The sequence below is a fragment of the Haemaphysalis longicornis genome, unplaced genomic scaffold (genome assembly GCF_048455015.1).
Source record: "Haemaphysalis longicornis isolate Haplotype H1 unplaced genomic scaffold, Haemaphysalis longicornis Haplotype H1 scaffold_8, whole genome shotgun sequence".
Classification (NCBI taxonomy): Eukaryota; Metazoa; Arthropoda; class Arachnida; order Ixodida; family Ixodidae; genus Haemaphysalis; species Haemaphysalis longicornis.
In genome coordinates, this window is record NW_027526445.1 from 67,239,917 (window position 1) to 67,312,005 (window position 72,089).

Sequence of the window (72,089 nt, forward strand, 5' to 3'; positions counted from 1 at the left end):
TAACTTTAAAGAATAATTCAATAGTTGTTTGAGAAATAGGTGTTGTACATTAAAATTAGCCCTATCAGAAGAACCAAATTCATTAGAAGTGCGGAGAGGTGCCTTTTCTGATCCAGCCAAGAAATTTTAAAAAGGGCTGGGGAATAGAACTAAGTAATCGGGCTGATCAGATAAACACAACTATTCCATTTTTCTTCTCTCCAGACAAAATAATCCCGAAATTAGTCTTAGGTACCGTGTTCATAACTGACAGCAGAGCCAAACACGGGACAGACAGAAGAATAACCACACGACCGGCGCTGGTCCAACTGGCGCGCATTTGGAGGCCGCGCCAAGTTTGTAATTTTTAAAAACCCTAAAAAAAACAGATGTTGGGCAAACAAGCGATGTAAAGAAGCTTCCACAGTAACGCTTATACACAGAAAGCGATCGTTTTACAGTGGGGAGAAAGTGCAGTACTGGATAGAACACTCACATTTGGAGAAAAAAGTGGTGTCGGGCGGGCCATATGTTGCAGTGAAGTGACAATGGTTTGACGATCGAATAATGGAGCACCTTTCGATATGCGTGACAACACTAACAACTGAACGGAGCAGAGTTAACTGAGCTTGTGACCAGGATTGCTCTCGGAAGGTGCCGGATGATAGTCATAAGATTTTGTTACTCTGTCACATTAAACTCGACCTAAAATAATCGGATTATTTTAATGGCTAATGATTTCATGAAACTGCGGATGATGACGATGACGGTGGTGTGTATGATGATAGTGCACATTCTGGTAATGGTACCGGAACGAAAGATACACCACGAAAGGTTGAAAACCTAGGCTATAAATGTTTTGGAAACTTGTCGCTGCATGCAATCACTCATTTACAGTGAAGATTGCACTGCATGTTTATTAGTCAAGGGGTTTAATGTGCCAACTCTACTTCGGCGATGACGCGCGCCGTATTGGAGGGCCCCGAAATAATTTTGACTAACAGTGGGCTGTTAACATTCTCCTAAATGTCGATCACACTCGCGTTTTTCTTTTCGCATCTATTAGAAAAGTGTGCGCCGTGGCCTGGAAACGAATCCGCGTCATTGGTATCAGCAGCACATACATTAGCCACTGAGGCGCCTTGGTGGGTGCTGTAGTGCATGTTAGGCCTTCCACTATGTGAGGGGAATGACTTGTGTAACGACATAATGTTAGATTGGCGTAATTGCTTGTGTACTTAGCTGCCTCCACCCAAAATGAAGGTGAATGTTTAGGCAAAACTTTGTTACTCTTAGTCGCCCGTTTGGCGTGAAACCAAGTAATATACGGTTACGCAGGTTTTCAAGATTTGCAGATGAGCAACTGAACATATGTATGCGGAAAAACATGGAAATGGAGGAGAGAGCCGCGTGGAGATATGGTTTTACTTATTTGGGCATTTCGCGCGCAGATGTTATAAGATATGTTGCATTGTGTGCCTGAGTATGTGGCAATGAGGGCTGATACACTACCTTTAGTTTCTCACCTGACCCATTTACGGGTCGAAGTTGCTCCCTGGGGCACTGAGAAAAATTACCAAACGAAAGTGGAAGAATAAGTTTAACCGACAAATTGTGACTTCAGCGCTAACGTTGAAATCTTCGGAGCACCACCCCCAATGAGCAGTAACTGCTAAAGGAGGTCGCTTTCATTCAGACCTAAATACGTGCACTACATCTTATCTTTTGACAGCTTGCATACAGGTCCTTATGTAAACGTGTTTGGCGATAGTAAAACTCACACCACTGTGGATGCACAAGCTAGCTTTGCAGAGAGAAGCTTCTGTTAAAGTAATAGTTACACTTCCTGAATTTGGCGTTCCATAACCAGCAAATTGAGGGACAAATACACCTGGTGGTGTAAATGTTAACGCAAAATTGACTCGTAGTGCTGTAAAAAGCACCATAATGTCATCACACTACGAGGAGCTAAACATTAAAAATATTTCACTCTAGCATATTTGATAGCAACCCATCTTTACATCATGCATGTTACTCTGTATTAACACTTATCTACATCTGGTTTCAGACACCTCCATCTGCCTGCAGTCTACACAACTGAACCGATGGAGAACTTTCAGCTCATTCTTCTACGACCCTGTGGAAGACAAATGCAAGCACACCACAACATTTTTTCAGAAAGCAAAATGGCCATATAGTAACAGGTTTTCGACTGTCGAACGCTGCCAGCAAGAATGCATGCCTTCCTTTACGGCGCAGTAAAAATAATTATGAAAAGGTGCTGTGTAACAAAGCCAATTTTTTGTTTTATTGGGCACAGAAGCAAAAAATAAAGAAAGTATGAATGCATTATGTAGAGTATCCTCTTACTTCACCCCACTAAATGTTTGTGTGGTATGCGAGAACGGATCATCTGAAGGCCGGTCATAACAGAACACAGCTCTTCAATCCAGATAAAACACAACCTGTTTTGTTATGATGCAGCTACTGTCACATTTACAGTGTCCAAATGATAGCCGCATAACTTCGGGCACGAAATTCTGTACACCATGTATTTCTGAAGAAAATGAAGGCTTGGACGAAATCAGGGACCGCAGGAAATTGGAAATTTTCTGTTGTCCAGTCGAAATGTATCAATCATTACATCTCATATACCTATAGCGGAAGCATAATTTACAGGGTTGTTCAAAACAGATTTTAGGCAATTTTAAAAATTGCCTTTGGTGGTAAAATTGTACTAAATGCGCGAAGTGATAATGGGCTGAAAATGGACAAACCTACATAACTGCTTGTGTTGTGTATCCATGTACATGGTCTTTTCAACACTGCCAGGCGCCACAGGAGTTTCAACACGGGTGCGCTCCAGGGGCGGTCGTATGCCATAGTCGCTCTCCAGTTCGGGCCGGGGCTTGCACACCAACAATAAATGTAGGAGAGCCACAGCATCACCGAGTCCACGGCTCCCTTTTCTACAGTAGCATGCAGTGTTAGTGAACTGTATGGAACTCGACTCATTTTGTAAGTAATGTGCGAGGACACTGGCCTGTTTAAAGTGGGCTCTTGATGTGCTAAGCAGAAGCATGCTACATGTCGTTGCCCCTTGTGTCTCGGTATTAGCGTATGTACAGTCGTGTGTGAACTGCTTGAGGGAAAACGCTGGGCCGACTGTTTTTAGCTTTACGATGAAGACGCCGACTCAGATCCTTTCGCTATTCGGGCAATAATTTTTCCAGTGAGCTGTTCCTACCCACGATACACCGAGCCTTGTTCCGGGATGTCCTCACCAGCCGAATCATCTTTTAACCATCGCCTCCATAAATTTTCCTTTCCACCGGATGCCTGTGGGATGAACGTTTGAAGCGCGTGCAGTACGCGCGCGCTCACTGGTTGGCTAGCCTCTTCACTAAGTGGCTTAGAGCCACTTGGCTTAGACGCCTTCATGTCACCGGTCTAATGGACTAGAATGATGTTCGCGTTCGTCCGAAATTCACGCACACTCGCGGTTATTAGGCGTTGGGTGTACGGGTTGGCCAGTTTTTTTTTGGTGCAATTTGCCCGCCATCCTTCAACAGGTCTGCTGTTATCTGATCTTCCCCAGGTACTTTGCCCCCTTGCATTTCCTTCAAAGCCTTCTTCACTTCTTCTGTCGTTACTGCTGAGATGTCTACCTCCTCTGAACTATTTCCTCGTTCGGTATTGTCCTGCATGTCGTCCCTAGTGTGCAGGCCTCTATAGAAATCCCCGGCTACTATAACTGTTTTAGCTCTATTAAAGTGACATTGTCTTGCTTGTCTTTAAGCGCATACATCTTAGCCAACAGTAAAATGGAAAGTAGAAGAATTCAGGATTACGCTGCAGAACCGATATGCAGCTCTAACCTTGGAAGCAATGTTTACGACACAGGAAGCTAGCGACAATCTTACGGGCGATATTACGGAGTGCGTGGTAGACGTCGGAGGTACGACGGCTAGAGACGATACTGGTCAACGTTCCCATGACACGAAAGATTTAATTGGGAAACAGCAAAGCAAGAAAATCATTACCCCAGCTGAAAGAATAGAACCAGCGGAGCTTTCGAAGTTAATCAGTGAGCCTAGTACAGCTCACATAAGGAAGTACAGTATGGACAGGGTTGAGCATGCTGTAAAAAATGGAGGCCAACTTAAAGGAGTGAAGACGCGTCTGGGCTTTGGGAACCCATACATATTGGCTAACAACAATTCTGGTTGTTCTGCTAACCTGTTCATTCGAGTAAGAAGGATTCGTTCAAATATTGTTCCTATAGGTGAGCTTACAGATATCGGTCCAAGATTTTTTATCGAAAGCTGCTTGCCCGGTTTGGGGATCGGGGTCATATTAGCATCACGAAATTCTAGTGGAAGATGCTACATTCATTGCTTCTTTAAAAAATGGCAAGTTAGGCTATCTAACTGCCGTCCAGTTTGTGAACATTTCATTTTTGTTACATGGTCTAGCTTTTGGGTGGAAGACGTTATCACGTCCTGCTTCTTCCTCTGTCTTCCGCCTAGGGGATTTCCTCGTCCAAGGAGGGGTTAAGCGTCCCGGAGTACTTCGGGTGCCTTTCCTGCTCTCCGTCTGGTATCTATCTCCCAAGGAGGTGTCGAATGGCCCAGCCAGTTTGAATAAGTGGCTAAGTGCCTGGTGAGCTGGGTAATGTTGTTGGCCTGCTCCATTTTCGGGTGTCTTGAATCTAGAGGTGTCTCGGAAGGGACTAAGTCCTACGTAGGCTCATAGCGCCCTGTCACCGATCGCATAGGTGTTCCCATCCGGATCCTAATAGCTTGCAAGCAAGACATTCGATTTTATGGTTGATGTGGCTATCCAATTCCTTTTCTGGTCGTTGTGCTTGAGTGCGCAATCGCCATGTGATGCCGAAAAGAACTTACGGAATTTGCTGCGAATTAGAGTCGACGGCTGGCATCGGTTTTTATGATTCGATTCTTGTTGATTTCTTACATCACCCAGGCGCTGTTCTATCTCTTGAGCTAGGTCAAGTGTCGCGCAGCCGGGCAGATCCTCCGCTCTTCGTGCCTCCCAAAAAGCGTGCCAGTCTGTAATGGCCGTGTACATGCGCTCTCGTGGAGTAGGGTGTTTTAGTGTCGTGTGTAGCTGCGTTCTGAAATGATCACTGCTTTGGGGGCCATCTACATTGCTCCAATCTGTATGGCCGACTCTGTAGGTTTGTGTGAGGTCCGGTGTCACGTTGTACACTCTTTCTCTACTTTCTTGGTAGTTCCGGTCGAGCTTTGAGCGTCAGCTGCTTCGATTGAATAAGATCATCCCCTTTTTGCCATCCGTAAGATAACTCCTTTCTTTGTGTGGTGAAATGTTATCTCTAGTGATTATGATGGGTGAGGCAGAGGTAGCTTGTTTCGCGGTGAGGACCAGTTATCAAAAATTTGTTTGTTTCCTGGGGCTACTTTAAATGACTTACCTGTTAAATACAACTATTCGCGTAGGTCTTTACAACGTCCTGAAGGATCAGACCGCACTTAAAGTGCGTGTGTTCGGCTTATATGTTTCACTGTGCTAATACTCCATGGTCGTGGGGTGTTTGCAAGAAAAGATATCCCCAATATCTGGCCCACTTTCCGGGTTCCTGTTGCGCAATAATGTCTGAGTGATGCTCTGCTTGTTATAGTAGTAGCTGTAGTTCCACCCGTTTTCGAGCAAAGCCTAAACAATTCCGACCTCGTCTTTGCTGCGCTTCTATACGTCGCTATGTACCAACTCGCCCAAACCAATATTCTCCTAAACAATTCAACTGCCAAAGCATGACACCCATTCTAGGAGCCTTCATCGGGGATGACACATATGTGGGCATTTATTGGATCTCTTTGTGCAGCCGGGTATCTGACACTTGACAGCATCTTGTAGTGCATATTTTCAAATTAAAGCTTGTATTATGGCCAGGGCGATGAGGATTCATTATGCTGCTTAGGTGTATTCAACCTTATGCTCCGCTACCGCCCTTTCTAGACGTTACAGCTTCTCCTCCGAGGAGAACTTAGGCCAGTGAGAAACTACCGGATGGTGTGGGTTGGGGGCTTTCTGTTTAATTAAGCGGGGGCTCCTCTCGCTTCGTAGGTAGTAACATATTGATATCTTTTCTGAAGGCGGCGTTCTCAGCTCGTAGCGCGGCCATTCCGAGGCACATGCCTTGAAATTCGCGTGCTAGGTCAAGTCAGCGAAAAGGCTGCGATGGAAGGGTGTGGGCAATGAGAGGGAGAATGTTTAGGTGGGATTTCGGAGCAAGTAAGTAGAAGCGCTGTAACCGCTCACAATTTACAGTGGTGGTCTTCAACCTTGTTTGAGGACAGCTTTCTAGGTGCTTTTGGGCCCCGTCCTGTGGTGGCTTCAGTCTGGAGGCTGCCCCACCTTATGATGATGGTTGGTGCTTAATGGCGCAAGGCCGACGAGGACAAAGAGCGCCAGAGAAGTTATTTAATAAAAAGAAGTCATTACCACAAAAGGTAGGCATAAAACGTGTAAACCTAACATAGTAAAATCAATAAAGATAATGGTGATGGCTGGTGTATAGGGCCAGATTTTATTATGCATGATAGGAAATGAGGTTTAAAAACTTAACATCTGACAAATACATAAACACACGTTTCACAAAAACCATGGCATCGTCAGCCAGAAACAACGATGGGTGTAGGGGAATATGTTGTCTGTAGAGTTCTCAGAAGTGTTTGTGTCGTGTTGTGTCAAGTGCCTTGCATTGTATGAGTATGTGGACTACGGATAGGCCCTCCCCACACCTGCTACACAGGGGTCTTGGAGATCCCGTGAGCAGGTGCTAGTGCGTTACATGCGTATGGCCTATCCGTAACTAGCTAAGGTAACATCAATGTGCCTGTTGTGTGAGTCAGTAGTGTATTGTCCCAAGTGTGGTTTTATTACGTGTAGTTTGTTGTCTATCTGTTCGCTCCAGTCTGCTTGGCAAGTTTTACGGAGTTGTTGTTTAATGTGTGGCTTGAGGTCTGTGTAAGGTAGTGTTGCCATGTTTACTGTGTTTCGGAGTGCAGCATTGGCGGCTATTTCATCCGCCACTTCATTACCGCCAATGCCAGAATGGCCTGGCACCCAACACACAGTCACCCCAAGGTTAGAAGAATAAGCTACCATAATTATTTTGAAGACAAGAGAAATGACATGGTTTTTTGATGACTTTCCGGATGATAATGCACGGACGACGCTGAGCGAATCTGTATAAATGACGGGTGTAGGAATATGATGTTCAACTATGTGACTTACAACCAGAAATATGCCATAGGCTTCTGCCGTAAAAATACGTGTATTACATTCATTGTTCTACATGCTTCGAAATTGGGACCATGCGCAGCACAAGACACTGCAGTAAACGTTTTAGATGCATCGCTGAAAAACTTTGCAGCCCTGCATTTATCCTGTAGATATATGAAATGGTGCAAAATCCCACTTCTTGGTGTCTTGTTCTTATTGTATTGTATGAAAGACAGATCACATGACACAGGACGGAGATGTCATGGTGCTACAAGATCAGTGTGAGATGATTTGAATGTGTCTAAGAAGGAGACCTCCTGCATAGTCACCTCGTCCCTCACTCTCTGCGAGAAGGGAACAGAAATTGATGGGCGGTGTAAAAAGAGTTTAGTTGTGGACGTACCATTAAAAACCGGTTTAAAGGGATGGTTATTCATTGATGACATTTTGGAGGCATATAGAAGATCAACATAAATTCGCTGCTACGCTAAGCACCATTTGTCGCACTCAGCATAAAGACTGTGGACCGGACTGGTACGGAATGCCCCACAAGACAGGCGAAGCCCCAAGTGAAGCACTGGGTCGAGCATTTTAGGTGCTGTTTTTGTGGCTAACCCATACACAACGCTTCCGTAGTCCAACTGTGGCCCCACCAACGCGGCATAAAGTCTAAGCAATAGTGGTTTGTCTGCAGCGTATGATTGGTGAGATAAGACTTTTAGAATATTCATTGTTTTGAGGCAGTTTTGTTTGAGTCGTTTTATGTGAGGGATGAATGTGAGTTTCTCGTCAAACACCACACCCAAAAAACTGTGTTCTCTTTTTACTGGAATCGAGTCACCAAAGAGTTTTACGTCGGGATCGGGCTAAGTTTAAATCCATTTTCATCTGCCCAGCGGTTAAGTTTGTGTACGCCAAGCTGGACGTGACGTTCAGAAATGGATATGATACATGATTTGAAAGATATTTGAACGTCATCTACATACATCAAGCAGTATATGGTTGGCGGCAGTGCCTTTCGGAGAGAGTTCATCTTAACTATAAACAAGGTGCAGCTCAATACGCCACCTTGAGGCACGCCATTCTCCTGAACGTGAACGTTTGAAAGTGCCGAACCGACTCTGAAACGAAATGTTCGTTCAGACATGTAACTGGAAAGAGTGTTCAGCATGTTACCTGTTACACCATAGGATTTTAGGTCTGCAAGAATGCCATAACGCCATGCCGTATCGTAAGCTTTCTCGATATCAAAAAAACGGTCATGAAGTACTGTTTGTGTATAAAGGCATCCTTAATGTAAGATACCAGTGCAACTAACTGGTCGTTTGTGGATAACCCTGCCCGGAAGCCTGCCTGGCAGCTCTCGAGAAGACCATTGTACTCAAGAAAGTACACGAGCCTACGGTTTATCATCTTCTTGAAGAGCTTGCACAGGCAGCTCGCCAAGGCTATAGGATGGTAGCTTGAGGGTGCCACGGGTACTTTCCCTCCTTCAAGAAAGCCGCTACTATGGCCTCCCTCCAAGAGCGAGGGATGTGCCCCTAAAGTCATATGTTATTGTATAGATGTAGAAGTGTTTCAAGGGTGTCTGAGTGTAGGTGTTGTATCATTGTATATGTAATGTTGTCTGGGCCTGGAGCTGAGGGTTTTCACGTGCTCAGAGCAGCCCTCAGCTCATGTAGTGGAAACAGGGAGTTGTAACAAGTCTGTGATTGGTTGTTGTCGTGTAGGGACTTCTTTTCACTAGAGTCTTTATACTTCAGGAAAGTGTTTGTGTAGTGTGCTGAACTGGACACGTGTTGGAAGTGTTTTGTGATCGCTGCCTCACGGTCGCTGCCTCACGGCCCTTGCCTCACGCTGCCTCGCGCTCTTGATCGCTGCCTCACGGTCCTTGGTGCTCTGTTCCTGGCGCTCAGGGAGGGCAGTCCGTATTCCGTAATGGAGTCACAGAAAATCCAAGCCCTCATCCGGAACCGTGCGCAAGAGTGCTTGTTTCGATACCTTTTCGAAATACGACGGAGGTGTCTTGCTGTATTCAAACCCTCTTAGGCAGCCCAAGAAGCGGGAGAGCCTGGGTTTGATATTACGTTCGTACATACATCGTGCCTGTGTCCGGCTTTCCAGACTGCTGCACAACCCTCCAAATTGGGGTGAGAGGGCGTGCACCGGTAATTTGTTGCCCTCTATCGCACCCAGAAGGGGACTCGGTGGTTTTTGAACAATATTAGCACAATGTAAAAACTTTTGGAACGTTTGACGACCACAATGGGTCCTGGTTGTTACTATATATGCGGTCCATCACTTGTTCCGCGATGTCTTCTGAAACACTGAAGATGTTTTACACGGGGTATAAGGTGGTACGCCAGGTGAGCGGCTCTTTCTAATCGGTGACCACTGAGCTCGATGAATTTAATTTCGACGTATTTAGTGACATATTCTTCTGAAGATGTGCTAATTAGGAGATAATTACCCACGTCGTGTACCCCAATTTCATCCTCACTTTTTGATGTTCCTCCCGTTTGGGACACAATTGCATCTGCTCGAGTGGGTTGCGAGAAGAGCGCGAGCCCTACTCGGAGGCGGCGGACACTATTCACACGAGAAAGTGGGAGAGGTGATACCGACGGCTGGCCATTCGGGAAACGCTTTATCTTTCTCCAGTGCTCGTGCGGAACCAGAGATTTTCGTATCTGCAGTCGGACCCCGTGATTTCTCGCGCGAGGTGATGGCCAATACTAGCACACCCCGGCTGCTGTAGCTACTCCGAATCGGTATCGTATCTGTCCACGATGCTTTCCATTTTGGGTAGTGAGCTGAGCGGCAGGGCCCTAAAGAGGAAGAGAGCTTCAGACTCGTCTATAAATTTTTAATCCGGGGGATCACATACGCTGTTCCATACCTTTTTCTCTTCCTTAACGAGACGAGGAAATGGATGGCTTCTTCCGCAAAGCATTCGCCGCCACCCTGCAATTGCCGCACAGCGTTTACTCTGGCATACTTGGGGAAACCTGGAAATACAATACGACAGTGCAACAGATGGAAGGCCACCGCAGTGGGCAAGTCAACCACCTGGTGCACTCCTCTGCTGGCAGACGTCTCCTAGGAAAAGGAGATCAGCCCTGCTCCAGAGCTTACGTTACTGTGCAGCATTAAATGATCAATCAGAAAGCATACCCTCGTTGAACCCAACTCAAACAATATGCACCCATCCTTCCATACCGAAAGATGCCTGAATCGAACCAAATCAGCAGATAAATTTTTTCCCCGTCCAAAGAAGCCCTTTATGACAACGCTGAAGAGTATTGATAAACCGAGGCATTCACTACCACTTTTATGCGCTATAGATATTCTCCTCGGCTTGCTGACCTCACCCATCGTAAGCGATAGCAACATCCAGCTCAAGAGTCGGCAATCGCGCTAACATTACACAAATGCAAATACCGGACATTGCATTCTCCCATTGGGAAACGGCATGCGAAAACTTCACCAACTGTCTGACTTCGGGCCAGACACACGAAATTATCGGTCTAAATTGGCCATCGCACACGGTGTAGTTCCACCGGTTCTATTCCCGGCCACTGGCGGGATACAGACGTCTTTAAAATGTGGCCTCAGCAATTGTCACCCAGGCGTACGACGTATCCTCCACAGAACGAGTTCAGTCAAGGATAGTCGCATAGCCTTCAGGGAGCTTATCCAGAATTACCGCCTCTCTCACCGCAATCTCCCCCACCCCCAATTATCGCTCAACTTACAGAGAAAACGCCTCTGTCATCAACTGGCGTTACCTCGAAATCCGTACCCTGCAGAGCCATCCTGCATCATATCCACCACTCCTTCTGCCCATCCACCCTCGGCCACCGGTGCTCTGAAAGGGCCGTGGTGCATCACTAAATGTGGGTTTGTGCGGAGGACCCATTCCCAAGAATTTATTCCTCTGACAACTGGATCCAGGCGTTTTACCGGTCAGACCTCCAGCTCCACAACGAGCTCGTTATTCGAGCGGCTGAATTCGTCGTAACCCTGAAATCGGCGCCCACCACGGCCTAATGCATTATATAAATATAAAGTTATTTCTCGACCCCTTTCTCTCTCTCTCTCTCTCTCTCACCGCAACTTAACAGAACTCATCTCTTGTCAGCTGTCAGGCTTTTTGTGGGGATTGAATCTGCTATACAACATGACAAAATGCTGGCAATGGGTAGTGCAGGGGCTTCTTTTCACCTTGAAATACATCACCATGGTTATTCACCCGTTATATTTTGGGGGCTCGGGTTCCTCAGTGTCCCCCGTCACTGTGATAGTGGAAGGTGCCATATGCGCCGAGAATACTCATTCACCGGAACCGCACAAACTAAATACACATTCTGCCATGCAGCACTATCCATCACAGAAAATGTTCAGCTTTAGCAGATTTCGTCCTGTATATAAATATGTTACTGAAATAAGTTTCATGTTTTCCATGGCTCACGTTCGAGGTCTTATGTCATTCGGCATAGCTGGAATTTTCTGTTCTACTTTACGACGGGTACAATGTTAAAACCTGTTATGGGTAATTTATCGCGATTTCGTATTTCAGAGCTACCCTGAGCTGTATTTCTCAGCCTATGGTTCGAAATTGCTGTGTTTATACGACCTCAATCAATGATCACTTCACAATATTCAGTGCGGTGTTTATCATCGTTGAACCAGGCTGTTATTCGGCCTTCAAAATGTGTGTAGTCTGGAGGGGGGCTTCGGCTTCTGGGCCGGATTTTGTTAGGAAGAGACTTCTTTGCTTCTTTGAGAGAACAATGGACGCATTTTTCGCCTACACAGCATAAATGCGTGAGTTGCGTTTTGATCATAGGTTATTGCCATTTGTTGAGTATGAATGGTGCACAGGAGGACAGGATACATTGAGAAAAATTGTTAACTATTATGTGTGTGACCCCGCCTTATGCTGCTTTGGTAATAAAAACGAACACACCTCGTATAATTAAGGAACCAACACGCAGCATAAAACGATTTGTGGAGACGTTTTACTTGTTTTATTGGAATAAAACTAAATTTATAAATTTCTGCACTCGTAGATGTGCGACCTACAAGCTGTAGCATTATTCGGTGGTCCAATGAGGCACTGCGTGTGTCTTGTGCAGTCGTAGAACTCGTAGACACATTGTCTATACTCTCCGCCCTTTTTTACACGTAGAAGACACATAGGTCTTACGTCTGAAAAAAAAGAGAAACGTTGGATCAAAAACTGAAACCTGTGTCCATAAACTGTGTGAAATAAATACACAAACTTGGAATGTAGCCTCGAATGTCCCCATGATTCAGTATCCAGCGTGGTAGCAAGTTGAATCGAAGAAAACTTGAAATCTCGATAGTATTGAGAAATAGCCTTGCAAGGGAGCAACCAACGGCAACAATGTATCGGTAGGTGTAAACTCACAATTCTATAAAAAAATTACCCGAACTCTATACTTCCACGCCCGGCTTGCCTGATGCCCACCCAAATAATAAGAACGGGAATACCTTGCTCTATTACCTCGAATCAAGCTGGACGAATTTTCAGGCAGTAAACTCAGTTGTGCGACGTGGCTGTGAGATAAGCGGCAGGGTCCATAAAAATTTTTACCCTTTATGATTAGGTAGGTAACTGCAAAAGCGAAGAAGAGCTCGGCTGTTTTTATTATACTTTACGTTGTCGAAAACCATCATTTTTTAAAGAGGAGCTCGGAGGAGCTTCCCGCATTTAAATCAACAAAAAGGGCGGTTCAAGCGACACACACAAGCGTGTATATGCGAAAACTTGTTTAAGACATACCGCCTACACATTAATCTTGAGATAATTGCAACTTGACAATAAAAACGATGGGCGCAAGTAAGCAATAAAAACAATAATTTAAGAGCAAACAAAACCTTTGGATCTATCTACTCAGGAAAACGCGAAGGTAGACGAGCGGACAATAAAACGAACTGTCCACAATATGTCAAATTCATTAAGTTCGTTTCTTACAGGTTAGACGGACAGCCCAAGCGGCAACCACATTTCGTCCTACATGTTCTTCAGTAGGCAGCAACCTTAGGCATCGACCTTAGGCATTATCGACCTTATCATCGACCTTAGGGATTGCTGAACCTTTGTGCCTATTTTTATCGACTTAAGCATCGCCCTTAGGCTTAGACCTTAGCCATGATTGACCTTAAGATTGACCATACACATTGCTGAACCTTTGCGCGTACTTTGCTTATAAAAACATTTTCAACCTTCACAGCCGTACCACAAAATTTTTTATTCGCTCATGCAGTGTTTGAGCTGTAAATATTACCAAGGGTAAGCAATAAATATTTGTGAATTACACCATGAACCAGGTGATATTCAGATTACCTTATCTTCAGATATTTTACAGATGTATAATGATGTGGCATGAAATTTTAATCTGTCTAAATTTCAAGGTGGTGTAGTACTGTACAGAATACCCTCCAATAAATTGGAAGTGGTCGTACTAAAATGTTAAAGCGTGTCTCAACTGTGCCCTGTGAAGAATGTAAACAGGAGCACCGAATCGTATTTTGGGAAAAGGCAACCGCTCGTAGGAAGATGTGGATGTGCAATGTATGCGTTCTCGTGTGAACTAGCATTCTGCATCTCTATGGATGACGACGCACAAATCAATGTCACAGGAAAGAAACGGCGAGAAAGTGAGCCACAGCGACGAGTCTCATGTAGCTAAAAATGTCGCTCGTTGTCACCGGCGCCTGCAGGGCGTGGTAATGCAGCAAGCTGCGGCGTTGGCCCGATGAAAGCAACATAAAGTTTAACATTACGCTCTACATCAAACCGAGAGAGGCTACCACTAGGAGCACACTTTCACGTTTTTAGTAATGTCTGACCTTCCTGCGTAATTTTTTCGTATAATTTTACTTTTCTTCGCACAGCATATGACTCGGTTTTAGAAGCTTCAGCTTCTTTTCGCATAGGGCGCCCAAGTTGATTAAGGAACTTAACAATGCCTGTGGGCAAAACCTGGATTGAGGTAAAGCCACGACCACTGATTGCCTTTTACAACGTGGTTCCGCACAAGAGATACAATAAATGTGAATGTTCAACCAAGTAAACAAATTTGATCCGGTCATAATATTGCAGTCAAGTTTCGACGGCTTTGCAAACCTCTTGACGGTGGCAGTTGCTCCCTATTATCTAATGTATTGTTTTTAGTTCAGGCCGACGTAGCAAAACCATTGTTGAACCCGCAGTGTAAAGACATGCTGCGTGACACATTTTTCACTGGAAAACTGACGTGGCCATTAGCACGTTGACTAAGATGATGCGGTTCGCAGTGATTCGAGTGGCTAAGAATAGATAGAGGGAGGCGGAGGTGGAGAAGAGATTCGATTTACAATATATGTTATGAGCTGAAAACGTTGGGGAGAAATTGTAAGCACTCGCCCCTCAACCACACTCCACCTAGCGTCAAATCTATGCAGTTTAGTGGGCACAGGTTGGTTATGAAGGGCATTTGGGTAATCGCAGTGCCAGGTGTGTACGCGTGCTAACTTTTTATTGCTTTCCAGCCCACGCGTACAAGACAGGAAGCTTCGTAGTAAGATGCCCACAAGCGTGTGGCTCTTGTCGCATCGCAGCCTTAACAAGCAAATGAGCATCAGTGACTGAATTAGAGGAAACATAGTGCATTAAACAGAAGCTCTGCGCTTGCTTGTACCAATTTCTAAGGAGGGTGGACACCGAAGCCAGCCGGGCTAGGCTGTTTTTCGGATGTTTGCGTGCAGAGCCGACTAGTGTTCACAGAAATCGGTCACGGCTTCAGAGTTTTCAGGTCGTGAATGTTGTCCACCAGTGCAGGTGGAAGTGTTTCTCAGGAACAGGAAGAATTTTGAAACTGGAACTCGCCTTTAGTCCATTAATTCGGCAGGCGCATATTCCTTCTAGTACATTACGAAGGGCATTTAACAACGCCAGGGTCGCTGCGTTTGTGAAAACATTTCCTGTTAGCGCGCTACGAGCGCTGGTGCGTGAAAATATATGTATTTCAGACTGCCTAATAATTTGGAAGGATTCCACGTGTATTTTGTGGTCATTTTCAAAGAACCCACAATGATTCAGGACTCTTCACCAGGTGAATAGCATGTGTTATAAAAGACTTCCAAATATTGCGCAAGGTGAGGATTCATTGTGTTTGTACCTTTGAAGGAATTATTACTGCGAATTGGAGAATAAGGATTTGAAATTGCACAGAAGAAGGAACTCTTATAGAACTCTTCTGCATTCTTTTACTCCAGTGGGCGGATTTGATTTTTGTATAATACTAACAGCGTTCCACAACCCAAGGGCCGTGAGATTTGTGAAAACCTTTGCGGTTCGTCCTCGTAGTGTTGACTTTTGAAATTGTGAGTATTTCTCCTTGCAATAGTAATTCGCAAGAACGCCGCCTATTTTTAAATTTTGGGCGAATTTTCAATGAACACACATTGATTAAGGAATCTGCGCCAGGTGAATAGGGTGTTTATTAAAAGTTTTCCAAATATTTTGTCACGTCAAATCAGTGTGCGTTTGAAATTTTCACACGATTATTACCTGATAAAACAGGAGTAATAATCTGAAACTGTACAGAAGGGGACGCAGACTTGAGACAAGCTGTCGCAGCACCGTGAATGCCGGGTGTAAGCAATATCTCCTAGGAATATATTGATAATTTTATGTGGGACTACGCTTCTAACGTGCCACCGCTTTGACCGGGCCTCTGCGTGGCATGTGCATCGCATTCGCATACGTGGCATGTGCATCGCCTTCCTGCGCATACGATTGGCATGTATTCTGCCGAAGTGAACAGGTGTGCTATGTTTCCAAAGTGCACGCTCTTAGAAGGGTACAGAAAAAAAATTCTCTGCTCCAACGAACGCAATAATCAGCTTCGTCAGCATTCAACGGTTGCACTGTCGAGTGTTTGATAAAAACCCAAATACCCTAGAAACAAAAGCACTGCAACACCATTTGTTTTCATGGTTGCCAGGAAACATCACTATAAAACAAAAATATCACCGGAAGAATTGTTTTCAATTTATGACGATAAAGTTCAACAAATAACAAAACAATAAAAATTGAAACTTTTACCTGAATTGTTACCGTGTCTTGAGGTAAAAAAGACCGCGCATTGCCCTTTGTGGCCAACATACAATAAATACTCTTTCAAAATCACTTCCGTTTTGTCTGCAATAATAAATATGGTTAGTGCTTCGCGATGTGCATTTCAGTATTACATATTTCCTGCGCTGATGAAGGAACAGTCTGATTCTGCAGATATTCATTTCAGTGCAAAGATTACAGGGGCTCGGCTTGTCATCGTACCTAAAGCGTCAGGTGAGAGTCACCTGCACGAACGCGGCATACGATTGGCATGTGAGTGATAGTCACGACTGATCGTTAGGACCGGTTTTGGCGTCGCACGCTGGTCGGAGGATGACTACGATGTGTAACTGGTGAACCAGATGCAGCCATGCCATCACTCCGACCATCGTGAGATCACAGGCAATGAAAGCCCCAAGGTTTCGTCATAATGACGTCACCGTGAAAGTTCCTTTCAAAGTCCCGATGGAGGCGCCAGTTGCAGTTCCGACTACTTTGTGCGGAGCAGCTCTTCGCCACAACCGCGAACTGCGGGCTCTCCGTCGACAATACAAACATCTGGTAGATGCATGTTGCCAGCGCTACACACAGCCACGGACCAGCGTTATCGCCTGTGCTAAATGCCCCTACACAGCTCTAGTGAACAAATAAAATACAATGTATAACGTATTAGCACTATTCGTTTTTACTTCAAGTTAATAAGTGTGTTTTTCTCGCATTTCTCTTGCACATATAGAAATAGGCCCGCGTGCACCTAAAGAGGGAGGCAACTATGCACCGAAATCAGTGGCCGGAGCGACACCGACGACGCATCGAAGGCACGCATTAGACCATGTGTCTCAAATTAACGGGTATGACTGGTCATGGCGACCTTCGTAATGGTCAGTCGCACGCCAATCGCATGCTGTAGTCATGCGTGTGCTTCCCGCTTAACGCAGAACGCGGCGTTAGGCACCAAAACACATCCTTCGAAAAGCTCACCACTTCGCCTGCTTCGGATCGAGCATGGGTTTCTGGGTAACGAAGCCAATTGAAATCCCATCGCACCACATAGGCACAGGTTCTTCAGACGCAAAGGGTTGGGGGTAATCTTTGTGCTGTGGCGTTGCCATGGAGGGTGCCGTTGGTTGGCCGCAAATAGCAACTCGACAATACAAAATAAGAAAAACCACGAAGTAACGCTACATTTAATTCGAATGAATAAAAATTTCATCAAATGTCTTTTTATATATTCGGTGATGGTGATGTTGCTTGGCGCCTTAGCTTTAACGCCACTTCGCCATCACCTCGCCATAAAAAAACGGTTACGGTATTTTTGTGCTAGTCCGACTTCACAAATCTTCGCATCGGCTCTTTTCCCACCAACATTATAGCCTTATTTTTCTAAAGTGTACTCCCTGTCATTTCAACTCTCCGTTAACCTTAAAGCCACTGGCTTCTGGAAGCTGGAAATCTCCCTCGCTGAGTACTGCACACTTACCTCTGCACTACGCTAAAGTAGTCCCCATGGCTTCTGGCTTCATACAAACCTGTGCACAGTTCTTCTTATGTCTGCTCGCAAATAAGTTTGTTTCTGCGCAAGGAACCCGTTCGCGCTTCCAGAAGCCATGCACTCACTTTGATATTATCAAACAACTTTGCCATTATGATCTGCCTCTTCCCAATTCTGTAGATATCTGAGTATTTCTTTGCTTCCGTTTTTGTCTTCACGTTCCTTCTCTTTGATTTTTTCACTTCATTTTTTGTGGCCATGGTCATTTCCCCTGTGTTTCCGGGTTTCATATACTTATTTCTGATCCTTCGGGTTCTCTTGCTCCACTGTACGCGCACGCTTTCATGTATAGGTACCGTGACACTCTGGCCACCTATCTCTGGTCATCAATATTTTTAAGTCCTCCTTCAAAACATCTTTTGCCCGGACATTCACTCACTTCGGAGGAAGCCTACCCCTGTGATCCTGCACTGCCTCATGTTCCGACCAACCGGCATAGCTGAGAAGGGAACGCCGAAAATGCCATGCTGGGCTGTTAAGAGCTCCGTTCTTTCCGTGCCGCCGCTCGGTCTCGCACTTGGCATCTTGACTATTCATTCACAAGCATTCATGGTGATCATGAGGGTACAAACCTCTAACGGTGGCCTTTGACGCCCTGGTCTCTCTCCGGCCCATGGGCTCCCTGTCTCTCTACCAGGAAGGAAGCAGACCATCTCGTCACACGACGCCGACGGCGACACGTATACATCGGCTGATCGAACGCCCGCGTGATGTGCCTGACTCGATGACCGAACACGTCGACAATCTGCTGACGGGAATCAAGCGAGAAGTTAAAACTGCATCCCGAAAACATTCCTTTTGTAATATAGAGTGTATTAAACATAGTAAGGTTCGTGAAGTGCCCACAACCCTACACTAATGGTAATGCGATCAGTATTTCTTCTTTCGATGCTTCGGCCATTCGCTTTGGCCGTATGACCGAATATGCAGTTGTGAACTTCATATTGGCGTGCTATAACCAACGCTTGTAAGCTCAATTAGGAGCAGGAGAGGAGCTGCGAAAGGTTTACATCAACATCTACCAAAGTTTATAGCAAAATGCGCAAAAAAAGCACGATGAGCCCTTAAGCCGAAGGGGGAAATCACAGTCGCAGCCGAAACAGTGCTGTAGCTGGAGACCAGCTATGGTTGGGCTTCATAGAACCTTACTGCGCATATGTTATTCAATAAATGCTCACGCAACCAGCCTGAAATACTTTGAATCAGACCGAAATCATTGGTGAGACACAAAGCGGTGGTGTCAATCTAGTACACAAGTTGTTTGCACGCAATCTGCTGCATTTCCTGTGGCGCAGTTCATTAAAGTCGTACACAAACTGTTGCCATCAAACCACATCCAAGCACCGGGCTCCGGCACCTCGGTCAGGCGTGTGGTAGCCTGGACGTGAGCAGCTAGCAAATATTTCTGCATTGGAGAACACAAGAACACCGTGTCAAACCTAACTGGTTACATTATTGGCGAGAGATGAGCCGAACCAAGACAGGAACAATGCCATGACGCTTGAGGTTACAGTCCATGACTCGAGCAGAGTGACAGCATTGATTCGCTGTTCCAGAACGCTTCTGTGGCTCTGCGCTCGCTTTACCCCACTTATAGCCATAGAGATGACGGTCAAACAAGTTCTCTCCCTGCTTTTTGCACACGGTGGGATCATAGTACAGGCATATACAACACTGTTTTCAGAGTTTCTTAGGGGTAGAAAGAAGGGGCACACGCTAACTCTGAGAAAGGGGAAAGAGTAGTTCTCCAGAGCTGCGTCCGCGTCCTTCTCACAAGTCTCGACTCCCGGCGTCGTCCGCGGCCTCAGTTTAAATCACGCCGACAGTAAAGCGCCCTTGTGCCGGCCGATCTTCAGCCTTTTGTGTTATGTTGGCTGTTGCTGCAAGCTTGAGTAACCGAATAAGAGAGGCCCACGCGGAGGGCGCACGTAGTGCTCTGCTCTGCCCCAAAGCAAAAGAGCTCTGCATGAAGCTTGCAGCACAGCGGCGCGCTAGTTTGTGCTGCATTTTTAGGCTAGAAAAACTGCGAGTCAAAGACTAGACTAGTACAAAGAGCACGAGACGGGCGTAGTTTTTTGTACTAGTATTGTCTTTGACGCGCAGGTTTTTTACTCTAAAAATGCCGTACCAATTTGTGCAACAACACGCTCTACTGAGGAAATCATCGCGTTGCTCTCATTGTCAATTTCGTGCAGCAGCTGCATAAAGTCGTATTCCAATTCCTCCTGACCTAGTAGGCTCCACAGAATGTTTCTATCTACATTGTCGTAGGTTCACTCGAAATCCACAAATGGTATTCAGAATGGTCACTTTTGAGAAATTGAGATCCATACGCATTGGGTTATGAAAAATAGGTCGTCATTTATGTGCCTGACTCACCTTAATGTATTTTGTATTTCCCTCAGTGCGCCGTTCCCCTGTACCCGTGCTTGAAGTTCAGCTTTTATGGCACGCATTGTCAGCATATATGCAAAGAAGGCAACGGCAATATGCCTGTAAGAGTTCGCTTTTGTCCTGTCTTGCTTACCTTTATTAATCAGTTTCATCCTGCTCTTACGTCCATCGTCTGGTACTTCATTATTTGTTACTTTTTCGATTCCTCCAATCAGTTGGGCTATGTTTTTTGGGTACAGGAGCTTTACCAGCCGTGTAAAAAGTCATCCATCTATGTTCTCGTATTAGCAGGAACATTTTCTTTGGCTTCTTTCCCGTTTAGTTTCTCCTACTTAAGTTCCCTATCCGTACGTGCCTCAGTTCCCCTACTCGACAAAGGCGTTAATCGCTCTCCGCTGTTCCAAGCATAGCCTGCATGAATAAGCGAATGTGGAGTACCTCCCTTTCCTCTTTGACCACCTCATCTTCACCATTTGTATGAATAATTTGTATTTCTTCACCATTTTTCTCATTTTTGCATCGTCCCAAAACATTGTTATCGCGCCTTAATTGTCTTCTCATGTATTTGGTACTCATGGCTCACTTCCTCTGTTAAGATTTGCGCTCAAGGTTTTGCACTTTAAGCTCCAGTTGGCAGTGCCATGTCCATTTCAAAGTGATTTCCTGTGTATGAATTCCAACTCGCTTGGCCTCCCTCTGTTCTCTCCACACTTGCTGTCTGTATATTATTGCTTTCTTGATAGACTTCTTGTACGAGCTTCTTGCCTTTCCTTTTCTTTTCCAGTAGTTGCATTCCCTTGCGTTCCTTGTATATTCTTGAGTAAAACCAATTTATTTGCGGTAAAGCCAATCTTTAAAGGGTGTCAATTTGCTTTACGTCTCCTGGTTTTCGCGATATTAGCGATCGGCTTATTGTTTAATTTCAAGTCGTGAGCTAACGTTTTCGAGATTTGGCCTTTGATTTTTAAAATCTAAATTATCTGTTATCCCACGTTCTTCAAGGGGTACTGACACAAAATTCTGAAGGCGAGATAAATTCGGAAATAGATTGGCGTGAACGCACATACGTCATCTGCAAAATATCAGTGGCGAGAACAGCATACAACATATTTATAAATAATTTTAATGTGTGCGAAACGCAACCGAGCAGGCAGCAGAGGACCACGCGCAATCGACATTCCTTGAATATTTTGTAAATAAACAACATCACAATAGGTCACGAGTTTGTGTTTGCCGCTTCCGCACTGCCGGCGTTTTTCTGCGGCTCGCCCGCCTCGCCGCTCCAAACGGAGGGCGGAGCTTCTGCCCTCGAGAATGAACGACCCAATGGTTGGCGATTTCGTCGGCTCATCGGGCAGCTGGCCGCAACCACAGTTTACAGCGATTCCAGGCACTCTGTTTTTATTTCTTTTTATTTACATTGGACGCGAAAACGCACCGTAACGCGAAAAGCCCACTGAGCGAGCTGCACGGTCGCTGTGCAGGCGGCGGCCACCACCGCTAAGTGGTGCAGGCCGGCGCAGGTAGCTCGAGTGATAGTTCGTTTCCGCTGCACGAAATTGTACCAAAGTCCCAACAATGGCAGCTTATATGAGAAAGGAGTTAACGATGCGATGGCGGGTTGCATTTAAAATAGTAATATGCCCCGCTTACGACAGAGGGAATCAACTATCCACTGCAGTGCTAAGCCGAACACACCTGCAGGTGGACCTGTAGGCAGACCGGCCGGCTGCTCCCAGCGCGCGTCTTGTCACCAACTGTCTCGAGCGTCGCGCGTCGTTCTTTAGAAGCGGTAGCATTTGCATTCGCAGCACCTGCGTCATGTCCACGGTCGCTTTTTAATTAGGCGGCTCACGAGATCAGTACGCGGGGGCATTCGTAGAAATTGCCGGCGATGCGGTATCGACAGTGCTACGGCAGCTATGCTCTGTTATATCCCTTCGACGGTCACGTAGTCAGCTTTGTTCGCACAAAATCCATCGTTTCGCGGCAGCCGGTGAAATCGAAACTGCTACTGGCCGCATTGACAATGCCTCCAATTAAACAACCGTCGCAGGCTGAAGCAAAAGAGGTTTCTACAGGTGATAAGTAGGTTATTAGCTACTTATCGCAACAAAAAAAAAACAAGATGCAAAATGTTTTGTCAGTGCCCCTTTGAGCTCTTTCCTCTTATTTTGTTCATTTGCATTACCGTCAATTTTTCATACACTTCTTCCCATAAGAGACTGTAGTGTATACTGTGCTGCTTTACCCTCGTTGCCATGTAAGTTGCCCCTAATATTTTTTTCCTCTCTGTTTAAGACAATAAGATTATGTTCCTCACAAATATTTAGTAACAATTTACCATTGTGGTCTGCGTGTTTGTGCAGGTCCTCAATTTGGGCATTTATTTCTACCACTACATTCATCTCTTCCAGTTGACCTAACTGATCGAGCTCTGGGTGAATGCAGCTTACCCGTTTTTTATTGTTTTTTTAAACCTTACCTGACATCCCCTGACACCAGATAATGACTCCCACGAGTGTTTCTCTTCCAGCTAGCGTGCACTCAACCCAGATACCTTCTTGGTATATTTCGCTTGCTTGGTGCCAGTGGTTTTCTTGTGATTAAGCATGCCGACTCCTCCCACTTTCCTAATACTTTTTCTTTACAACCTTGCCGTACATATTCATGCATTACTTGGGATTTCACTAAATATTTAAGAAAGGTTTATGTAAAGCCTTCTACTTCGTTTTTTTTTTCATTTGTCTAGTTGATTGTAAACCTCTATCCTTTCCTTCGGGCTCCACCCCCGCGCATGTTGATGGAGTCAATCTCCACCAATCTAACCTTTTTCACTTCGGGTAATTCTTCTTCGATGTTTCTGGTAAGCATCGGGCACAGGGGTATTGTTGCTTATCTCTTCGCTCGCCTGCATTGCTATCTCATGCCCCTTTCTAACCTTCCTTGAGCTCTGTATGTTAAGTTACGCACTTTCCTTGCGCTATAAATTTGACATCGATTTTCATTGCTTACCCATGCCGAATTTTTGGTGCGATTGTTATTTCTTGCTTCTTCTCGAATGCTCGTGGCGACATCAAAAAGGTACCGCACATACCGCTTGTCGGCTCCTCACAGGTACCCATAGACACTAGGTGACGTGTGCTGTCTCTAAGAAGGGCCTCCTGACTGCCTGCACGATCGCCAAAACACTCGAATGTTTAGCGGCAGCGGCGATCCGTCTTAGATAATATACGTTTCAACGCCAGACAAGGTACCACTGCCCCTCTAGCCAAATACTTCTCGACAATTACCAACTTTCAATTGTCGCGCAAGGGCATTAGGTTTTGTTTAGCTAATTTCTGCCTGCTCTTCTGTACAGACAACAATAAATTATCTTCGCATCCTTGCGTTTATCCTTGATTACCAATTACTTTCATATTACAACTGCATTTTGATAAAAAACCAATTTAGCTTGTGTTAGCATCCACTTCGCATAATATCTCACTGTGCTGTCTTATTGGTCTGATATACGTTTAAATGTGCATAAACAGATTAATCACAACCGGAATTCAGTAAGCATATTTACAAGCACCTTGAAGCATGAATGGTGCATTTCGCATTCAATATTCATAAGCTAATACTTAGCGTCTTCGCGTGATATATTTCCCATCCCTGTTCTTGTATTTCTAGTTTGATAGAGCAAGCCACCGGGAAGGTACGCATAGGTTTATTGAAATACTTTAAAAACGCTCGAGCAAATTAGTCTTAGTGATGCTCCTTATGCAAAACTATCCCATAAACGAACCAAGCTGGGTGCTAGTCTTTTTATATGCTTTTATTCTTGGAGGTACCCAGATTTATTGGTTTTACGCGTTTGAAAATGAGTTCAGCAAACTACATGCGTTTTTGAATGGCATACTACTTAGGATCATAGTCTAAAATACAAACTAAAAATTTGTGTAGGTGTATACCGCCCTTGTTATTAGTTAAAATACCAATGCTTGCCTGAAGAATGCGTCATTACCGAAATTTAAAGAGTGTGCCAAAACGTTTTTTCCCATGTACCCAAACGTGAATGCACAATCTAATGAAGTGGCCCAATTGGCACGATTATATTCTCCGCGTCCGAAAGGCAGTACTGTACTTGAAAATAGCGCAATTCTCAGCTCGTGCACGCAGGTGATAGGTCACGTAAATAATTGTGCATACCAGAAACAAATCATTGTTTATGGCTTCTTCTAAAATATTTTAGCAGAATCATTGAACCACATTCAAACACCCACCGGTGTGACGGATCATGTTAAAAAATGGATGCTACACTGGGGGCTGCGTAGTTACAAAAGCATCCAACTTTTTTGAACGTGTTTGGGAAGGTGTCATTTTTTTAAATAAACTGGTTCCCTAGAAAATGTGTTAATACAATTTGACTTATGCGAACATTTCTTTTTTTCTACACAAAACACCTTCTATAGCACTGTGTAAGATGACTTGCCAAGTGTGACAGGCGATCATGCCAGCTAGTTTTCACTTTCGGCTTGAAAAAGTTTTTTCATCAACCAAAATTGCAATGTACGACAAATCTCCAGCCGAAATCTAAGGTATTTGGAAATTTACGCGAGCTCAATCCGTCCATTTGTACAACGCTGTGTGGTGTAATGAAGTTTATTCAAGGATTCTAAAAGATGTTCTCGTTAGTGCGTCGCAGTTTCTGGCTTCGTTATTTGCAACAGGATTTCGTCTTGAAATTGCAAAATGTAAATATAGTCGTCATTACTTTTATAAGGAATATAAAGATCTACACTGACCTCGAATACATCTTTATGCAAGCATATAACTACATCTCTGATTTCATAATTTCTGATCTGTTCTATACCATTTCTATGACTAACATTTTTCTGTGCAGCAAGATGACGGCTTACATAATAAATAGCACGAGAAACTTCATACGATCACCACAGCGAAGGGCACGGCTGCATACCCTTGGAAAGGAGTTAGTCCTATTTGTTACAAGCAATACTAAACAGTTACGTCATCGTCTATGAAATAAGACCTATGTAGCTGCACAGAAGATCCATGGTAGAGCTGATTATACAGTTATTATTAATGGGACGCAGATCTTGCAATTTAAGAAGGAAAATCCACAGCCGGCGCCAAAAACACCAACCTTTCTTGTACTTTCAACCAACGATGTATTCCAGACGATGATCTAGGATAAACCATTTTGGAAATATGCTTTGGTAATTGACCACTCATGCCTTTTTTACAAATAAATCCCTGTGTCATAGACGTGTGCGCCGGTGTTCAAGGCATAATTTGTAGAAGGGGATCACAGCACAGGTATTTCTCTGTACCTGCTGCATTGTTTCTTCAAGCCCAATGATTCATCTTAGTCGACGTTGAAGGGATAGATTTTTCAGGGGAACCAATTCGATTCGTGTTTCATAAAATAATGAACGTAAGGATGTTTTTACCGCAAGATTTGTTATGCAAATGCCTTATTTAGTATCACGTGATATACAGTACAGAGTAATGGGTCAGGTATTCAATCTGCAATTTCTGTCAATTTGATGGTGGAGCTCCTTGGCTTACCGCGTCAATTATCACACCAGTAATACAATATTCACGACGTTAACACTGAACTACATATGTGTTGTTTTCTTAGAAGAATGGCTTAGAAGAAGAACAGCCAGTTGCATCGTTGCATGTTTTCCGAAACAGAACACTTAAACGTACTGCGGTGTCATCAGTAACGCGTGCAAGAACTCCATATCATTGCCGACGTGAGCGTGACCAAGACAGTAATACATTGGTGACGACCGAAGAGGGGTTGGGTAAGTTAGGTTGTTATATATATTTTTAAATATCACCGCATGGACTAAGTATTACCTCAGATCCACGTTACCTCACCCTCGTTAACCACTGCGCGCATTCTCCCACATTAGCGTTACATTTCGGAGACGTTGGTGGAAGGGAATGCTGTGGCAACTGAAATAGACGTTAATGCCAACACTCGGAAATTTTTGAGTGAAACATCCCTCCTTTTTTCATTTACCCTAAAGGTTAACCATACGTTACGAAAGTATCATGCACAACCTCATCCGCGGCTCGTTTCTGAAGTAAAGATGTGTCAGGATGTTTTGTTCAATAAAGAAACCCTGAACCATGCTTTTAAGGTAAGCTTATCGTTCTGGGGCGGTATTCTCGTGTTTTGCCCCTTTTGTGTCCCTTTCGAGAGTGTCCCTTTTGAGTAAGCTCTGATTGGCTGAAAGCGAACACCCGGATGTGACGCATGCAAGCACGGCGGAGCTATGAACCGTGCCTACTCGGAACAGACGATTTGGAGCAGACGATTTTTCGTAGCGTTATTCTCGGTTTTCTCGCGTAACAATAAACACATAAAAGATACTCTGATACGGTTTCAGTTCTTTAAAATGCGTTTGCAAGAACAGTTATGCTATTTGAAACAAAGGCCCACTGCTTAACCGCAAGTACGTCACGATGAAAGGCACGCAAAAGGGACAGTTACGAGAATACCGCCCTTGGTGTATTCCTGAATGCGGCAATCCCGATAAGAATAATTTCAGCCCGGACGTCATCCAAGCTAAATACACAGATGCAAAATGCTGCATCATCTCATTCACCACCCCACGATTTCATAAAAAATAGTTTGATTCTTTTTGCAATATTTTGTTTAAAAATTATTTGGAAAAATAAGTTTCCTCAAATACTGCTTTTTTTACCCTTAACATTGCATCACCCGTCACTTGATCACAATTCCGTCAGGCGACTTTCATCATGTGGCACAATAATTGTACCATGCACCCTAGTTACCCCTCATCACTAATGGCCGGGCCATTCTTGAACTGCTGTCAAACAAACAACGTCTACGTTCAAAGACGAACAGCCGTAATTTAAGCACAGTGGGTGAAAGCGAAAGCGCAATCGGGATTTCGAAAACGCATTCAGGACCCATGCAGACTTCAGTTACAATATTTTCCCCGTGGCGGAAACTGCGAGGATGATCACAACTATTAGGATGCGTTTGGAATTTACATTCTTCGCAAAGCAATTTCTTAGTTCCTATTTACATAGTCATTCTTCATGCAATATCGTGAAATTTAGCTACAGTTGATGACGCTGTTTGTAGAAGCCAATTTTTTGTCATTGTGAAGCATTTTGGGTGTGTTTCGCAAAATATTTCGTGTGGAACAACCTCAAACAGCAGCCTCAAATGTCAAATCACTTGTGGCGTTCAAGATCATTCTGGTTCATCAGAAGGTGGAAAAATATTTTGCAAAGTGCAAGACAATATCGAAGTGTCAATTGTTGTGTGCTTCTTTTGCGAAGCCGTGACAATATTTATTATCACTAATTAAAAATAAATACTGCGGTCATCTCGGCCGCGTACCATATTTTGCAGCGCGTCATGTAAGGCATATTTTGGTTTATCACAAAGAGGATCCTATTTATTATTTCCTTTATTCTGCAGAAATCGCTGCTATATATGCCACAAACGTTTAGTGTCATAATATTCGCATCAATGTTTTCACAGATGCGCTAACGTCGCGGTAAAAAAAGAGCGAGGTGTTAACTCTCACGGTTTTAGTGGGAAAGCAACGGTTACTATGTTCGTCAAAATTTAGCGTCTATGACACCAAACACATGGCTGCTGGGTAATCAAAAGACATTACAGATGTCACACACAAGATTGCCGACTGCCCAAATGCTGCATAAATCCATAAAATGTACGGACTCGTAGAGTGACGTTTCTGAGAATTTTAAACGCTCAAATGTTCAGTTTGGCAGCCATTTTGAAGGGCTGCTTTCAGGCGTTGTGTTTACTGTCCGTGAACAAGCACGTACCGGCGGTCGCCCCTGTATGCATTGCGGAAATGTGGCGACCTGAGTCATAACAACATCACAGAAAGGCAAATTCTTGTGATAATAAAAAGAGGACACTTGCCCAAAATAAACTGGCCCTCAAGATTTCGAAATTACCGCATCATCAGCAGTGCTCAGGTTTCCTCGTAGTTTTTAAGGACGTGTGTTGTATTGTTTACTCACAATGTTTAGCTACGTATAGTTAGGCGGGCAGAGGTGATCTAGATATTAAAAAAGTCTGTTGGCTGAACTCATTTTCTATGGTCCTGCTCAAAGACTCAAAGCAGTCGTTGTTGCCTTTTTGTTATCGGTGTTTCAGGACACAAAAAAATTTATGAACAAGTCGGCACAAAAAAGAACACCGAGATATGATAAGAAGTTAGGTAATGCGTTTTAGGACTCATATGTTGATAATCTAATTGTTATGTTATCGGCTTAAAATTTTTTCAGGCGACCTTCTTTTACCATATGCGGATTTCATTGCAATTTTACACGGGAGTATTACTTTATCAAATGGCGTTTCTGACGTTGGTATCTGGAAGTCGAAGCACTCTTGATAAGAAATATTTTCAGGATTGATAAACACTAGAATGCATAAAATTGGATAACATTCGGTCCTGTCAATATTTTACTTATATCCTTTGCAACAAGCATGTTGCACACAGTGAGAGTATCTGTGAGCCCCTATGCTTCGAAGACATCACAAAACGAATGTTTTCTTCGTCGACGTCTTGTATTACTAAACAAATAAAATTTTCTTTGTCTCCTCAAGCTCAGTTTGTCATCAACAATTTCGTATTAGTATTTGCTCAGTTAGTTAGGGCATTTTAGGTTTGAGGCTTGCCTCGCCAGAAAAGTCTCAAAAAATTTACTAAAAAATATCTAACTCCTCTTAATGTATCTCATATCCAGAGCAGCATGGTAGTCTTTCTGTGTCTTTGGGCTTGGTAATGCACCAAGTGTGCCTCCATATTGCCGTAGCTGTCTGAAAACAAAAGATGTGTTTATATTTAATTCTTGGTTTGAGGGAAGCAGCCATAAAAACTGACGGAGAAGATATCAATGAAAAAAAGAGTCTCGGAAACCCTATAAAAATGACCGACAAAGCCTCAAGTCGTTGTGAAGGGCACTTACTTTGTTTTGTTCTTGAATGTCCATCGGTCTATTCGATAATCAAAATCACTGGAAGCATTAAGGTCTGCTTTAATTTCGTCTTTATAGCACCCCCTGGGGTGATGCCTACTGTCGGGACCCATCATGGTCCACACTTCAAGGTTTTGTTGATCGTAAAACTGGAGAAAGGTATGAGGAGAGACGAAGAAGAAACCAAATAATGTTCTTCTGCAGTTTCTGTATTATAGGCTGATAGTACTATTTTTAAAAGAAACTGTGACGTTTTGCAGGATGTCGAGTGCAACTACAGTTTTCACGCCTTTTCAAATACCGCACTTCGGTATGTGCTAGGCAAAAAATTTTACAGTCGCACGTTTTGAGAAAATATTGTTCTCTAACTGTTACTGAATGGTTCTTAAAAATGTTTTCAAACAATTGCGTGAATAAATAGCGATTTAACTTCCTGGAACGCTTTTATGCAGCCTTATTACGAGTACCGCTGAACAGCGATTCGCAATTTTTCGCCCCGCCAAAGCCTTAGCATGCGCCCAAAACGACGCAAAAGGAAGCTTTATGGGAAGGTATACAGCCCGTAATAAATACTCTGCTCCCCAGATATCACACAGCAAGAAAGGGTTGATTTCCGGCACTTATGACTTTTTCAGCGTTGCAAGTCGATGTTACCTTTCTTTTTCCAAACCTGCCTTGAACGTTTAATTCATAAGCAGGTGCAACGCTCAAACAAGTATGGCAAGTAACTTTGAATTTACATCTTCATTAAAAGATACTTCGATACTAGTACATCACTTGTGCCTATGTCACAACCACGCGGAAGCAGAACTATTTACGGTTCCTTTTTTCTATCTGCATTTGCCGCACTGGAGGGGCCTTGGCGTAATACTCTAAAATATAGCCGTAAAAGTATAAATCGAGAAGAATTTATGTTTGAAAACAATAACGGTTTTCAATGTGCACGTAGGGGCCCAAATATAATTTTTTACATAAGTTCTAAACCTCAGCAACAAATGTTTTTTTTTTTCAACAACAAACGCTAAACAGCTTCTTGGGCTTTCTTAAACGTTAAACGGCTTCTTAAACATCTGCCACAGTAAGGTATTGACTAGTCACAAACTTACTAAATGTGGAGCGTTGTGCTCTACAAAAAAATTGCGTGCTTAGTATTTTTACCAAAAAATACAATGAGCAATGATACAATAAGCAAACGTGCAACCAGAAGTCATGGTAACCAGCAGCCTTGACAAAAACATTTCCTTCGTCTGTGATATCTTGAGCATGACCAATTCGTTGGCTAAGACATCGAGAAAGGACGTTGCAATATGTACTGGTGATATACATCACTCGTCTAAGTCTTGCTACATTGTATATAGTAATCTATTTAGGAAACAAACATTGCACAATCTAATCTCAAATTGATGCCGAAATAAAGAAATTTCTAGTTCCCGATTTCCCCTGCACCTGTAGCTTTAAAAAAACTTAATAACCATATAGGTCAGAAATGTAGCAGATAACAGTAAATTAAAGAACACTAGCATACACAAAATCGGTAATTTGGTTACGGCATTTTCTAGCAGACAAACTTCGTAGTCCTTCAAACAGTAAAACATATTTTAAGCAGGCAAATAAATATACAGGAAAGCGGGGCAACAAACAAAATTTAAAAATTTAAGAAGTGCAATACTATGAATTTGAACCTTTGAATGTTGCGAAAAAAAGGTGTTGCGCTCGTTGCCTGAGAGTTGATGAACGTAAGCAGAACAGGTTGTCAGCTCCCACGCTATACCAAGGTTCTACGGAATGTGTAGCCAGCCTATATTGTTTCTATAGCTACTTTCATCCGCAAAAAGGAAAAAAAAGCCTGTGACGCTATTTTGTGTTACGCACAGATTAGTCCCTTATTACTCCGATTCCTAGCCAACCTCTAAATGGGCCAATCAAAGTACAACTTTGTTTTTTTAAGTATTCGGTAATTTATAGTTCACCCAGCACTTGTCCGGCCGCAAGATGTTCTTTATTAATTAAAATATTGAATTTTTGTTCAAAATTGGTCGCTCCGCAAAATTGCATCTTTCGTGATGTCCGCAATGGCGTCAAGGACCGCTTTTCAAGCCAAGGTTAGTGCGTGGTTAATCTGCAGCGAATTTCGCAATGCCTTTTTTACGGCCAGATGGGCCCACCACACTGGCCAGGACCACTGTCCTCCTTTGGTTTATTGCCGTCCGCAGTATTTATTACGTGAAACATGTTGTATGCTCCACAAGCACCGTCGCGTAAAACAATGTCGCTACACTAATGGGCCTGTGTCGTGCAGGGCAAATTCAAAGCGCCACACTCAATTGCAAATATAGCAAGTATGGTCCACGCAGCTTCAACAAAAGTTCTCACTTGTGCTTGTATACTTTACGTGTGCTATCGTAACTTCTATTGTTCACCTTACCTTTCTTACTGCTACAAATTGAATGGAGTTAAATATAAGAGAAAATATCTCGTTTTGCAAGCTTATGAGAACTGCGTACCTTGCGTTTGCTTTTGTCTGCATCAGCCAGCCGCATAGCGGGGGGCATTACGTTTTATACGGCGAAATGAGCTAGTGAGTAGCCCGCACATTCAAGTTGGTCCTAATTATACAATATTAGAGCAAAGTTAGCGCTGAAAGTGGCGTCAGTATGGTTCTAACAAGGCAATCCCTCGATTGAACCAAGATTTTGTTTTGTCTGTGTGGTACCTGTAAGCACCATGTAGCACAAAAAAAGAACAACAGCGTCAGCTTTTACCGCTTTAAACTGTGGACGTATTGCAGTGAAATACTGCTCGTGCGCATGGAGCAGTGCGACGTAGAACGCCTATCGATTTTTATGTACTGACCTGCGCTAGCACTTCGATCGCGGTAACAGATCTTGAGTTTGTAATATTGTTAAGGAGAGTAATACTTAAAGAAAAGGAGAATTTAACACATATTTTTAGAGAAGCGAGAACCTTTTGGCCATAGCACGAACCTCTTCTTCCTCTACTTGCTCCTCGAAACCCCAACACGCCAAGCGTCTTCTTTTTAGCTGAGCCCTAGCACATGCCCACAACGCTTGGGGCTATTTATTAACTCTCATTCTTCGACTCTCCCACACACTGTGACAATATCAACTATGGGAGTCTGTTGATACTGTCACCTAGGTTTAGGCTACAACCTGAGTGAGAGGCCAAGATATACTAACGTTACATAATAAAAAAGGTACATTCCTGGAAATTCGAACACAGGTGAAGGCATTGATAACATTTGGTAAAGTAGTTTGGAGGGTACGTGTGTGCTGTTGACAGTTTCAATGAATTCATTTATAGAACGCGTCTTTACTGTGACATCTGATCATTTGATTTTACTGTTTTGTTGCTCAAGGAAAAGAGCTGTGTTTAAATTAGTTATTGCGTGTTGTCATTATTGGCAAATACCTGCTGTTAGGATTATAACAATAGTCATCAAGAGATCGGCTAAAATCTTTCTTTTTGCTATTTCTGAAAACAATAAAGAACACCACCTTGAAACTAAAGCGCTCACATTGAGTGCATCATTATAGAGAGGGAATTCCTGGATGCTTAAGAACTTAGGGAGGGGTTGCGGGAGTGGCAATGGCGACATTAGGGGCGAAGCGCCTTATGGGCTCGGGGTGTCGGCGTCTTTTGTCATCTTCGTAAGCGTCGTCTCATTACGGCACGGTCCTAAAACACCGGGACACTGCTTCTCGCCCTAGAATGTTTCGTGCTTCAAAAGAAGAAACTTTTACAGCAAAGCTGTATCTCTACCCACCACTGGTTTCATCTCTGTGGGGCAAAACGCCAAGGTGCCAGTAATACACTCATCCACGCATGCTCCGTTTTCCCCAGGTTTCAAGTTAGAGTAGACGACCCGGGATTGTTTTCTTTAAAAATTCTCGGCGAAACCCATTACGGGTTGTAGAGTTTAGAAGAATTTGCTAAGGTGTGCGGTTCACATAGAATTTTGGCATATTCTGTAGCACCTAGCTATATCGTTTTGATGCCTAAAACTTTACTTCAGCGGTAGCAGTGTACACGTATCTTCTATTCCAGTTTTCTGGTCGCACTACGTGCCTAATCTCTATGGTGATACCAGCACGTATTTGAGGTAAACTTCCAGCCTATGCATTTAAACGTTGAAACCTTTTCAACGGGACACATTGAACGCAATAGGAGTAACCATAAGCGACTTCTAGTGACAGATACGTACAGCGCTTTGTCGATCTTTGAAACCCTTTGCCAGTTGTCCGGCCATTTTTTTTTCATGTGCAGACAAAAATACTTTGATCTCATCGGCATGGTTTTAATACAACTTTGTCTTACAGAGTCATCTGCGAACAGTGCGATGGGTACAGTAATCTCAGGGGCATGTGATTGATACACTACAAATACCATATTTATTCGATTTTAAGCACCCAACCCGATTCTAAGCACCCTCCCCTGCTTTACGAGAGAGTGTAGAAAAAGAAAGTTTCCATTCGAATCCACGCACAACCGTTTCTAAGCAGCCATCGGCTAGGTGGATTTCAGACAAGTGGAAGAGGGTTCGAGTTGATGTTTTGGCGAAATTATTCCTGAGGTTTCCAAGTGGAAAGCACTTAAGCGGAACGCAAGGCAACCTTCTGGGGGATAATAAAAGCGGCGGCCCAAGCGGCACAACGGAATCGAATAGTGGCTAAGGCAAGGCAAATAGGTAAGTGGTGGCTTCACTGTCTGTACCATTTTTTCATTTGGACGTTTGCAAAATAATTAAAGCGATATTCCCTACGCCGGGCTCGTCGAGATGCGGCTGCGAAAAAATATCGCAGGAGAGGGGTTCTATTTTAGTTTTTCGAATATAATAATCACCCCCCCCCCAACTTAGGGAATCGCAACGGTTGAAAACAGGGGGTGATTACAATTGAGTAAATACGGTAAGACCATTTCATTTAATGCACTTCCTTAGGGTAGTAAAATGAACGGGCGAGAAAAAAATCGGTGGCTTTCATATACGACAAACTGCTACCAGTGGCTAAGGTGTTACTTAATAAATTCGCATATCCGGGGAACATTATATACAGCATTTTTTTATTTGAAGTTTGCCCTGATATAGAGGTCGGATTCGGAACGCGACTCTGGCAATGTTCAATGCACGAACCCTGTCCAGCGAGGAAAGCTGAACTGCATAGTAGCGGAGGTCTAAGACAATAGCTGGGGTTCATTGATATATTGATAAAAGGTTGAAAGCGCCGACGACAGACATACGATCAGGCGCGCTGTAGTGGAGGGCTTCGGATTACTTTTGACCACCTTGGGATCTTTAACATCTCCCGATATCTCGAGCACACCCGCGTTTTTTTTTTCTAAATCACAAAGGCATCCGCCGCTAGCGGGAATCGAACCCACGTCCTTGTGCTCAGAAGCGCAACGCCTTAGACATCACTTGGGATATCATAGAGCCAAGCAAAAATAGATAAACAGGAGAAGGCTTTATGAAGCTCACCGGCCTGCATACTTTGTGCTAAAGAGGACTCCTTGAGAAGAAAGAAAAAGTGTAATTCTTAATTCAGGAAGAATGAGGACGCAACATGGAATAATCGTTTAGCCTTGCCGAAAGAGTTTCAGCGGTAGTTATCTAGCTAAATAAGCGTTGCAGGTTAAATAGAGTTCCGGCCTATGCCCCACAAAAAATTACTAAGATGAATTCGTACTATTTTCAACGGAGATGTGGAATCAGCAGTGAATAGGGGAACAACACTTAAAAATTGCGATGGGTGAATTTAACAGAAAATTTGGTAAGCAGAAAATCGGAGTAATGTCAGTAGAGAACTTTGGATTATACAGTCGCAAAGGTTGAGGAGATACAGTGGTTGGATTTTTGGAGAGAAATAATCTCTGTTGATGAACACATTCTTCTACAAACGAAAAAATAGGAAATGAACCTGCAAAAGTGCTAATGATAAAACATAAAAAATTCACCTAATTTTAGGTGTCAGGTAGGGGATTTGCGCAGGACGTATAGGCTGTAAGTTGTGAAACCGCATTCGTAAGATGGTTATGTGCAAGGTAACCCTGAATCTCGAAAAAGAAAGAATGAAGCTCGGGAGAAGTAAGGAACCCAGCATGGACTCAGTACGAGCCAGCGCGGAGGAAGATAAAACAACGCTCAAAAACAAATTTGCTCTTCTCAATGAGAACAAGGATAGTGCATACCGACTAAACGACAACCTAAGAACGGCAATCACAGACTCTGCAGCAGGTGTGGGAGAAAGAGCATTTAGAAAATAAACGGGAAAACTGACCGAAAAACGAAAGACCTCATTGCGAAACGTATGAACATTACGGGGTCAAGTATCTTTCATCAAGTTGAATCCAGCAATATCTGTAAAAGGATTAAAAGAAGTAGAAAAACTACATTCGTGAATATAACATGCCAGTGACAGGGGAACCGTTACCAATAGGAGGATTCAAAGCAACTAAGAGCAGCTTGCAAGAGGCAATTACAACGTCTACGTGCTTAGAGACAATTACATTACGCATACCATGACCGAGATAATAAAGTTATCATAACTATTTTACAACAGACTGGATACCACTGATATTATATTATGATAATAACTGATAATAACTGTCGACCCCCAGTTACCCGAACGCTGTTTACAAAGGTGATAGTTAAGCGCATTAGCGACAGCCGTGATACCGAGCTCAGATATCGAGCGGGTTTTCCACAACCATGGATCACATCCATGCAGTTAATCAAGTGATAGAAAAATTCGCAAAAAGCGCTCAACCCCTTTACGTGGCATATATCGACCATGAGAAAGCGTTTCACTCAGTAGAACCCGCATCCATGGTAAAAGCTTTAGAGGTCTAGGAAATACAAGCGACCCACGTAAAACTCCTAGATTAAATATATAAGAGATTTGTAGGCAGCATTACCAAGGTGAAGGCCATTACAAAGGTGAAGGGATGAAGTACGCAAGTTCAGTGGCCAACAGTGGACTCAAGCAGCGCTGGACAAGTGCTTGTGGATGTTAATGGGAAAGGCTTTTACGCTCGAGCAGCCATGAGTGGGCTGTTGATGGTGACGATTTTTGAAAGCCTTGGCAAGGAATTGGAATATATTATGTGTTTTACCTCCATTACTTTTGTGTACGAGAGATTCATGATAGTTTCAATTATTGCAGTAACAGTATGTAGCCCCGACGGAACCAGTGTCGGAATGTTTTTTTTTTAAATACCGTCATCCTCAAAGTAAACAATAGTGACTTATTTACCGTATGCTCCACTATGTCAAACATGCGCTAGGGGGAGAGATCGGCCCGTAAATTCTAATGGCCGATTTTATGACGGGTTGATCGATTAGAATAGCTTCAATACGCTTCAATCATGTGTAAAAAGAATATTGGGTAATCGAACGCTGTAAACGTACACATGGGAATTTAAAAAACGCACTCGGCATATCTTTGTGAAAATTCCTTAGCATTCCGGCAGGTCTAGTATTTCTTATCATTACTGCGGAATAGCAGTAAACTAAACTGGGATTAAACGACACTATGTTCTCAGTTTTTATATCTTTAAATGCGGGACGTAGCATTACATTCGAAAAAATGTAAAAGTAAGCCCCAATCACAATTAAATGAAATCAAACAAACCAGTAGAAAGCAAGTGTTTTCTTTCAAGCGCTATCTCCAGTTTCATGCGAACGACAGGTGGCTTTAAGTAAAGGTATCTCCGACATTTGACGTTCCTGTTTGCTAGAAAAGATTTCATGTTGCTTCAAAAGACCTACTTTTCAAACAAAAACAGATATTTCAGCTCTAGAGGGATGACCGAAAAGCAGTTTTTATCAATGAGCTGGCAGTTCTTTGAACACGCCATTGGTATTTATTTTATCTTTCTTATTGCGTTGATTATCTCTGTTGTGATCCAGTATTTTTTCTTTTATTTGTTCTTAATAATTTTCGCACAGAATGTTCCATACGGTCTTCGGGCATTGCTTATAAATCTTAAGTAGGCCGTCTACGCTTGCGCCAGAGTTTGCAATACATTGTAATATGTGCAGCGAAACTTCGACGTAATCCAACACTACAAAGATCAACAGATATTGCTATATTCAAGAGAGGTGGCAATCGTTTTATGGTGTAATAAACCACATTTGAAGTCACTCCTCGTAACAAAGTGTCATCGATGATTAAAAACAAAACCCGGATCTAAAAGCGTGGAAGTTTCATCACCCACCGTTGGGAACAAAGACACAATTAGAGTCTGGTTATATTTCGTGCAATATTTATTATCTGACCTTAACTTTGTTCTTCCCTTCAAGAACTGTACAACCTTTTCATATCAGCCAAGTTAGAAGATCCCGCAAGACATGTGATCTTGTTTCGTGTGTATGTGCTGCCCATGCATCGTGGTAATCACGCAAACGTGGTAACATTCTCGCGTACACGACTCAGAAATAACCCCTTCAACTACTCCGCCGTACTGTCGGAACTGGACGTTTGGGGTGGCGGCGCTGCGATTGCGGCTAAGTAAGGCACAACATGTGCCAAGAAACAAGGCATCAACAACAACAAAAGTGTTTGAGGCACCGTATGCTCTCTTTGTGGATCAATGCTAATATGGGGTAATTATGGGAAGCCTGGCACTCGTGATGATTACCTTGCGCAACTATAAGACTACCTTCCGGGCCAAGTAAACCACCGAACTGAAGTTCTTCTAACCGATGACGCCAATTTACCTGGTATTGACTGGAACACCTTAAAATCCGCCAGCGAAAAAAATGCCAGCTCTGAGGTACAACTGGCTATAATTCCTAGTTTTTCACTATTTCGCCTTGTAAAGAACCAACACGTATTGAAAATCAATCTCCCAGTTCACTTGACCTTGCCTTTGTGTCACACAATCTAGAGCCAGCAAATTGTATAGGAGACGGTGTATGGGAGCACAGCATGCTATTTCTAAGAGTAAATTCGGAATCCCCGCATGTCCAATGAAACAATTGGAACTTGCATGTTACAATGAAAGACCACGGTAGAGCCAGGACATACGCTTTATTCATTTCCTAGACTCAAAATTAAAAAAAAACTGGTGATGACGCTACTAGTAATGTATCCGATTCGTGGAACTGTTTCGCACAAACAGTTTCGTATTGTGAAGATCCATTCATCTCAACCAAGAAGGAATGACTTGGAATGAAAACGCCTTGGGTTACTCTAGATACAATTCACATTCAATGGAAACTGAAACGGCCGCGCAAGAATAGCAAGAACACTCCTGTTTCTGCTGAACTTTCTTGTCTTTTGAAGTAGAGAATTAAACCTTTCAGAAATACGTTCCCTTCATCCGCGTTAAAAAGCTGTATGCCATTCAAGCCACAAATGTTTTGGCGGTTCTTATCCAAACCTGAAAATCGAGTCTCGCGAATCGAAGTCGACGGAAACATCATGGCAGACTACCACATAGTTGCAAATTGTTTCAACACATACTTTCAGTAGGTATTGGTGCATGAATCGAAGCCACTCCAATTTGTATTGCAATACTTTTCTTCTGTGCCTGATATCACGATCACCGACGAAGACGTTCTTACCTTGCTGCTACAGATCAACGTGGAAAAATCTGTAGGTTCCGACAATGCGTCTAATTTGCTCTTCAAATGGTATGCACGCATATGACCCCTTTTTCTTGTATTAGCTTCACAGGATCGCTCAGAACATATCAAATACCTGCTGACTGTGTGTGCGCTAGGATTACACAAACCTACAAATCTGGCAATCGAGTGCACATTGAAAATTACATACCCATATCCCTCACAAGTGCGTGCTGCAAACGAACAGAAAATATCAATAATGAAGCTAATGATGCTCAAAATCACTGTGTTTAATTGCGCATGGGCTTCTAGATCAAAGAGCGCCAAAAAAGAGTGCACTTTGTCGCGGGTGAGTTACGTAAGATGGTTCCGTAAAATTGGTGCTTACGGCCAATGGTTATTCAGTCAATACGAAATAAAAGAATGCTCAGAGCGAGAAAAGGATTTGTGCTTACAATCTAGCTGCGTCGCGGAACGTTTTGCCTACCAAAAATGATAAAGTTCTCGACTGTCACGGCAAATTATTTCAGAACTACCCTCATTACTGATGGACAAGGTGTGGTTATGTGTGACCAAAAATTTTCCTTAAAAAATCAACCTCAGCCAAGCAGTATAATTTTTTTTAATAAATAATTCCTTGATTCGAAAGAAAGTGCGGTGGGTGTAGCGGTAGGTGTGGGCTGTATACATTGGCGAAGTGTCTCTGTCTTGGTGTTTTGAGTGTCTCACTTTCAATTGGGACAAGGTGTAAAGAAAGATCTCCTCCCCATTTGTCAAATGTTGGTCGTGATGTTTCATTCACAACGTATTCATTTGTGGACTGTGTATGCCCTATCCTTAAACAACAAAGAGCAACTTGTACAGAAAAGTGTACTTTTTCTCTTGTGTATCTACCTGTTTGTGGTATAATTGCATGACGTTTATATTCTGTTTGCGTGCCGCAGTGTTTCTGTCAGCGTTTCCGGAGTTTTCTTTTAATGAACGACTTCTTATTGAAGTAAGGCAGAGACATAATGTCCACATTTCTATTTCTATGCCGGGTAAAGATCCCCGGGTGGTCAAATTTGACCCCCGGGTTCACAAAGCCTACGTATCAAAAGGTAAACTGCTTTGTGTTTTGAAAAATGTTGGGAGTGCCCATTAGAAAACGCGAAGAGTTGCCGTATTTCGGAAAATGAAGGGAGTTTCTGTAATTTGACGGAATAGTGAGGAAAAAAAGTTGAATATGGCTTAAATTGGATATCAGCACAACGTATCTGCGTAACAGCAGTGGGTATGGAGACTTCCTAAATGTACTGTCACGTATGCAAAAACCACACTGTTGCCTTGATGAAAAAACAAGTTAATTGGAGCAAAGATTTCCTCCAATAACCACTTAATGAATACACAGGCGGCGAAGCAGCAGTCAACAAAGTGACATGCAGAGGCGAGTGTTGCGAATCGAATTCCGCGGTGTCTGCTCTGCCGGACATTTATCTTTTGGCGGGATGTTTCTCGAACAGTCGAATTACATCGACGGCAATGTAGCTTTAAGAAGAAAATTCTAGGCAAGTGAGGTTTGGGTGAAACGTTCTCCCTATATAATCATATAAGCCGTGCGGCATAAGAACTATTAAAACAGAAGTTTCTCTTGGGACGCAGATAACACAACCCGATGCAGCCGGGTTTTAAAAACAAAACATAAATAAACAAAACCAATGTGCTTACGGCAGTGTTGTTTGTCTACAAGGCGTCGCAGAAAAAAAAATCAAAAGTATTCTGCAATAGCGGTGGCACTGATTACTGCACCTCATCACTGCTTGCTCTCTATGCTTCTCTGTGCCCACGGCACCGCATTCGTTTGTCGCGCATAGCTTGTATTGTGTCTTGCTCTGCCTTGAGTTGTGGGAGGGAGAAATCTTTGCTCGTGCCGCGTTTGCGGCGTGTTCTTCAAATCTTTCGCATGATCATAGTTAGCCCTCAATCGACAGATAGCGTAACAGCAGGTAAGCGTCATTTCATTGCATGCTTTGAAGTACGCATCGCGGAGCGCCTTCAACAAACGCCTTTGTTTAACCTCACTTTGCTCTCAACCAATTCATAGCTACGTTTTGGAGAGTGTGCGTGCGGTTACTGAGACGTCGCCACAAGACTTTCGTTGTGCTTTTCGAGAAGGTAAGATCGCACGTATTTGTTTCCCTGAAGTGTTAAGACTTCCCTTCGAGGCTGATCGCGGAGAGGTACCATAGTATAAGCGCGATATTTAAGAGCTTTGCATGGTCACATGCGTAATCGGCGGCGTGGCTTGGTACAGTGAATAAAATTTGTAAGGTCTTTCCAAGCTGTACAGTAGAGAGAGAAAAGGGAAACTTTCTATTAAAGAAGAAAATGCAGAGAGAGAGGTTTTCCGACATCAGTTCACTGGCATGCTACTCTACGGGGAAAGGAGGAGATAGAAAAAGGTAGTAGGTGTAGTGAAGGGGAGGTTGGTAGAAGAAGAGAACAAAAATAAAATATGATCCTTCTTCAGGCGACTGAGTTCAAAGGTTCTTGAGATGAAGGGACGACTACAATTTCATGGACACACCAATTTCTTGGATGAATTCAAATAGCGCGGTCAAACTTATGCACTGAGCGGACGAAGACGGCCCTGGTAGAAGTACCAATCTTAGTGTGAATGGTCCAGGGTGGAGGCAATCAATTTTATGTTGTAAACGGCACCTTGAGTCGTCATAGGCAGAGCATTCCAGTTATATATGTTCAACAGTTTCAAATGAACCACAATTATAGCAATATGGGCTCGATGTCTGACCGATCCGATGTAGATAAGAATTTGTTATTCTTGAATTAGGACGAAGCCTTTGGAACAATGTCTCCAAGTTGCGGGGTAGACGCTCTGACAGCCGCACTCTGACATATGGTTGTATGTAGTGGAAAAAAAACCATAATGATGCTCCTGCAAGGACCATAAACGGTTCCTTTCTGGCAGAGCTAGTGTCTTCGTCATTGTGGCGGCATCATGCTTCGTGAAGAAAACCTTTCTTTTTCTCATTTGTAGGGCCCTGCGGGCAGCCTCGCCCGCTTTCTCGTTTCCCACTTTGCCGCTCTGGCTTGGAAGCCCCTGGAAGGTAACCCCATGTCCCGTGGCGGATGCGAGATAGTGCAAATACTTTACGTCAAGCTGAACATGTTCGTTAAAGCTGAAACAACTTGCGCGTTCTAAACTTTGAAGTGCTGCCCTTGAATCAGAGAAAACGGTCCAACATGTTGCCGGCTGGCGTAGAATGTATCGAAGTGCTTCCCTAATCCCGTATAGCTCCGCCGACGCAGGCGAAGTCGGTCGATATGCCAATGCTTTTTCGCTTGTTGAAATGAAAATCCCGAGGAGCTGCACTCAGGGGTTGCCGATCCATCGGTATAAATGTGAGTAGTTGCAGAGAAAAATCTGTTAATCTATGCCAGCGTTATCTGCAGCAGGCAAATTCGAAGTATATGTTTCTTTTAATCAATAACAGGTATGAATGATTTTTTCATGAGAGGCGTAAGATTCCAGGGCGAGAAGTTCTGTGGCAAGATCGGCGGTGTTTGAGCTGGAATTGACGCATTAATACTTTTTATTGCTTGTCCAAACCTAAAATTCTGACTTTGAACAGCAATACGGGACAGGAAGTGGGTTCGTGCATATAGCGTGTGCGTCAAATGAACAAGGAGCATTTCGTGAAGCCGTAGCATGTCCAAGGGGAGCCAACCTGCTTCAGCAGTTGTCTCAGAACAGGACAAACCTTTAGGAAGTCCGAGGCATTTTCTGAGGCAGTTTTTCCTCGCTGCATCCAGCTGTCTTTTGATTGTAGGCGTCAGTTGCTACAGGACTGGAAGGCTATAGCGCAACACGCCATCCAGATACGACTCGCACAGCAAAACCATGGAGCGGCAATCGCTTCTTCGCTTCTTCAGTGGCTGCCAGGAAGATGCGCATAATTGGCGATGCGGTTGAGATTCGTTTCCTTAGCCTCTGCACTTCAGTGACCCAGGAGAGGTTTTTTTAACTCGCAATTATGGCGCTTAGTGCATCTGGCACAGGAGAGCATCTAATGTTGGTCGGCGGTATTACACAGCTGTAGGGTGTAATTTGTGTCCATTTCAAACGTTCGCAGGGCATAACTGTCGTGTAGGTTTCTGTGTTATCTCCGCAGTTCAGTATAATTGTCATGGCGCCGCATACATGTTCACTTCTGATTGCGGACTAAAGTTTTTTGGGCAACACGCTTCCGAGGCTGCGGCGAGTATTTGCTGTTGCTTCCTAAATGAGTTATGTTCGCACATCTTTTGCGCTAATCAAGCTGCCAATTCTGATTTTGCTAATCCCATTCAATCGTGGAAGGCATAGCTCGCTATCGGATGCCCCGCAACACATTTCTGTGTTAACAAACGCACAGGTGATATGGGTACAGGTGCGCCAATATTGTACCTATGAGCGAAACGTCTCTCAGGTGTACAAAAGTGTTGATGTACTGAACATGCTCGTTGTTGTATCCCTCGTCCTGTGTTCTTTTTACTGCGCTCAACAAAGTATCAATAAAGAATTCTTGCTGCAGTGAGTTTTACGTTTAGTTATGATGAAAGTTGCAGATACCAATGCAGGATGAAAACCTGCACTGGTGTAGAGGAATCTTCTCTGAATGTGTCGCGTATTTAAACATTTTGGTTTTCATGGCCGTGTGCTCAGAATTATGTTTTGTCCGATTACTTCCCGCAGTGTGGTTTCCAGGAAATACAAAACCTTCAAGATGCATACTTCGGGTCACGAAAAACAGGAGGATTGAGTAAAATGCTATTTTTTTTGTTTTCGCTGCCGTCACGTCGGAGTCACGAGTCAAGACTTGTGAAGCCCGTGTTACACATAGTGCACCACTTAGGAATAGTACAGTCTGTTGTGCATTCTTTCGCAGGCTGTGTCAGCGTGCCGTGCTCAGCTGGAGCGTTTATGATCCACGAGACTATGGGCCACCACGACGCAAATGATACATCAGTGCAATCTGACGACCTAAAGGAAAATATGAAAACAGAAACAGCAACTGCCCCATAGCTATCACCGGGCCCGTGCGCATTTACGTTGGTTCACAAGGAGAGCCCATTGTTAGCCAGTGCAAAGATGTCGACTTTTTCACCGAGAATTTTGTGCTCTACCCCTGCAGCTACAGAGTCAGCAACAAGGGCAGTAATGGCTGTCCAGTGGTATTTTATTTAGTATTTGCACAAGAAAAACACTGAGAACAAGAACAAAATAAATAGCAACCCGTAGGTATATTTTGGTGGCACGAGATGGACGTACATTGTTTCTGCCCTCTTTTTTTTTTATCGGGACCTCTTGGCATCTCTTTGCTACCTTACTGTCGTTTCACTTAGGCTCTCCATGAGGGTAGATTATCAGATATAATTATCAAAGGAACTGTCTTAACAATGACTATCTTAAAAAAGAGCCGTTGTAAAGGTCTCTGAGTGGTCAAAATTAGTTCGAAGCCCTGCACGAAAGCACAACGCATAGCCTAGGTGTAGGCTTGACGCATTAGACGCCATTTTTTACATTTCTGAAATTTGTTCTTGGGGAGTTGCTTAAAGAGTGATTTGCGGGCGTCTTACTTTTAGGACAGCTCAGAATAGTTTGTTGACCTGCCAGTAGCTTCGAGACGAACACATGGTGCTGCTTTGCACAAGGTCACAGGTTTTATATTTGGCTGTAACACGTTTTTTTGATGATCAAGTATTGAAAGGCTAGTGAACGTGCTATGAGCACGTTAAAAAACTCCAGGTGTGCCAATCAAACGCCAAAAACTCTGAAATTTCGCTTCGGCAAAATTTATTTTGTACGTACAGAGCGTCACACCAAACAAAATGGAACATTACTGGTAACCCTGGAAAAGCCTTGATAATCAGTTTAAAATGTTTTAAAAAAAGCTCCTTTGCAGACCGTGTGAGACCTGACAGTGGGTTGTGCAAGCAGCGAGGAAGCGGAAGTGACACTGCAGCCGACCAAGTGATTGGTCCTCCAGCCACCCGAGAAAACTAGTCAAGCTCTGCTGGGTGCACTTCCCCGGAACCTGCTGCAAATGGGAAGCTGTGTGCGCCCATTTGTTCCGGCTTTCCCGCAGCGACGTCAGTTCAGCCCGGCTCTAATGCCCGCACGCTTCTCAATTCCGGTACCAGAGTCGCCGATTGATGGTCGTTTGTGCCATGCATACGCGTATGTCAGCTCTCAAGTTTTGTATCTTGGTGTCTTTTTAGGCAGAATAAATATAAATAATGTTTTCAATAGGTCACAGTTTTTAGTGCCGCTGTGCTGCAATCCGGAGCGTTGCACTCTAGCACATATCATAGCGAATTGGCGACCTTTGAGCCTACGATTTATTTTTAATCAAATGCCAGTACCCAAAGACTGAAATCAACGTTTATCACAAGTATTCTCAATTGTTGCAGGCAGAATCTATCAGTGGCGCTGCTGTTTTTCGCGAGCAAGAGGCGCCCTACACGGATCTGACAACCTCAGGAAGGAACTTGCCTGCCGCCGTTCGTGAGTTGTGGACTCAACCTGGAGAATGCTGAGCCAGCAGCTACCGCACTTAAATTTCTCCAAAGGTTAGTCAATTTTTCAGCAGGCGTAACATTGTTTTCGTGTTTACCGGCTACTTCGGTGCGTAGTTCACTTGTTATCATGCCCTTAATTTTCTTGGTGAAGATTGGACATGTGATACAGATATGACTCTATTTTTTACAAATTTTATTTTTATGGTATTGTCTGCCACGCCATTCAGGCCTGCAGTAGAGCAGGAATTTCTGCGGTTAGGGTACGTTTTCTAGGAAAAATATGAACTGGACAAAAAGCACCGAAAAAAACCTGGGTTGTTAAAAATAATGGGGTTTTCAGCTTCAGAGGGTGTATTTGAATAAGTTTTTCATGTGTTTTCACTGTTATGCAAATATTACAGGCCAAGAAAACCTTTCGACGTCACGACTGGTGCGTGCTGACTCGTGGACATCAGGCGCTGCGGACTGTTATTGCGAGTCATAAAGCTCGCATCGGGAAAAGTAATGCTCGATGTAGAAAGAGTGTTTGCCTGCATGTCTTGTAGCACGTAGATTTCACGGATGCGCCCGCTGTCGGTATTGTGCCAGGACTCTTGTTGTCGTAGCAATTGCTCGCTGACAATACGGCGTATTGTTTAGGAAAAGTCTGCGGGCGGATGCAGGTCAACGCTTGCTACAGTAGTAACACTATCCAAACCACGGAACTTAGGTTTAATGCGTCGCATCTTTAAGGTTTCAAAGGTGCGGCAATGTCGGATGACGTCTGATGCCGAGTCCAACTTTTTGTGACCTATAAGAGAGTTGTAGACGTCCTCGGCGATGCATTTTAACAGATGTGCAACCTCTTCTCTCTCTTACATTCGCGGGTGGGCGATTTCACAAAGCTTTACCACCTCCTTTATATAGGTTTCGCACATTTCTCCAGGGATTTCCGCACGCTGGAGGAGCTTCTGTTCCGCACCCTTCCTCTTTTCGACGGAGTCGAGGAATCAGCACGAGATGTCTTCCACAAAACGATCGTACGTTGTGAGCTTGTCTTCGTTATTGCCATACCAATATCAAGGAGAGCACGACGTTCGCAAGTTGAGCAAGCGCCTTCCACTGATTGTGCCGTCTTGCCTGTATGTAATGGGTTAACCAACCGTTGACGTCCTCATCGCGTTTCCAGAGAATGTACGGGTCTGTCGTTCGGGACGCCAGCCGACCACGGGCGCTTGCAAGGTTGCACCGGTTTCAGTCATCCTAAGAGGCAGAGGCGGCAGACCCCCGACGCGTCGGCTACGACTTAAATTCTGGAGGTCCGTCGTGAAGTAACCGGCACATTGCCAAACTATTATAAGACGAATTTATTTGCTAGAGGCACAATGTGATTGCCCAGCGACACAAAAACGTCAAAGCGGTTCCAGGGTGACCGATGTCCAGCCGGGGCACAACCTCGTTTTCCTCTTTCTCTAACTCTGTAACTGATGCAGGCATGGTTGTAACTCCTGGAGTGCAGTATTTGCGTAACGATATCATTCAAGCTAAACTGTAGCTAAAAAATGTGGAGACCACTGGCTAGTAAATATCACAGGCGTAGCTACAAGGCACAAGAACTCATATTTTATAAAAAAGATGACCCCGTAGCATACAGGACGTACGCGCTGGTCTTAAATCGCACGGCGGCGAAGCCTCACAAACGCGCAGTCTCTATTTGTGCGCTTAAATGCTGCCACGCGGACAGCGGATTCTCCGAAGTGAAACGTGGTGAGCGGAGAAGTATTGGCAAAAAAAGTACGCCCGCCTCCCCTCGCGGGAACCCCTGGTGTGATGCGACGCTAAAGGGGGTTTCATTGGCGTTCTATTTCGGTCGATTAGTCGAATTGCGTGAAACGCGTACTCACATCTGTGTTCTGACGCGAGGGGATGCGGGCGTAATTTTGAGCATGCACATGCAAATGAGAGACGCTGTTGTCCTTTAAACTGAGGCTTTATTACACACGAGAACGATCGCTTTATAGTACGTGAAATGCACAGTCAAGGGTTCGGGTGCGTCTGCCGCGGCTATGAAGCAACACAAGCCGACACAATCCACTTTAATCCAATCCAATTCAAATCCAATCCAATCCAAGCTAAGGCAAGCAAAGCCAAGCCAAGCAAAGCAAAGCTAATCCAATCCAATCGAACCCAATCCAATGCCCCTCGCGAGAGAGTGTTCGCTATCGGAGAGGAGAGGGGGAGTGTGGACGATAGACGCTGCCCTGCGGAAAACAACAACGGACGCACGCAGGAAGGCAGCGGTGCGAACAACAACAACGGGGAGAGGAGTGGGGGAGAGCGGAGGATAGACACAGCCTTGCGGACAACAACAACGGACGCGCGCAGAAAGGCAGCGGTGCGGACAACAACAACGGACGTACGCAGGACTTCAGCGGTGCGGACAACAACAACGCACGCACGCAGGAAGGACAGGGCCGCCGACTAGAGATGCTCTCAGCGTCGCATCTAAAAATTGTGTTAGTGGCGTTTCTTTTTTCGGTGTGATTCGCGGGTTTACAAATGTCTTGTCTTAGCGAGTAGGCGACTTTTTTATTCGCTTCGGTATGACGGCCTGCGCGGTTCATGCTCCGTACAACAGCTGGGCTCAAACAGGCTGCATGATCAAAGCAAACACGCCAGGTTTTCGAATCTTTCAAAACAAAGGTGAGGGTATCACTAGAAGACGGTATGGCTACATGCAACGAATTTACAAGGAAGCTATTGAGGATGGGGTGATTTAGTACCAAATCTGCGGCGCACATTTATTGCAGGTGAGGGCGATGCAAAGTCGACACTGCCGTCTCACGTCGCCTCACATGCTTTAAGTCCTAATTATTGCTTGAAACTTTCCCTATTTAGTTCACCCAGGCAACTTTATGGATTACACACGCTAATTGCAGCCCTCAGCATCAACCAGGGCTATTTTAAATGTTTTGAAGTGAACGTGCTTTACAAGGCCAGTGGCGATTGGGCTTCCAAATATTTATTCCCTTTCCACTTTTCACTAATGACCAAGCCGGTTCTGTGAGCTTGTTCTGTTTCTAATTTCTGCTTCGTGTACATAACAAGAAAAAATAGACTGGGAAACTATAGGCGTAATCGTCATCGGCCCGAAAGACCTAATTATATACCATACACACGTCGAAAGCTAATCAATCCAGACCGTTTGCAACTCGCTTAAATTTCTTGGAAGCCGAAATTGAGGATGGTGACGCATTCAATGCGTCCGAATACGGTCGCCAGAGCTTCTCAACGTCTCTCACACTCATAAGAAGCGCACAGCAGGAGTTGGTGACATCATAACATGAGCAGCTCGCCGCACATGCCACCATCACATACAATATTGCCGGGAGCTTTGGAAAAAAAATTGTAACTCCAGCCACGGTCGTTCGGAACAATGCAAGAAATAAGAAAACGGATGCCCAGGGATGGCACTGAGCTAGCGCGAAACGAATCACTTTATCAACGGCACTGCTCGCGCACCTCTCTGACCACACAAATGAAATCAGCGTCACACTGTGGCTGAGTGGCCGGTGTATACAAACTATAGAATACCGCACAGCAATATTATTCGGCTGAAGAAAATCTATCGTGCCTGCCCTCTTTTCCAGGTAGCTCTTCGACGTCAACTCGCCACGGGCAGCAAATAACCGTACAGCGAGAAAATACGCACTAGTGCGCACACGAAGGTAATGGGGTTGGTGCAAAGGCTGCGGACAAATGAATCAATCTGACGGCAGGCATTGTACTTCTTTTATATGATGATTATTTTGGCAGCCATTGTTAAATCACTACTTTTTATAGCTTATCAGCTAATTGTCACTAAATATTACAATTGAAAAAAAAAATTCAGTGTATAACTTTTGAAGGTTTGCACAAGCACTTACAGAAGACAAGCATTCTGGGTTTTATTTATTGTTGTCCGTTGACACACTTCAATTTCTTGCATTAAGCCATATTCTTTCATGGCACTATAAAATAAGTTTAATACGGCAGGATACCCATGCGTTTATCTGTCCCTAAATGAGAGGTCTGGAATCGGTTTTGCAGAAACACAAGATGCCATCACAACATTGAGACTTTGAAAAGGCGCTGTGTGCCCTGTTAACAAAGATCAGCTTTTCGGAAGCTGCAGACAAAAAACAACAACAAAGAAACAAGCACAGCACAAGTCATTGTTGGAGAAATAGTGATTTCACCTTTATTTTGGTAAGCATCTGGGCAATTCATTTACACCCAAGATATATCAACTTGGGATAACTATGAACAAAATTTCTCATCGGGAAAAAAGGCCTCACATAGTGTTTAGAAAAACACATATAACCGCTGCAATTACGGTAGCCGGTCATCGTTTTTATTTTTTGTTGTGGGTGGGTGGTGTTGTACCATTCCGCAGCAATGAACCAAATATACCCAGGCAGTGAATGTATGAAAAATGGCAGCGCTATTACCTAAACAGTTCATCTTCTCGTTAAGCTGGAAAATTTTAGCAGTATTGAGAGGCTCTGGGAGTCGCCAGGCGGGAGTCTTTATTCGTGCGGTCACAGCGCCAGGAAGGCTCAGCAAGAAAGGCGATGTCGATGACACTGCCGCCACCGAGATGAAGATGATGCGATGATAATAGGATGCACACCCAGGAAAGGGCAATTGTCCACTTGCTAAAATATAACCTGTACAGCTTCTCACACTTATCCTCCCCCTTCAGGAAAAGCGGTCACCTGGCCGCTGGCTAGGGCGTGTCGGAACGATGAACGTATGGTTTCAGCCGAGAAACGTGAACAATTTCAATTCCGCGGCAGCGACGATCGGTGACAGCGTTGTTCGGAGCCACGCGATACTTCACCGGGGACGTTTGCTGAAGCACGGTATAAGGACCGATGAATCGCGAAAGCAGCATTTCTGACACCCCAGGTTGGCGTACGGGTGTCCAGAGCAAAACTTGGTCCCCTGGCTGGAAGGAGACACTGCGGTGAGTCGCATCGTAGTGAGACTTGCGGAGATGCTGACTGGCTTCAGTATTCTCCCGGGCCAACCGGCGGCAGTAAGCGACGCGGGCAACGAATTGTGCGGGGACATTCTCCGTGCAGTCAACAGGTGCAAAAAAGAAAGTTAAATCGAGAACAGAAGGTGGAGGGCGCCCATAGACGAGATAATACGGCGAAAAACCAGTGGTGCGTTGAACTGCAGAATTATACGCGTATGTCACAAAAGGCAGAATAGTGTCCCAATTGGTGTGATCTGGTCGGATGTAGGCAGAAAGCATATCAGAAAGTGTCCGATGAAAGCGCTCAGTCAACCCGTTTGTTTGAGGGTGATAACTTGAGGTCGTTTTATGGACGGTATTGGCGGCACGAAGAACTTCCGCGAGTACTGCTGACAGAAACGTCTTCCCACGGTCTCTTAGAAGAGCGCGTGGTGGACCGTGGCGCAAAAATAGAGAGTGTAAGAAAAACTCGGCGACCTCTACGGTGCAACCGGTTCGGAGAGGGGCGGTTTCAGCATAGCGGGTAAGGTGGTCAACCGCAGTTACTACCCACCGATGACCAGCTGGGGTAACGGGCAACGGGCCGTATAAGTCGATGCCCACAACATCGAATGGTGCTGACGGACAAGGTAGTGGTTGCAGCGATCCGGCAGGTGCTGTGGTTGGCCGTTTACGGTGCTGGCAGGTCGCGCAGGAAGCGAAATATTTGGAAACACTGGTAGAAAGCCCAGGCCAGAAGAAATGACTTTTGATTCGGTGGTAGGTCTTGTGAAAGCCTAAATGTCCGGCCGTAGCGTCGTCGTGAAAAACGCGCAGTATCTGCTGTTGAAGAGCACGCGGAATGACGGGAACCCACTTGTCACCGGTAGGGTCGTAATTATATCGATGCAGGATGCCATTAAAGAGACGGAACTTCTGCAGCTGACGACGTAAGCGGCTGTTCGACGGCTCTGCCAAACCGTTCAGTTCATCCATGAGTTTCCGACAATAATGGTCTGCCCGCTGGAGTGCAACGAAGTCTGCGGGACAGTCGAGCTTCACGACGTCTAAAGGCGCTATTGGCAGGGTGACTTGAGCCGCAGGAGCTGATGATTGACTTTGTGTCGAGACAGGGCAACGCAAAAGGGCGTCCGCATCCATATGCTTTTTGCCAGATTTGTAGGTTACAGTGAAATCATACTCTTGCAGCCGCAAGACCCAGCGGCCAAGCCTTCCGTTCAGGTTCTTGAGCGACGAGAGCCAACATAAAATATGGTGGTCAGTGACCACCGTAAAATGACGTCCGTAGAGGTATGGGCGAAATTTTTGTACTGCCCAGACAACTGCGAGACACTCTTGTTCCGTGATTGTATAATTTCGTTCGGAAGGTGTCAGGGTACGACTTGCGTAGGCCACAACGTTTTCTACTGAAGATGCGGTGCGCTGCAACAGCACGGCACCGAGGCCATGCCCACTGGCGTCTGTGTGTAGGATAGTCGCCGCCGTTTGGTCATAATGGTGGAGCACCGGTGCAGAAGTGAGAGCGTGCTTTAGATTTTCGAACGCTGCTTCGCAATCATCAGACCATGTGTAAGAGGTGCCAGATGCGAGAAGTTTGTGGAGGGGCGAAGCAAGCGAAGCGAAGTTTCGTATGAAACGCCGGAAATAAGAAGCTAAGCCAAGGAAACTGCGGAGGTCTTTGAGGCGGGTCAGCCGGGGAAAGTGTTGTACGGCATTAATTTTGTCGGGGTCTGGGCGAATTCCGTCTTTGCTCACTACGTGTCCGAGCACCTTGATGGATTTGCTCACGAATCGGCATTTCTTTGTGTTTAGTTGGAGCCCGGCGTTGGCAAGGCATGCAAGGACTTCATCGAGGTGGTGTAGGTGGTCAGCAAAAGTAGAGGAAAAAACAACAATGTCGTCTAGATAGCATAGGCAGGTTCTCCATTTAAGGCCGCGAAGGACGGTGTCAATCATTCGCTCAAATGTGGCCGGAGCGTTGCACAGCCCGAATGGCATCACGTTGAATTCGTAAAGACCATCGGGCGTTGCGAAAGCTGTTTTCTCCTTATCGGCTTCGTGCATGGGAACCTGCCAGTATCCAGAGCGAAGATCGAGGCTCGTAAAGTACTCGGCACCTTGCAAAGTGTCCAGGGCATCATCGATGCGGGGCATCGGGTACACGTCTTTACGAGTTATTTTGTTCAGTGCCCGATAGTCGACGCAAAAGCGTACGGAACCGTCCTTTTTTTGCACTAACACAACCGGCGAACACCACGGACTCGATGAAGGACGAATGATATTCCGCTTGAGCATGTCGTCGACGTTATCTTGTATAACCCTCCGCTCGGATGGAGAAACGCGGTATGGGCGGCGGCGAACAATAGACGATGCATCTGTATCGATGCGATGTTCCGCAGCAGATGTCTTTCCCAGAACAGACGAAAAAATGTCGAAGGAACGCTGGTGTTTCGATAGCAAGACTTGTAATGCTTGCTTCTGGTCTGGTGTAAGATCAGAACTTATTGCCGTGTCGAAAGCAGAGGCTGGGGTTGGCGACTTGGAGGCGTGTTGATCGGTCGAAAGTGTAGAAAGTGGGAGCACAGACACTGCCTCATCGTCACAAACTGAAGCGACCGTGGCACCTTGCGGTAGCAAAATTGTTTCGGTAGACGTATTTACTGCAGCAAGGAGAGCTGAACCAGACGAAAAACGGACGAGGGAGGAAGGTATGACTACGCCTTTCAAAATAAAATTCCCAGCTGGTTCAATCAACACATCACCATCAGTGACTGTGGTCGAGGAGACGGAGAAAACTGTTTCTTCTCCTGGGCACAAAATAGAATTGGTCCTCGCTACTAAGCGGCGTTGCTGCGGTCTTTCGGAAACACTGGCAATGGAAGTATCGGCGATATGAAGGGTGGGTTGGCGACAGGTGATGACCGCTGAGGCCGACGACAGAAAATCCCAACCCAAAATGAGTTGATGTGCACATGAGGACAACACTGCGAACTGTATGTGATGACGTATGGAATCGATGAACACACGAGCTGTGCAGAATCCGGAGGGTCGAATCATAACACCGTTGGCTCCACGAAGAGTCGGACCGTCATAGGGTGTCGTAACCTTGCGTAACCTAGAGCACAAATCTGCATGAATGACGGAAACACTGGCACCTGTATCAACTAAAGCTTCGGCCCAAACTCCTTCTATGAAAACAGTCAATGTATTTGATGGGGACTTAGGGGGACTTGAAGATTTTTCCCGTGACGCAGTTTCCCCCCAGAAAACTGCTGCTTTCAGTTTTCCGAGAGACGGTCGGCAACGTGAGAGGCAGGGCGGAGAGGAGACGATGACCGGCGGTAAGGCGAAGGTGACCGACGTCGGGGAGAATGTTGCGTGCGGGGCGGGTCATAGGAGTCAGGAGGGGGCGAATAGCGACGGGTAGCTGGTGGAAACAAGGGTTGTCCATAACGGCGTGGGCTGTTATCACGGCGTGCGTTCATAGCGTCAGGAAGGCTCAGCAAGAAAGGCGATGTCGATGACACTGCCGCCACCGAGATGAAGATGATGCGATGATAATAGGATGCACACCCAGGAAAGGGCGATTGTCCACTTGCTAAAATATAACCTGTACAGCTTCTCACAGTATATAAAAATGCATCAAACTACATTTTCCACCGAACCATGCCACTGATGCAAAGGTTATACAACGCCAGAATTACTGTGTTTGGTGGTAACGCCGACTGTGCAGAGTCTGCTCTACGCGCATTGCTGCCGGACACCATAACGAGTGCCGTCTATTCGACGGACCTGAACGCACAAACTCTAGCCGTCCAGCAGCTCGAGGGTGCTCTCGCCAGGCAGAAGCGGAGCGAGTCGAGACGGGGGGGAAAGGAACGAACTCCCGAGTACCTTTCGCGCACCGCTCACGCCGACGCCGGCGGGGCCTAGTCCCGAAGACGTCGTGAACGTGGGTGGGATGTGGAGGCTCTGCGCATCCCGACCTCCCACTCCCTGGTGGCCATAAATAAAGTCTTTCTCTCTCTCTCTCTGGAACACTCAACCACTTCCGCACCTGTGCACTAGGGCTGGCTGCCTTACCTGTTTATTTCGATGCGTTTTATTTTCTTCCCATTGAACTGTCTAGCCTTAATAATGTAGCCTTGCTAAGATTACAGGCTTTCTTGTGGGCGTGGTAGGCATCAAAACAAGCTTACAAAGTTGTGGCCCTTGTTTATGTTGCTAGATAAGGATCCCCTGATTTTATAATCGTGAACAGGCAACATAATTTACAGAGCATGAAGGTAAAGCGCCGCTCGAGCGGAGGTCTTGCTAAAGAGAATCCCAGAACCTTTTTCGAGCACCAGGCGCGCAACGACCAACCATGGGTGTAGTATTTAGGTTGCCTTCTAGCTGGATCGAATATTTGTTAAACATACCTTAGGACACACCGACAACTTTTTTCACTCTGGCTCTGCAGCCAGGCAGACTGTTAGTAATGTGTTACATCAACTCCACAAATGAAATAGAATGAATTTTTAAAATCAAGCTCATAGTTTAAGTATTGGGTGTGATGATATAAATGCTGCACCATTGTAGGCAAGCATGCCTATAAGACAGGATCACCCGAGTATTCGAAAAATAGGATTCACTTGAATGGATATCTGAAAATTACTGCATTTGAAAGAAGTTTTCCTGAAAGATTTTTTTTGCAGTAATAAATTTGCGTTCAAACCTGCCTTTGAAAGGTTATTTAACAATCTGCAGTTTATTATGCAACCTGTGGCTGAAATATGTACTAGAACCTTGCTTTTCCCAGTGAAAAAACTATAAAGCAGTCCGAGACGTATTGCTTGTTTAAGCTTCTGGTGCGGCGAAATAAAGTGTCGTTCACAGTATTTGATATAATGGATATTGACTCAAGCCTGTGCAACTGCTCCTGTATACTTCTGTTTTATTCCAATTTAAAGTATTGCCAATTTGAATGGGGTACTTCAAATTGTTCGTCCCTACTTTAAGTTTATTTACTCAACGTTTTCAATTTAGAGGGGCCATGAAATGAAAATGCAGGTTTGTTTTATTATTAACATTGATGTTTTTGGGCAGCATGGGTCCGGTCTCGCTTCTCTCGCTCTTCTGTTAACAACTACTATACAAATTTATCCATTTAATTTAAGTGTAACATCTCACTCTGGATGACTATAGGCCTAGCCCATTTTGTATTTGGCTTTGCAGCCTCAGCCGATCGCACAGCAGCCTATAATACGTCACGGTTTCTAATGCTGAAAATGAGCTAGTGGGTCTGATAACCATTCTCTTTTTTCCTACTTATATAGCTTATGTGAGTCAACATTGTTGTAATAGTCAGTGCTATTCTAGCGAGGTATTTAAACGGGCCAAAACTTGCATTCTGTCTCCATGCCCAATTTGAAGTAGCAACAATAATATTATACATAGCCGTAATTTGAATCAGTTTTGACAAAAAGTACCCTTTAAGCAATAAAAAACCTTGGTTTGTCTGTACAGCCCCTTTAAACACAAGACAAATGTTGTTATTCAGTACTCTCAATTGTCATTAAAATTTTTTTTATTGTGCTGATTTTGATAATGACACACGCTCGAAGCATCAAGTCGGTGGGATGTGTAGAAAAATGTGTCGTTAGCCCTTTGTCTTGTCTTTTATTCGCTTTCTTGTTTGCTTAGTTTTAAACATCCATCGAAGAAAACGGTAATTATGTGTGATACAATGAAGTGTGTTACTACAAGCTGTTTATTGTTTATTTTTCTGGATAATTTGCTATAACGGTGTTCGCTTTCACACGACGCTGCTGTTGAGTACAGAGGGGGCTGTGGCCTTGTCAAGCTGTGTACTACAGCTTTTTTCTGTCACTCCTTCTTTTGTCTGTGTTTTATAGAGCAGAGAACGTTGTACCGCAAATAACTTTAGATTAAAATTTAAGTTTGTATGAAGTGGCTGATTGCTCTTGTTTTTTCTCTTTCTCTTTTTTAGTTTTTGCTAGGGAACAAGGCAGAGAGTTTAGTTTGTAAACAATAACTTGCATGTATTTGTCTTCAACCCTACACGTGTCAGAAAATTTTGCACACACAGCTAAAGGCTGCCGGCGTGCATACATATGGTGGCTTTCTGTAAAATTCCCAGTTACAGAACTTTGCGTTAGCAGAAAACGGACCCCTTACATTTTAGCTTACACGGAAGCTGCGTTTCAGAGGTTAAGTAGTCAATATTGCGCATTTTTCGTAATCCTGAAACTTGCTGTTTTCGAAATTACGGAAAGTGCTCGCAATATAATACCTCCTGGTTGTTCCGCAAACTGGAGAATTTTTTTTTACAGTGTGGATGCGAAAGAGGAAGACGTTGCCGTACGAGGTGGTTGAGTTCAAATGTTTTACGGCAGCTTTTTGTTCTCTTTTCCCGTCGAGGGATATCGGATACGTAAAATAATGGTGAGGAATGAAAAAATATTTTATTGCAAGGCGCTATTTCCAGGCAGCACAGAAAGTCTATCCCATGACCGGCAGTTCTATGGCTGCTTTCTGGCATGTCCGGCCAGCATCTAGGTACTGGCAGCCACTGTTCAACCGTTAAATAGCCAACATTTGGCCACCAGCACTTCGGTATTTCTCCGGCCGCCCGTATTCAGACACACAGCAAAAAATACTTAGCTGCCAGATATGTTGCTTACTTTCGGTGCCCGACGTTCTTAAGAAGAACGGCCGAGGGACGGCCGTAGGGCTGCCGTTTTTTCTTCGCGAAACGGTTTTCAGCCGAAGCGCGGCAATGAACCTGCCACAGAATATTCGCATTCGTCTGGCAGTTGTGTTCGGAAGAAAACCGGCCTGAGTGCGGCTGTCGTGCAATCGCTCTCTGTATGGTTAACCGAGCGTACGGCGGCAGAATATTCGTGTTCTTCGGACAACCGGTGTAATCTTGGAGACCGGCCTACGTACGGCCCCAGAATGTACGTTTTTTATTTGGTTAGCGGTCTTCGGCAGGATTACGGCAAGCAAACGGCCGTAGAAAATTTCGCAACCGCTGCTCAGCTGAAGATAGGCCGACGTAAAGTCTCATGTTATCCGTCGTTACTTTGGTAGAGCGGTGTACAGCCGAGCAACGGCACGCGTCTGGGCGCCGAAAACCCATGCACTTTTGAAAACTGGCATTTTGAAAAAGCCGTTAGGGAGCAGAGCGATGCCGACGCGTTTTTCATCCGCTCGGTGTTTCTACGCTCTAAATGAACGAACTTCGTTTGTTAAGCAGCAATGAGCGGTACTAGGGGAACCGGGAAGTGGCATGGACTCAGTGGGGATTACCAGTAACCTTTTAGGCCATCGGAATACCATTAATTGCCAAAAGAAGACTGGGCCACACCGACGAGTCAGCGAAGCCTCGCCAATTGCAGCGCTACCACGCCTAACCCGCCGGCCTCGTCGACGCACCAGCTCAACGTTCTTAACCCGTCGAGAAATGGAGTGCATCGGAGACATCGACGCGGCATAGTTGTCCGACTCGATATGACCCGGGTTCGCCGAAATTAACTGGCGGCCACCACGCAGGAGCTCAACCAGCCCCATATCATGGACTCCCCACGGAAGAAAGGCAAGAGGGTAAAACCGCAATTTACCGCCAATTCTTCCGCTAATAATACCGGAAAAAACAATGTTGCGTCATGGTTTTCGCACTAAATATATGAGGGGCTAAGATTGTGCATTTGCAAGCTCAACTTCTTGCCCGGAACTGTTTTTTTATTTTATGAGTGCCTATTTAAAAACAACTGTTATCTTATATTCACGACAAGGACAGAGCCTCGTCAATGACGAAGCGTGGATTTTACATTAGTTGCAGTGTGGGATGCTGAGCTAGCTACACTTGGGACACAAATTTTTATGTTTGCAGAAAGTGGGCATAAGCGACCATAAGACCAGTGTACTCATATGTGTGTGCTCTGTCCAATAAAAGGTAGTTGAGTGTTCCACTTGTCCCGTACTTTCTGCATGTGTTGGTTTTTCGCGCTCAGTCCTTGTTTATTTACGAACATGAGCAAACTCGCCAAACAACAAGTTCTTCCAAAATGGCGGGTTTGTACTGTTGACAGTGCGAGTGAGTCACCTGCTTGCGCTGCATGCAGTGGTCATCAACCGGCCTCAATACAGTTAATGTACTGTGGCTGACCTTCAATGTCCGTAGTATTGCCTAACGTTCGACAGCTTTAGTACGGCTGGACACCGACGACCGCAACTCGCTGACCTCCGGGGGCCGTACTTCGGCCGCACACGGGTGGCTTTCGAATGCCCGGAGCCTACGGCGGGAATCTGGCCAAATGAACGTAAGCCGGTCGACCGGCCGACGGAAACTGGCCGTTGGATAGCCTTGGGAGTACGGTCGTGTATGGACAAAAGGCGCACATTTGGACACGGGCCGTACGCGTCTGCCAAAAAAGGCCGGATGAAAATTCACTGGCCAAAGTACATCGGCTTTAGTTAGGCCGAACGGTCCTGTGCTGCATGTGTTATGCGAGGAGTATAAGTGTATTTGGAACTTTAAAACTCTGTGTGGTTGTAATATCATTCACCTTTAAAAATATGTAACATATCCGATTGTTTGCGTTTGAGAGCGCACATCTGTAAGACGAGGTAATGTTCCTGCAGCGCTCTAAATAGTCGTTAGTTAGAAGCAAGTTTGAAACAATGACCACGTCTTATGCAAGATTGGCCCATTTATGTTCGCTAGTGTGTTGTGCTTATCTCGACATTCATCAGTATAAGAGCATCAGGTCGACTGGTAACGTTCAAATGATACAAAAGTCACCTGTAATAACAGAGGCAGTAAAAGTCAAGGCAGATTACTAAACCTGATGAAACCCGTATGCTTTCCGAGAGAACTTCCATCCGGAGATTTGTAAATACAAGGTTTGTTTTCTTGAAACACTACACAAAAAAAATTACGCCCACCTGCCCTCGCGAGAACCCTGGGGTGATGCGACGCTGTGGGTGGTTCAAGCGCAAGCGGAGAGAAACCGTCGACCGAAAAGCCGCCGGAGAGCGGCACACCGGTTATATGCGCAGCGCACCCGAAGGAGGGGAGACCGCAGTGAGAGTGAGCACTGCACATGCGCAGCACCACGCGCAGCGCCGCACACCGGCGGAGTGAGAGCGCGCTGGGCCGCACACCCGCAGATGTTGAGAGTGTTCGCTCTCACCTAGGCACGCGCCGGCGCCCGTGCGTCAGCCGTGGCTATGACACAACACAATCCCACACAATTCACTTTAATCCAATCCAATTCAAATCCAATTCAATACAATCCAATTTAATGCCCCTCGCGAGAGAGTGTTCGCTATCGGAGAGGAGATGGGGAGAGTGGAAAGGCTGCGGACAACAACGGACGCACGCCGGAAGGACAGGGCCGCCAACAAGAGATGTTCTCAGCGTCGCATCTAAGAGAACTACTCAACAACTTTTAAGACGTAGTATATTGAAGCTAGTGCTTCTAAAACAGTTACTTGGGTTTACAAAACCAGAGGGATAGACATTTAGAATAGGAATTTGACAAATTTAGAACTCCAGTGTTTTTAGTCTACAAATTCTCAGCACACTAATTTTCTTTTATGGTAGTGCTTGACATTGTGGCCAGATTATAACAAACCAAGCACTCACCCAGAAAACAGGAATAGGGGGTAGCGAGGGAGGAAGCTCCGGAAAATTTGCCGCAGGGGTAACCTCGCACCTCACTAAAGACCAAAACGCACTCACAACAGCCAAAACAGCAGTTCTATCCATTTCGTTTGTTCAAAATGCATCTATGAGACATCGCTTACATCAAAATATATACGCCGTGCTCTTTATAATTAAATGGCATATGCAGAGACATCAGGCTGTTCGTTTTTACTCAAACGTTTCCAAAAACAGAACTACGAATCTGCAACGATAGAAGCGCCTTTACAGCAACGTGACAAAGAATTGACATTCGTTGAAAGTGCGATTAAGTGGGTTTATCATTCCGACAAAAAAGATGTTTGTGGGCTTACCAGAAAAGTAAGACTTCTTGGTGGTTGCAACGTAGGTAAGTATATAGGCATGCATAAAAATCCAGAAAATTTTAAATTTTGTGGTACACACTAACGAGCTCAGAGAAGCACCAATATATATGCAGACTGATATTATATTCCATTTAATTCGAACTATATAACTATTTGTATAAACTAAAAAGAAAACTTCTGCTTATGGTATTCATCTACACATACGCAACTTATGATTTAATTCTTGAACTGAAGCACAGCTGTACAGTTGAAGTACAGCTGTAAGCTGTAAAGGCTACCAGCATTACAATACTGAAGGGACAGCGTGAACGTTATATCTCGGTCTGTGGCGTAGATCTTTAAAACCATTTTAATATATATTTCATCCAATGCCAAAGTATTATGAACCCGTATGTGACGCTGCCTTGCCCTACCATTACCAACCAGTACTAGTTACAAACCCCAAACCCAATCTTCAGAGGCTATTGCACGTAAAATATTTCTTCTTACTGCTTAGATTCAATGTCCTTTGCGCTTTGACAAATACAATTCTCTCATAAAAGTCTTTCTGTGCCGCACTTCGCGAAAGCATCTGTCATAGTTCACTGTTGAAATTCTACTAACTTTGATATTTTGCAGGCAACATAAATTGTACGCTGTTATCAGAAGCCTGAAAGAGGGCACCAGAATAAACGCTTGAGCGCACATTTGTAGCTTATGGTATCAATAATACATTTAAGGTATTCTGTTGGAGTGTGTGTGTTTTCTCGACACAGTGAATGATAGCTTTTCCAGGTACTTTCTTCTTTGGCTGAAGCTTGAGCAGTTTTATCACTAAACGTGGATAGAATTTTAACAGTTTTTTTTTGAAAAGTACCATACGCTACCGGAAAAAGAAACGCCAAAAGACGGTTAAAAATAAATGAAATAACTGCGCTACAAGAAATTGGGAACCTGATTGAGAAAAACGCAATGTATTGTGCAGTTGACTCCGGAATAACCAAAGCGATTGACTAATTGGGCGCCGATCCATATGTTATGTATGCTCAAGCATTGTATATATTCCTGTTTCGAGATTAACGCTCCCAGTTTTCCGTAAGTTTAGTACGCCCGTAATAGTGTCGAAATCATTTCACACGTTTATTGATCGTGTTGGCTCACCGTGGCGACTTCTGGCGGGATTCCCTTATGAACCAGGTAATAATTCTCATGAGGTAAGACTGCAGCTCTGAAGATATACGAGGAGCCGTTTTACACTGCGAAACGACGTAAGTCTTAACTTTACGTTTTGAGCCCTGATGTGGTAAACCAGTACAAATAAAACGTTGAAGCACGAGTGCAGGTTAGAGCAATGTTAAGACCACAAAGCAATAGTTTACGCCTGTGCCCGGGCGTCTACCCGGTCGAGACTGGTTATATTATAGGAAAGTGAAACCTAATTATAGGTTATCCTATACCCACGGGGTTTTGTTTTGCAACAATTTATAAGGCGGCAATAGTGCTGCAACTTCATCCGCAGCTAAAACTGATGCAGCCCGTATGACGCGTTTGGTGTATACAAAGCAATGAAGAAGTAAATGAGTGAAAAACTTAGTGAAAAACTGAAGGGTGGTGACAACAACAAATTTGGGTCAATAATCGAAATATTTGACGCACTCTGAAGCCTATGAAATTACTACCGACAAGAAGGACGCAACCTGTGACAGTCTGGACGTGTTAATGGAAGCACGAATAGAAACATTTATTTATTTTCCGGGCAAATTCCTGCCAAACTTTAACATTAGATGAGGTGAACAAAATTGCTGCAAAAATTAGGAAATTCGCATCCATGTACTGATATTTGCAAGCAACAAAGCGCAAGGCCAAGGCAATCAATCCGTTATGTAAATAACACAATTCTAAAACAAATGTTATGCCGTATTAAAAAAATTACAACAGAGCTTGTATCAGTGCACTCTCAGCATCTTTTGCAATTGTCGCAGAAGTTCGCGTCAAAATGCTCTGTCCTTTTTAATTGGTGGTGTTTTTGAAAAACACAGCCTCAGGTTGGAAGGGCTAACGGCGTTGAAGCTGCACAATCAACGCAAACTTAAGAGGCAGTTGTAGATTTCTCGGGCAAACACCTTTGAGCTTTTTGTAGCAGAAAAGTAGTTTAAAGGTGAATGCACAGTTTTTTTAACTCCTACGTCGTTTTCAAGCAGGTTCACGCATAATTTCTTTAAAGTGTTATAGTTAACCGAACAAACTTAACAGATGACAATTTTGCAACTGCATAAATGGTGATAAATGTGTTGAAAGCAAAGGATTGCGATGTGGAACTTTGTGTGATGGCGGCAGTTTGGAGTTTTCTTGCGTGCGGACATTGATGGGCAAATCGCATTGCAACCTACGCATCACATCGCAATCGCATCGCATTGAGCACCAACGTACTCCATTACGATATATATATATATATATATATATATATATATATATATATATATATTTATATATATAGTTAGGAAAAAACATTGCTGGCCATAAGGTTAACTATACGATCGAGAAGTCTTTCAAAGATACAAATAGTGCAGTTAAGTTGGGTTTAAATACATTTCAGTTGTAGGTGGGGCAAGAAGATGTATCAAGCAAAAACGTAGGCTCTACGCGACACAAAAGCGTACGATGCTGCAGAACGCAAGGGGATGGAGAAAAAAAGGGGGCCGTTGGAGTGGTGCCGGGGAACAGAGGTGAAAGGGGAAAAATCAAGGAAGGCGAAGCTATAGGATAAGAGGAAAGCATTGCAAGGTACTGAAGTCACGACGGGAAAGCAAGAAGGTGAGAACTAAGGAGGGGCTCGTTTCTTGCTCGTTTGGTGACTTGTTTCTGGCGGCAGGTGCCTGGTAGGGCAACCTGCAGGGTTTCGAAGTTTCAAAAATACCGACAATATGCAAAGAAACAGTGGAAATTGACTGGTGAGGAGAAAAGGGTGGGAGAGCCCAAAGATAATTACGGATGCCTAGTGCAAGCGTTAACATACACACACAAAGGAAAAAAAAGAAAGCGAAGGAAGGAAGAGAGGGATTGAGATTAGCGGGAGGGGCGCGGAAACCGCAGGGGCAGAATGCGGGGATGAAATAGGTTCGAAGAAAAGACCCAAGCGATACGCGGTTTCACATGGCGTGAAATCGCGGAAACGTTGTCTTGCGTAAAGAATGGCAACTAGAGCCATTAGATGAAGTTTCCGTAGCTAAATAAGCGTAACTTACTTAACTACGGAATTAGAGCCACTAAATAGGCTTAGCTTATTTTGTGGCTCTAATGGCAACCATCCACGAGGCGTCCCCGAGGTCATGCAATGTAAGGACAATACGATGCAAAGTAACGCTAATTTAGGCTTGATTACACAAATACCGAAAAATAAATGGACATAAGGCTAAAACACATACAAAAAAGCAGATATACAGTGCCAAATAAAGTTTTTGAATAGAATTCAAGCAAGGTCATATTTCTTAACATACCTGCATACAGACACACAGACAAAGCGATAAACATCACCACAAAGAAGACAAGCCGTTTTATCTACAAAATAGCAATTGTTGAGAACAAAGGGACACCAAATAATAATCATACAAATAAAGAAAAATACAAAAAATATAAAGCAAGAGCTTATATGGTGAAATCTATGTACTTTCCTGCCTATGTGGTACAGCCACTACACAAAAGTAATACACTGACAGTACTAAGTACAATACGTACACACTACACTATACACAGATTTGAAAAAAAAGCTAGAAAAAAAGAAGTGAGAACGCTGCTCTTTCAGAACAAAGTTTTTCAGTTGCTCGCTGCATCGGCCTTCTCCGGTGCCTGATTTGGCAAGCAAGACAATCGGCCGGTGTTTTCATTTATGCCGCTCAAGACAGTGTTAAACTTGTAAATAAGGTACGATTCACGCGCTTTACGATATAATGCGTTTTGAAAGTGCACTGAAGCACTGTGGCTGTGAATGCGTGGAAAGGATGGCATAGATTATTTACATGTTTAGATAGGGGAAGGTGTGGTAGGAACTTTATGTGTGCTTGGTTGTTGTTGATTCTCACTCTAAGCGGATTCTCAGTTTTACCAACGTACTGGGCGTGGCATATGGTGCATTGAACAAGGTAGACAATGTTTGCGCTGTCACAGTCAAAGTTTCCTCTTATATGTAAAGAGAATGAAGACGAGGGGCTGGTGGCGACATAGGTTCTATTCATCATGGGGCAGAGTTTGTACCTAGGCTTATTTGAGGGTCCGCTGTCTGTGAAACTGGGGGTGTTGACCTTAAATGACGTTACAATATGTGTGATGTTACTCGCACGCTGGTACACAATGCGGGGAGGCTCAGCTAAAACACTTCGAAACCTTTCGCTTTGAAGTAGAATGTTGTGGTGCTTTCTGGGTATGCAGTTTACACTCGAGGATGAAGCGGCTTATGTTAAAATAAGGTTGGGGGTCGTATTCTAAGATTTGGCTTTTGGGTAAGTTATCCGGTGGCGGCGGTCCTTTTTCTCAGACTTCCTAATAGCATCACTGATGACAGATGGTGGGTATTGTTCTCGTGTTAGATCATTAGTTAGTTGCTGACAGTTATAGGCAAAATCAGCTGGGTCAGAGCATATCCTTCTGAAACACAGAGACTGACTGTATGGTATGCCGAGTTTACTGTATTTAACGTGGTTGCTTTTGAAATGCAAGTATTGGTATCGGTTCATTGGCTTCCTGTACCCTGAGGTAACAAGCTTGTTGTCCGATATCGTCACTGAAGCATTGAGAAAGTTATTCGCAGATCGTAATATGAGTGGGACAATGAAATGATCTCGTGGGCGTTGTTGAAAGCGGTGATAAATTTTATAAGTTTCTCTTCCCCATGGCAACAAATGAGAAAAATATCGTCAATGAACCTTCTATAGAAGAGAGGGTGAAGCTGTGCCTTGCTAAGAAATTCAGACTCCAAAGTGCCCCTGAAAATATTACCACAGTTGGGTCCCATTTTTGTTCCCATCGAGGTCCCGCCGATTTGCACGTAGTGCTTATTGTCTGCTTCTGCTTATTGTCTGTCCCGTCTGCTTCTTTCCTCGTCCCTGTGTTTTTTTCGCTGGTAATATGCATCTATGCTTATTGTCGAACTCAAAGTTGTTCAGCTCCAAGACGAGCTTTAGAAATAAGACGACAGTTTGATCATCAATTGAATTGTCTTCGGTAGCATCATTGTATGTCTGGATGACAGCCCGGATGCCGTCCGAGTGTGGAATATTTGTATATAGCGAGGCGACGTCGACAGTGACTCGCAGGCTGTCTTCCAGTATAACTAGATTTATAATATCAGCCAGAAAATGGTTTGTATCCTTTACATATGAATGTAGTGCGGGAGGAATGTCTGTGATTAAGCCATCGATAAAACTAGAGATCATTTCTGTCACTGTCCCTATACCGGAGATGACTGGTCTGTCTGGATTTCCTGCTTTATGTATTTTAGGCAACATATAAAATCTTCGTGGAATTGGTATAAACTTGAACTTAGGTTGCAGTTTTTCCCGGAAGTTTTTTGTCCTTGACGAGCGCAATCAGTGTCTGGCTTAGCTTGTTCTAAATTGGGGAGTCTGATCACTGACAGTTGGTTTATAGAAAGAAGAATCCCTGAGCTGTCTTTCTGCTTCGGTGATGTAGTCCTGCTTATTCATAATAACAATTGCGCGAACTTTGTCGGCGTTTTTGATTGCTATGTCGGAGCGCTCGCGTAACCTTTTTAAGGCATTTTCCTCTTTCTGGTAGAGATTTTGGTGATGCGGTGATCGATTTTCACATCCAGAGAGAATGTCACGTTGTACCGCCTTGATGTAATTGTCTAAGCATTTGTCTCTTTGTGTGGGAGTACTCCAATGCGTGGTGATGGCAGTGTAGTGTCCATATTAGGGTCTTGTGTTTTGTCATGGTAGTATTCGCTGAGCCTACGCGTTCGGGAGAACTTCTCTAGATCCTTGTAAAGTTGGAATTCATCCAGTCTGCCTGTTGCAGGACAAAAACTCAAGCCTCTTGAAAGCACGCGTTCTTCGTCATCAGTGAGGGGGTGTCGGAAAGATTTACTATATGGCACTCTTTGAGGTGTGAGGTATACAGTTTAGGAACATTTTCGGGGCTGGCATAGGAATGTAAGAAAGACGTGTCTACTCCCCCAACAGGGGAAGTTATGCGGTCCCGAAGCAGCTTTTTCTGTTTTGTTAGCGTTATTTGGCGCTCCTTGTTTTCGGCAAACTCATTTAAGAGTTTTTTTTCATGGTGCGTCAAGTCGACCTGGTCAGCGAGTTTTCGTTCCTCACTAAGGATGTGCTCTAATTGTGAGTTATCGTTGTCAATATCAATATTCAAAAGTTGCTTGGATGCCTCATGTGTGCATTGCGCCCACCTAGCCTTAAGTTCTTGGGACATGTCGGAGGTGGTTGCTTTAACGTAAATTCGCTGCCCTTTCGGATCTACGACACTTGTGCGATACAAAATAAGAGTACCAACATGACACTGATATCGTACACGCTTTTCGACAGTTTTCCTAGCTTTCAAAAAATGTTTTGACACGGTTGGTATGCTGTGACCACAAGAGTCACCTGATTCTATTGAGCACCTTGGGTTTTGCTTCACGATGGCCGAAAAGTTTCTTCGCAAGTTGCAGCGTGGCTCTCATGGAGACTGGGCTGAAGCCTGGGGTGGTACCGCTGGCTTTGATAAAGCCTGGGCTGAAGGCTGGGGTGCTGCCGCTGGGGAACCGGTGCTGATGGAGGGGAGGTAGCACCAGTTCAGCCGGTGTCTGGCCGACAGTGTGCTGCTGCCACGTGTAGTCTCCGCTTTCGTATCCTCGGTATAGGGTCTGGTGAAGGTGGCTGCCACGATCGCCACAGCCTACGTGCACTACGTGCAAATAGTGGAAATTGACGGGACCTCGATGGGAACAAAAATAGGACCCAACTATGCTAATATTTTCATGCACACATTGGAGTCTGAATTTTTAAGCAAGGCACAGCATCACCCTCTCTTCTATTGAAGGTTCATTGACGATATTTTTCTCATTTGGTGCCATGGGGAAGAGGAAACTCTAAAATGTATCAACGCTTTCAACAACGCCCAAGAGAGCATTTCTTTCTCCCACTCATATTCCCCATCTGCCATTAGTTTCTCGATGTTTCAGTGAGGATATTGGACAACAAGCTTGTGACCTCAGTCTACTGGAAGCCAACGGACCGGGTGGCCTAGATTATTTACATGTTTAGATAGGGGAAGGTGTGGTAGGAGCTTTATGTACTTGCCTACTTCAGTTCTCCTTGGAGACTCGCACTGCAAGCACCGGCACAACCACTTTCACCCAGGCCGGAAAGAAAACGCCAGGGTTCATCTCTTATCTCGGTACGAAACTCGACGACGTCTGCTCCCTGCTGGGCTTCATCCCAAAGAAAACAACCGCCATCGTGCTACATGTCGGAACCAACGATATCGCCCAGTCCTCAGCGGGAGAGGTGTTCGGGCTCTATCGCAACCTTCTGGATGTCATCGCCAGAGACGTCCCGAGACAAGAGGGTCTATGAGACCCTAATCCCGCCCCGCTCCATGAATCGCCACCGGGGCGAAACGAACCGTCGTTTCGTCGGGAAATGCCACTGGGAGGCTGTTCAGTTCAACGGCCATCTTCGCCGGCATTGCCGGCAAACGAGGGGCCTCTTCTTCCTAAACCACGGCTTCCAGTGGCTCCCACCATCTCGGGTGCTAGCCGCTGATGGGCTCCAGCCACGTTTTGAGGGTGTGGCCATCGTGGCGGGCCACCTTAACCAGACGCTACGCCAAAGATACGCACGCGAAGACGACACGTGGCAGCATCACCCTGCCGGCCAGGCAGCGGAAAACCCGGCCCCGACCTGGCCTCCATGAGCACCGGCCTCCCCATCAGCAGCACCACAGGCTTCATCACAGGCTTCATCAAAGCCAACGGCAACACCACAGCCTTCAGCCCAGGCTCCATTGGAGCCAGCGACAGCACTCCAGGGGCCGAATTCTCTAAAACGACGAGGCGTCGTTTTGAAACGACGGGGCAGCGCCATGCAAATGCATGTGTTCTGGGGTTGGGGCCGTCGCTTTGGGGCTACCGGCAGGGGTAATCACCGCAGAAAAGCGCTGTGGCAAGGGCTCCAAGCGACAAGTCAAGCGACGGGGGGGCAGTGGGTGTCGCTTCGAGCCCTTGCCACAGCGCTTTTCTGCGGTGATTGCCCCTGCCGGTAGCCCCAAAGCGACGGCCCCAACGCCAGAACACATGCATTTGCATAACGCTGCCCCGTCGTTTCAAAACGACGCCTTGTCGTTTTAGAGAATTCGGCCCCAGGCTTCAGCCTAGGCTCCATCGGCCATCGGAGCCACGCTACAACTTGCGAAGGAACTTCTCGGCCGTCGTGAAGAAAACCCAAGGAACTGACTAGAATCAGGTGACTCTTGAGGCAACAGCAGACCAACCATGTCAAAACATTTTTTGAAGGCTAGGAAAATTGTCGAAAAGCGACTACGATATCAGTGTCATGTTAGTACCCTATTTTGTATCGCACAAGTGTCGTAGTTCCAAAAGGGTTCCCAATTTACGTAAGCAGCCACCTCCGACATGTCCCAAAAACTTAAGGCTAGGTGGGCGCTATGCATTCATGAGGCATCCAAGCAATTTTTCAATATTGGGATTGACCGCGATAAGTTACAACTAGAGCACATCCTTAGTGAGGAACAAAAACTTGTGGCGAGGTAAACTTGACGCCCCATGAAATCAGCATCTTAAAAGTGTTTGCAGAAAACAAAGAGCGCCAAGTAATGCTTACAAAATAGAAAAAGCTGCTTCGAGACGGCATAACTTCCCTTGCTGAGAAAGTAGACACGTATTTCTTTAATTCCCAAGCAAGCCCCGGAAAAGTTCCTGAATATAAACCTCACAGCTCAAAGAGTGCCATATAGTGAATCTTTCCGACACCTCCCCACTGATGATGAAGAACGCGTGCTTTCAAGAGGCTTGAGTTTTTGTCGTGCAACCGGCAGACTAGTAAATTCCAACTTTATAAGGACCCAGAAAACTTCTCCCGATTGCTTAGGCTCAGCGAATACTACCATAGCAAATCCCAACACCCTAATTTGGACACTAGGCTGCCATCACTACGCCATTGGACTCCTCTCCCACAAAGAGACAAATACTCCGACAGTTACATCAAGGCGGTACAACGTGACATTCTCTCTGAGTGTAAAAATCGATCACTGCATCACAAAAATCTCTCACAAAAAGAGGAAAAGGCAAAAAAAAAGGTTTGAGCGGGCGCTCTGGCATAACAATCAAACCCGCCGAGAAAGGTGGCGCAATTGTTACTATGAATAAGCAGGACTACATCAATGAGGCGGAAAGACAGCTGAGCGATACTTCTTTCTATAAAGCAACTGTCACCGATCAGACTCCACGAATTAAGAACAAGGTAAGCCAGACACTGATTGCGCTCCTCAAGGACAAAAAACTTCCGGAAAAAACTGCAGCCTCATTTCAAGTTTTAAGCCCAGTTCCAGGACGATTTTATATGTGGCCTAAAATGCATAAAGCTAGAATTCCAGGCAGCCGAATCATCTCCGGTATAGGGACACTAAGAGAAATGATCTCTAGTTTTAGCGATACCTTAATCAAAGACATTCCTCCCGCACTACCTTCATATGTAGAGGATACAAACCATTTTGTGCCTGATGTGGATCTATTTACACCCTAAGATAGCCTTCTGGTCACTCTCGGCGTCGCCTCACTGTATAAAAATATTCAACAAAAAAAATCAAATCTATATATATATATAAATATATGTATATATAAATATATAAATATAAATATATATATATATATATATATATATATATATATATATATATATATATATATATATATATATATATATATATGTACATATATATTGTATTGCTGAGGATTAGCAGAAGGTACTTTTGCGGTACTTGGTTTTTGCATTTACCCAAAGAGAAGTTGAGGACAAGGACCACCAAACCGGTGAGACGCGGCGGCGCTGCCAAAACGCCTTGTATGTTTTTCCTGTTAGCCATGGGAAATTGAGCCTTGTATTTTTGAACGTACCTACAACTTTGTTCTGGTCCACGCAGTTGGAAATGTTCTTCTAGTGTTTTTTCAGGAACTTTAAAATATTCTCTATCGCGCAATTATTATATTTTCCATTTTATAGGATGTAACCAACCATGAATATTAAGAGTGAGTCTTCGAACTGTCGGTATTTAAGCCAACTATCACGTAACATTTTGCTGTCCCATTAGCAAGTACCCGTACATTAGACTTTCATGTCGCTCAAAAACAAAAAAAAGTACCACAGGGTATCTGTTTTGCGGACTGGCTTGTTTCGACATAACAAATCAACCCACGCGTGCATCACCTCAGCTATCTACCGTTAAGTGAGAGCGTATTGAACCACTGCGACAAGTGGAATAAAGCGAGGGATTCTGTGCTCCCTGAGTGCGCACATTACAGAATGAACGTTACTGGGAAGTTTCTTAACAGCTACACAGAGCAGAGAACGATTTTCAGAGAACTAGTTCCAGCGCAGCTGTGCTGAAACAGCTTCAGTAAGCTTTTGTCGTCAAAAACAAAAGCTAGCTCTTAATTACAAGGCTGGCCGAAGACATTCGTGCTTATTTCATTGTTTGTGGAAAACATCATTGTAGTCAAGGCGGCTTTACAACAATCCGGCGACGCTTTTGCTTCCTTATGTGCCAAAAGCATCCCTTCAAAAGACCTTCTCTAATACGTTGATATGTGGCGATTATTATGTTCTCCCGGTCCTTCACTTCTGGATATGGCGCAAAGAGGGTATGACGCATTCTTTGGAAAAGAAAGACCATTAATGACATATCGACTAACGGTATCTTTCTTTAACATGTTCATGTGTTTCTTTTGGACGCTAAGCACGATTGGAAGAAGACTACGTGAAAAATCCTTGGAAATAAAAGTTCACACCCTAAGGTTTCATTGGCCTTTTGAACAGAGCGATCTTTGTATGGACGCTATTAAAGGTCGCTGTTTATCAGTAAACCTTTGAGACAGAATGCTAGCGATGACCTATAAAACAGTTGGCCATATTTACAAAGCAGGGTTGAACTTTCTATTTTGAGAGCACAGTTCCCTGGCCGTAACATTTTCTGCAATGAAATCTCAGAAATATCATTAGTTTTTATAAAAAATGTATATTATACTAGCAATTACGACCATCTTCGGAAGCCCCACCACCATGGCACCCATTTCTAACACAGGAAACGCAAGCAAAATGCCGCAAATACTACGACTCGGCCTCTATAAATGTTCCATGTTTTCCTTTTCACTTTTTCATAAGGGATCTCTTTTTTCCGGTTTATTTTTCTGTGAATGTCCCGCATACCTTTGTTCGGTGCAATTCTTTAGGCAAATATCGCCACCGTCTTCCGTAATGACAAGCTCACACATCGCTAGACCTGCTAGTGTGCCTTGGCTTGATGTAATTATTATACTGCCAAAAAGATATGAAACAGCAAAGTTTTA

The 72,089-nt window shown here is 44.4% G+C and overlaps 1 long non-coding RNA gene across 1 annotated transcript; it reads right to left on the reverse strand.

The window, feature by feature from the left end:
• Positions 1-12,263: 12,263 nt before the first annotated feature.
• On the reverse strand, positions 12,264-60,249 carry LOC144148726 (uncharacterized). The gene is made up of 4 exons (XR_013318039.1): positions 60,132-60,249; positions 29,322-29,479; positions 16,367-29,172; positions 12,264-12,459 (listed from the first exon to the last, which is right to left on the reverse strand). It is a non-coding gene; the product is annotated as an uncharacterized LOC144148726 (long non-coding RNA).
• Positions 60,250-72,089: the final 11,840 nt, after the last annotated feature.